This window comes from Apteryx mantelli, chromosome 3 (assembly GCF_036417845.1).
Source record: "Apteryx mantelli isolate bAptMan1 chromosome 3, bAptMan1.hap1, whole genome shotgun sequence".
Taxonomy (NCBI): domain Eukaryota; kingdom Metazoa; phylum Chordata; class Aves; order Apterygiformes; family Apterygidae; genus Apteryx; species Apteryx mantelli.
Window position 1 is genome coordinate 34,747,990 of NC_089980.1, and position 59,267 is coordinate 34,807,256.

At 44.1% G+C, this 59,267-nt stretch overlaps 2 protein-coding genes across 2 annotated transcripts; both read left to right on the top strand.

Moving 5' to 3' along the window:
- The first annotated feature begins 264 nt into the window (after nucleotides 1-264).
- NEK2 (NIMA related kinase 2) lies at nucleotides 265-10,762 on the top strand. Its single transcript, XM_013949904.2, has 9 exons — nucleotides 265-382; nucleotides 586-803; nucleotides 2,109-2,346; nucleotides 3,078-3,160; nucleotides 3,409-3,535; nucleotides 4,360-4,579; nucleotides 5,561-5,615; nucleotides 5,720-5,790; nucleotides 8,192-10,762. The coding sequence occupies exons 1-9, from the start codon at nucleotides 287-289 to the stop codon at nucleotides 8,416-8,418; spliced, it is 1,335 nt and encodes a 444-aa protein (XP_013805358.1). The 5' UTR covers nucleotides 265-286; the 3' UTR covers nucleotides 8,419-10,762.
- A 19,586-nt stretch (nucleotides 10,763-30,348) lies between these two features.
- Nucleotides 30,349-38,944, top strand: SLC30A1 (solute carrier family 30 member 1). Its single transcript, XM_013949916.2, has 2 exons — nucleotides 30,349-31,002; nucleotides 34,547-38,944. Exons 1-2 carry the CDS (start codon nucleotides 30,378-30,380, stop codon nucleotides 35,461-35,463), a joined length of 1,542 nt encoding a protein of 513 aa, XP_013805370.2. The 5' UTR covers nucleotides 30,349-30,377; the 3' UTR covers nucleotides 35,464-38,944.
- The last annotated feature ends 20,323 nt before the right edge of the window (nucleotides 38,945-59,267 follow it).

Genomic DNA, 59,267 nt, shown 5'->3' on the forward strand with positions numbered 1-59,267 from the left:
CGGCCACCCGCTGCGCGCCTCGCCTTTGGAAACCCGCCGGGAGAGGCCCCCCCGGTGCCCCCCGCCCGGCGGTGCCGGCGGCAGCTCTCGCGATGGCTCCCCGGCGCCGCTGCGCGGCCGTTGCAACGGCCGTTACCTGGCGGGCGCTGTTTACGGCGGGACAGCCAATGGGAAGGCGGGCGGCGTGGGCGGGGCTGAGGGTCCCGGCCAATGGGCGGGCGAGGCGGCGCGTTTAAACGCTGCAGGTGCTGGGGCCCGGCCTGGCGGTCGCCGCGCTCGCGCCGCTATGCCCAGCCGCCCCGAGGACTACGAGGTGCTGCTCACCATCGGCGCCGGCTCCTACGGCAAGTGCCGCAAGGTGCGCCGCAAGGCCGACGGCAAGGTGAGGCGCTGTCGGGGACGCGGGGCGGGACGGGGACGGGGCATCGTGTCCCACCTTAACGTGCCGGTGGTTCTGCGTGTGCGTCGTCTCCCAACGGCTCTTCGGCGTAAGCGAGCGGCTTTAACTCCCCCCCCCCCCCCCGCTCTGCTTTATGGGTCAATCGCTGTAGAAATTTATTTATTTATTTCCCTTCCCCCCTATAGGTCTTAGTCTGGAAGGAGCTCGACTACGGCTCCATGACAGAGGCGGAGAAACAAATGCTTGTTTCGGAAGTGAACTTGCTTCGTGAGCTGAAGCACCCGAACATCGTCCGGTATTACGATCGCATCATCGACAGGAGCAACACGACCCTGTACATCGTGATGGAGTACTGTGACGGGGGCGATCTGGCCAGCCTCATCACGCGGTGCACGAAGGAAAGGCACGTGAGAGCTGCTTGCGATCATCCTGCAGTACCTAGTGTAAAGCATCCTGGGCAATGAAAAGAGCAAGCTCAAAGCAAGATGTATCCCTTAATAACCCACTAGCAACTTCAGATCTGATTTCTTGCACATAGCGACTTTTCTGAAGTGTGATAAGGCTTGTACAAAATCATTATGCTGGCCGGAACTGAGCTAGAGGATGTAACCAGTGATAGGATAACTCTTTCTCTGTATCCGAATAGCGAAGAACACTGACCCCTGGTGAAGGAATTCTGTGTACTATGCTGTGCATGACAGTGAAAACTTCAAGCAGCAAGTCATAGCTCTTTTAGATCAGTAGCATAGTCTGTGAGTTCTTTTAGCTTGCTAATGAAAAACACTCATATGCTTTTTTTTCTAGAATACCATCACCAAAAGTTCCTGCAAAGAAAAAGCAATTTTGAACATACTATTAAAAATTACCATATATGCCTGCGCATTGACCCTTTACAGGCACCTGAGTTGACAAAATTTCACCTTGGTGTAATCTTAAACCTAGAAGTCTAATTATTATGATATCAGTTTCATATTCTTAAATGAAATGCATACACAACACATATGTATTGCTGTGTGAGAACAGTTCAAAACAGTTGAAACTGCCCCAAACACATCAGCATTACAATTTGAGGAGGGTTATGTTACAGTCTGTACTGGCTTGGCTCTCTTGCTGTATGTTGTTCATAACAGTTTTAGAAATGGTTGACCATATACTGTCCTCTTAAGCAAGCAAGGAGGTAGAACTAATCACAAAAGCATCAGATTGATGTTCATGTTGTAAATGATGGCAATTCTACATGCTTGATCTGTTTTTAGACTTTTTGGGGGAAGAGGAGAACATTATGGGGATTCTGCAATAAAATTCTAGATATGTTCCAACATATTTAGAGTTGGACTAGCTGGTAGGCCATACTGCTCACAATTTTTCCCACCTTCCTGTTCTGCTGCAGAGCATAATGAATAACTCTATTTGAACACTTACCAATGAAAAAACTTTCTTATTCCCTTTTTTCAGTTAAAAAGAACAGGTGACCAAGTAAATGGATTTCTATTTCCACTTTTAAAATAACGCATGTAGCTGCTTGTTGCTATTAGCTTTTCCTTAAAAAGGTGTTGGGGTTGACTGCGATGAGTAATAACAGTAGTATTAAAAAACAGTAGTATTAAAAAATAATAAATTACAGGACTGAAAGACTGGCAGCAGCTACTTAAATGTGCTGTATATGCTATGGAGGTTACACTTATTCAAGAATGTGTTTACCTTTCAGACATTACTTAGAAGAAAACTTTGTTCTCCGTGTATTGGCTCAATTGACGTTGGCCTTGAAAGAATGTCACAGACGGAGCGATGGTGCAGTCACTGTGCATCGTGACCTAAAGCCAGCAAATGTCTTTCTAGATGGCAAGCAGAATGTGAAACTTGGAGATTTTGGTCTGGCTAGAATATTGCACCATGATACCAGCTTTGCCAAAACATTCGTTGGAACCCCGTATTACATGTCTCCAGTAAGTCCTTCCTTCTGTGTCTCATCTCCTCTTTCCTTCCTCCGAGATCTGTTTTTTGCAGTGTTAGTCTTCAGGTTCCATAAATGTTTAGGAGGTTTTAATGAAAAGTTACTAGTCTAAATATAAGTGACTCCTTTAAGTGATCCCCACCCCATTATGAAGAAGGTGTATGTTCTGCAGATGAAGTTATTCAATTTAGATGTTTCCACCTCCTTTCTTCCTCATGCCATCACTACCTTCTAATTCAGGTTCCTCTTCACAACATAAGCTTTGATATATTCTTGGAATCTTACTGCTAGTGTAAGGTAGTTATGTTGCAGTATTTTAATGTTCCTAAAAAGGAGCAGAAAGGCTAAAGCACTTTTGTTTCATAACATTATGGTAACAAGGCTATTAAAGTCTCTCTTGACAGTAAGATTTTAATTTGTACTGTAAATGAGAAAGAATAGAGGTATTGCCTGATACTGTGAATTTTGTGTGGGAAACAATTTTGCTTGAGGCATGGAGACTGGTGCAACTCTTAAGTTTTATACAGTGTGGCACTGCTACTTAACTGTGGTCAAAATATTGCTAGTAAGAATGGCTATGGAGGTTAATTAGAATGGAATCTTAAGTAAACCCAGTAACTAATGGTTTAATTCTCCTTGAACATTAGCTGATGCGCAATACTGCAATAAAAGAGGAATGTCTTAGCTAATAAACATAAATTTAAGACTGTTCTTTTTCTTTAGGAACAAATGAACCGCATGTCATACAATGAAAAATCTGACATCTGGTCTCTAGGATGTCTCCTGTATGAGTTATGCGCACTCTCGTAAGTATACTTCTGTGGCAAAAAAAAGTAGAAGAGAAAGTAGAAACATAGTTGGTAATGCATATGTGGTTACATTGTGTACAGGTAACCCTTAAAAGATTTTGGATGCAAGTACTACATTTTTATTTCTGTATTGGTCTTGACACTAGGTAGTCAAAACTAATCTTTGATTGTAGTTTGCTTAAGTCTGCCTGTTTTGAAAAATAAGTCCTGTAATACTAGTGAAAGACCAAGAAAATATTCTTCAGGCCTCCATTTAGAGCTTACAACCAAAAGGAGTTGGCAGAAAAGATACGGGAAGGGAAGTTCAGACGAATACCATATCGCTACTCAGAACAGTTGAATGAACTTCTCAAAGAGATGCTGAACTTAAAGGTAAGAATCAGTTACTATTTTTCCACCTGTAATTTGATTAAACCTTCAATGCCATTAAACTGAAGTACCAGTTTTCCTTAATTATGAAACAAATTGATCTGGAGCGGTGGTTGCCAGTAACCTTGTGACTAGCAATATCACTTGAGGGGAAAAATTGTGCTTTGCAAGTTCATTAAACAAAGGCAGCAGTTTAGTGTTAGGCCAGGTTTGCAGGATGCCAGAAGGCTGTCTGAATACTGGCCTATATGGAACCACTGAACAGCATGCTAACAATCTTCTACCTCCTGGGCTGGAATTTGGAAGAAGTTGTTTTGCCTCCCTCTTGGATGCTCTGCTTCTCACGGCTAGCAGCTCACCTCAAGGGGTGGGATGGAGGAAGAATTTGAGGAGAATAACACTGGATGAGACAACAGAGCTGTAACAAGAAACAAGTCTCAAAGACGTGGATTTTTCAGGACTCTGAAGTGACAGGTTTTGGTGTGGAGATGTGGTGTATTAGCTGCAGAACCTACTGACAATCTCTTTTTAGGCTTACCTCTTCATTCAGGCTCTAAGGTGTGGATTTCTGGGCTGGGGGAGCCAGAGCTGCAGCTTCTAGAACTGGAGACTGGCAACAGCCTCCTCTCAGCTGTTGTCTCCTGGTTGAATCAGCATGGCATAGCTTAGCTGCTGCCCTTTCCTAACTCCATTTTTCTCCAGCTTCTCTTTCACTACCATCTAGCAGCTCGGCTGGTCTCAACTTGAGGTGGGTCTTAGTGGGGGATTCCTGGCCTTAATGGTGGTTCTTTAAAAGATGGAACCTGTTGCTAACTTCTCTCCTCTAGGATTATTGCCGACCCTCTGTTGAAGACATTCTGCAGCACCCCTTGATAGCAGATTTGGTGGCAGAAGAACAAAAAAAGAATTGTGATAAGAGAGGTCAGCGAGCAGGGGAGCCAGAGAGGCTGCAGCATTCAGGAACCACAGTGAATGAGCTGAAACTGAAGGAACAACATTTACAGGAGAGAGAACAAGCCATTAAAGAGAGAGAGCAACGTTTGGAGCGTATGATATTCTGCTTTGGGAAGGGGATGACAATGGGATTCTAATTCAAAAGAACAAGTGTAGAGTAAGGGAGGGTGGAATGTCTTCAAAGCTTTCATCTAACTTACTAATGTTATCACAGTCCTGTAGTCATGACCAGAATTCTGTCTTAAGGCAAACCAGAGTGCTTGGAGTTGTTCATTTACTCCAGCTTATTCTTGTTTTTAATTACCAAGATGTACTTGGTAGTTCAGTTCAGAAATAGAAACCTGGTGTGGCATGATTATTAAAAAATGAATAATACTTACAAAAGCATACAAGAAACGGGCTCTGACTGTATTGGCCTGTGCTGTGCAATGCAGATTGCCTTTCACCTACTCTGGCTATATAAACTAATGTTGGCTACATAAACGTGTAGCCTTAAGGGAAGGGTAATGTTGAAGCAAGAATATAGTTCAAAGTGAATTGTTAACTGCTATAATGGAAGTAGCATCCTATAGGTAGCTTATTTGTGAAACAGTGTAGAGAGCTGGTTCTTGGTTGTTGGGATCTCCTGCCTAGGTAAAATACCTCTCTGCATATGCGGTAGACTCTAAGGCAGATCTTAGCCATTATATATGGTTTTGTGAGCCCGAGTAACAGCTGCCACTGTAAAGAAGATGTATAGAATCATATCTGTCTTCCAGTATTTGACATTTAAATATTTTATCCAGATATTTCATATATGACAATGGGTTAATTTGCAGAATGGAAAGCCACTGTAGCTTCATTTTTGCATATGTGGCAGAATTAAATAAAATGGCTGGCACTTCAGCATACTGATCCAGTGCTTTATCAATGCATTGATTAAGCTTGTGTCTGCACAGCAGTTATCTACAGAAGTAGAAATATGGATGCATCGGGCAGGTTACTACTAGCTCTTTCTGCAGGAAAATACATCATGGACAGTCCCTCTAACATTTACATCTTAACATTGCATACTACCCTATTTTCTGCTTCCAGAGAGAGAACGGGAGCTCTGTGTTCGAGAGAGACTGGCAGAGGACAAACTTGCTAGGTATCTTACTAACCTATCTATAGCTACCTAGATTAATATGTGTGTATATATATATATTTTTTTTTAAGACTGAACATTTTTCTAAAATTCTCTTTTCAAAACAGAGCTGAAAACTTGATGAGGAACTACAACCTCTACAAAGAGCAGAGGACTTCAGCATGCACAGATGGTACAGGTATGAAAGCATGCTACAAGAACCCACAGGCGCTGATAGATGTAGGCTGGTATGACCAGAAGAGTGCCCCTGACATTATGCATGCTGTACCAAGTCCTGTCTTAAAGAGACAAATGCCAATTATCTCTGCATGGTTTGGAATAGACTCCTGATTTCCTGCTTTGCAGAAAGACTTAATGATGCTCAGCCATGAGAACAATTTACTTACTGTCAGCAATACAGTCTTATTCTATTTTGAAAATCGGATTCTCTTGGTGAGGTGATTGAAGTACTGACTTGTAAAACAAACTTTGAGCTGTACTTTTTAAATGATAGATCTATCATCTTTATAGAGCATTGATTAAATTTTAATAAAATTGTGCATGTCTAATCACTTCAACTTTAGTTCATGAACTTCTAAACTCATCAAGGTGGAAACTGATACTTGTAGCCAGTGATAGGGATTGGACCTCTGCATTATCTAAGCTCTGAAGAATACAAACTGCTATTCCTTTACTCTAGTTTTAGTCACTAGAACAAACAGCTTTGAAAGCGTGCTATAATATTTAGTTGACTCCCCACAGCCCAATTTGTTTTGCAATAGTCATGAGTTTATAAATTTGCTGGAGAGAGAGCAGGAGTGAAGTGTTGGAATACTGAATGGCTGGGTCCTAAACGGCGCTTCCAGAACAAAAAAATGTTGCAAAGACTTTAGTATGCAGCAAAAATACCTTGCTTTGTCTCTAACCAAAACTAAATGAAGATCTCTCTAATGCAAGTAAAGTCAAGACTGCATATTTTTCCAAAGTGCCTATCATACCAGGAAAGAACATAAGTAAAATGCCACTGGAAGTTAGTGGTACTTGAGCTACTTCCATCATTCTTTTTTGAGAAATCCACCTGTCTCTATCTTGTGCTTCTTTTAATATATTAAAGAATATAAAATTAAAAATAAACTTGCTTTGGGCTTTCTGATTTTGTCTCTATGCTGGATGACGAGGGTAAGCATGCTTCAGCATTTGCTTCTGTTTTTCTGCATCTCCCACCCCTTTATGCTACATTTTAGTCTTAACAGGGATTTTTGTCCATCTGAAATTACTGGATGGGAGCTAATAACTCTAGATAATGCAAAGAAATTAACAATTACTACAGAGTGACTAGATCTTGCTGGTCTTTACCTGCAGGTCATTTGATTAAGCATACTTCTGTAACAGTGCTGTTTGCTACTATTTTAATTCATTCCATGTTACTCTAGTACTCCCTAAAATTCTCCCTGTCCTGACATGAATGGTCTTAGTGTTCTTCCAAATATCTGTTACCCAGATCACTTGCTTCTGTTATCTGCAGTTACTTTTTTTTTTTTTAACTTTCATGTTGTATAGCTGTTGGTTCCCTAATTCCTTCTCCATCAGTTACATAGTTCACTTTGCAATAAAATAGAATACCAAAAACCTTAGCCTCTATGGCAGTCCTAGACACCTGAACCCATTCTTTTTGTATAGATTCCCTAATTCTTAAGGAAGGATTAACAAGTTAATACACACGTAGCTTGCTAATATGAAACTTCTGAAGATGCTGAAACATTCACTAGCCTCTTCATTTTGGTCTTTCTGCCTCTTCTGCGCTTACTGCATCCTTTTGCTACCCCACAAATTGAAAATTAAGGCCTCAGAGGTTATGAGTAGGATGGTTGGGGTTTTCAGCAAGGTGGCTTTTCTCCTGCCCTCCACAGAAGAAGTCTTTTAAAGTCAGCTTTTATGAGAGAGCTCAGGTGTTTTAATACCTCTTAATGGCAGTTTTTCTACCATAATCCATTTAAAAAAAACCCACAAAACTGTCTTGATTCTGGCAGCTGTATATGCCTGAAGTGTAACTGTGAGGCTGCTGTGAAAATAGCTTGTTAGTTATTAATGCATCTAAACTCATTCATCTAGTCAGAGCCTAGCTCTACCCACTTGACTTAGCAGGGGCAGGCCAACTCTAGCCCCATGTTAAAAAAGGGTGGTAACATTTTTTTTCAGTAGCTGGGAGCCTCCTTTACTTCCTTTTGCTTTTGGATTATGTTACTATTTCACATGGAATTTCTTCCAAAGAATAAAATTTATGGCTTGTCTCATTATTTCTACTATTACTTCCTTAAGTAAAAGTCTTTAAAATTCAGCTAAAGCTTTTCTGAAAGCCTTCTATAAGATGAGGGATACCCTAAAAAGTAGTGGCATGTACCCTTTTAACACAATCATTTTAAAGTCTTATTTTCATTTTTTTCCTCCAAAAAATGGAAAAGAAACCCCACTATACATTAATAGATTTAATCCATATGTAGTTAGCAAATTGGGTGGCAGGGTTAAAGAACATAACTAAAGCAATAAATGCTGAGGGATATGCTAATTTAGTGCTTTTTTTTTTATTGCTCTCTCTTAAGATAATGTGGTTCTGCTCCCCTTTTCTACAAACAAGAAAAAAGTCCACTTTGATGGAAGCGAAGAGAATGCTGTGTATCCTGTTAATTTGGAAAACTATCCTTTTTCAAAAGGGAAATGCCGTGATCTCAAAAAACGTCTATATGCTGTGAATCTACGTGCTCAAGCACTGTGTGAACTGGAAAAAAACTATCAGTTAAAGAGCAGACAAATCTTGGGCATGCGCTGAAATTGTAACATAGATGTACAGTATTTAACTTTTTAGAGTTGATTAAATGAATAGGAACATATTTGTGCCTCCCTCTTATAATCTGGAACCCACTGAAAATATCTTTTAATAGAATTTGTATAAACTCTTTTAGTCTATGACAGGTAGTTCATAAGATTATATAAAAGCTTATTTTATGAAAATAGTTTTGATACCAAATCAAACAGGCTGAATTGTATTATTAAAGAAAAAAATATTTTGGTCCTCTTCCTGTTCACCGTGCATTACTTTTCTGAAAAAGTAAATATCATGTATGGTAAAAATAGGTTGTTCTCTATCTGGTGAGGAAAACTTTCTGATGAAAAATGTACAGAGATTCATGATCTGTAGGTTAAATTGTTGCTAATCATAATGTACAATTCTTGATAAAAGAAGTATTGATACTTTGTGCATTTGGTGTGGGAAAAGTAGTAGGTTTTTTCTGTGTGTTCTTGTAACTGCTTTTTAACTGTCAAAAGAGTAAAAAGAGATTTTGTGTTACCTCTTTCTACTAGCTAGGTGCCCTGTCAAAGCAGGTCCCTTTCTGGTTTAATGGCTTCAGCTAACGAGTGGGATGGGTCAGCTTAGCATAACTGACAAGTTTATCGCTCCTGCTGCCTGGCTCAGCCGTCAGCTCCTGAAAGGCCTGGTTCAGGGCACAGCATTCAAAGTAAATCGTCAGTGTCAGTTTGTCTTGAAACTCTGTGCTGTAAACTGATCCCTGAGGCTGCTGTCTTGGGTGGGACACCATCCTGGGTATTAGCATCTGTTTTGGGGAGAGGGGCAATTGTGCTTTAAACAGCAAATCCTTTTCTTGACGCCTATGATGTATCTCCATTCTTCCCTTCACAGTTCCCCACCAGAGATGAATAGCTTATGGTGGTGTCATCTTCACAAACTGACTCAGGCTCATGAGTTAGCTTTTGGTACTAGGATTTCTGGCATGTATCATCTATAATGATTTCTTAGCTATGGGTTGAAAAGCCGTGAAACATACGTTCATAGAAAACAGCTAGTTTTCAAAACATTTGTTTCCTTGTTGGGCCAGGCATGTTAGATAAGAAGGTATTCTAGATGTTTTCTCTCTGGGAAAGAGAATCTCACTTGAAATATAAATTTGCTGTTGCCTTATTTTACGATAGACAAGTACTTGTATCACCAAATATGAGTTCTACTATAGTAGATTCTTAATGAGCATCCAGTAAAGCTATCATATTTGCTTGAATAGTGGTTACTGTTTTCACGACAGCCTCTGCTTAAAAGCATCAGAGTGCTCCCATTTTGTTTGCTGGTCTGTTGCTACTCTAGTGGTCTTTACCCCGCGGTGGGTGAGGTGGGAAGTGCCTGTTAGCTGTACATAGCCAAAGTAGCTGTGCCGTATGGATTGCTGCAGTTTTCTCACTGACCTGCTTTCTCGCCATGTTTGTATATTCAGATTTTTCAGTTCTGTGCCTCAACCCCTTTGTAGAGGGAAAATTTTCTTAAGATCTGCAATGCAGCTTCATTTAGATCTTTGCTGTATAGCCCATAAAACAGCAAGAGGTAGAATATATGATAGTATTCTATCCTGAAAACATACACAGGGTGCAAATATTTTGTTGTATACCTTGTTACCCCCCAAAATGCAGGTACCATTTAATCAAAGGAGGAAATCAAGCAACCAAGAAAATAAATTAGTAATTAATGCTTCAAGAAAGACAATATTTTGAAATGGTAGCTGTTCGTAAGTGTTTTGCTTTTAACAAGACCAGACTAAGAAAATGGCTTCTTCCATTTTGTTTTGTTTTGTTTTGTTTTTTCCTCTTGGAACATGCAGATGCAAATAATTTCTGCAGTTAAAAGTAGTATACCTTCGGATCAGTACTCGCAGTTTTCCTCTTCCTTTAATTCTCTGGTGATCTCAAGATGGCACTGTTGCTCTGTAATTGTGGATCTCCTGTAGTTTATTGATACATTGATGAATACAAAATTTAAGATCTGATTGAAATATACTTTTACCTGTCTTGCTCCAGAAAAGCATAACTGTGTTGCTGCAAGATTTGCTGCTTTTCATGTTACAGGTGTTTTTTTACTCACCTGTGCAATTACTTGTGATTATCTCTGATCTACTATTTTGCATCTTCAGTTTGTTTTATAAAAACAGTTTAATCAAAATCTTAGTTAACAATTATGTTATTCTTAATAAGAATTGCTAGGGAGAGTACAAACTAAATCAATCGTAATGACTGTAATAAATGAGAACTGCTTAAGTTACAGCTGTAGCATTGAACTATTTGAGCTACATTATCCACGAGGTCCTCTTGAAGTATTGTTACTCTAATATAATAAAGGCAATGTTTCTGGAGGTTTTTTCCTGGACTAAGAATTTCCTACCAGTATATATCAAATGCAGGGGAAGGCATCCTGGAGATGGCCTTCATTATGTCTCAGGATTTTGGCTTTGAAATCCTGAAATTCACATTTTCCTACAAATGCATACATTGATTTTCTTAAAACTTGTGTGTAGCACTGGAATCATGTTCAGGATGTAATTTTCAAAGATATTCAGGAAAGCAAAACATTTTATTTATGGAGGTAGTGAATGCTTGTAGAGTGCTTGCAAAACATTGCCTTCATGTTGATGGGTATACTCATCTCTTAAAAGTAAGGGTAAATTTCTGCATATGTATTATGGTACAGCTAAGTCTTTCTCTCACATGATACACAGGATGACAAGAATGGTTTACACTACTGGATGTTGTGCAGATAAATTCATTTACATTTAGTATTGATATCAGGTATTTTAATAATGTGTAGAGCTGTGGGTACACAAATGACATATAGAAGTCACCTCTGAAGGCACAGAAGTTTTATGTGCTCAGAACACAGTTTATCTCTAGGATAGACTGGGGGGAACCTATATCATCTTTGAAAAATGTGGAGTGGATCTCTGATCTTCAGCCGCCTTGCGTGACACGTTGGTCCAGACCCTGTCCTGTGCTTCGGGTTCCCGTCTGTAGTGAGCTGGTCATGGGGAGGTGCTCAGAGGATCCTGTCCAGGTCCTCTGCATTTCAGGCAGAATTTTGGTGGCAGTGGTGGGGATGCATCCCGCTCCTTATCCTTAGCTCCCCGCTTCCCCTCATGTATGTGCAGTGCATGAACTGAACTGGGCGAAAATAACCTATATGCGTAAAACTACAGCCTCCAACTTTGGACAGTTGTGCATGTACTAGGGAATGGAATTTAAAGTAATTTACTTAATGATTAGTCTGCTCAACTGTCATGTTGACCAGGCTATTCCATGTGACCGCAGTGCCTAAATGGTGTGAAGGTGCCAGCTAGCTGGGCAGATCAAATGTTTAAAGGAAATCAGGCTTAAATATAGAGGGCCTTTAGCCTTCTTTCTAAAGATAAATATCGATAGGTCATTTAATCTGTACTATATCACTGAACAGGTGGACAAAAAAATCCCTCTGGGACACCTGATTATAAAATACTTTACCACAGGGAGATTCACATTTTTGCCTTAACTCTTGGCGAGTAACCCAGGAGGAAACGATCTTTTAAAGAGGTGGTCCTAATAATGGCACAAGCTGGTTCACAGGCACTCACTGCAGGAATCAATCTCCTGCAGTTTCCCACAGGTACAAGAGGCAGTGCAGAAACTCCCTGCTATTATCCTTGTTGTCTTCATCTGCAAAGAGAGATTGCCCCTTACTGATGCTGCTCATTGCGCTAGTGCCTGTGGGGTACTTCTTGCTGTGCTGATAAAAGTGCAGTCCCCAGTAAGAAATGCCTCTAGCATTTGTGGTCCAAAATACGGTTGGATGTAGTAATGGTGCAATGACAGCCTTTGGGCCATGTCCTTGTCCTCATTCTTCCCTTGTGTAACTCGTGCGAAGCTGGAGAAATCCTAGCAGCTATAAATCTGGTATATTGGGCATGGAAGCCGAAGCCTGCCCTGGGAGCCTCCTTAATAGGCATTTCTGCACCATGGAAGACTTTGCCCTAATTAAGGCTGCATACGGTATAATCCTCATTGGGTATTAAAAGTGAGTTTTATTTATATATTTACTTTAAAAGCTAGCGAAAAGTTAAATATTAATCTTTACAACATTACAAAGCCCTACAGACTGATAGTGTAACACCACATATATACTGCTTTATATATACACATATATACACATATATACATTATACTGCTTTTCCATTTAATCTTGTTTTTAGTCAAATCAGCAATGCTAAGAAGTTACTATACTAGTGGCAACGCTGCCTTTATCTGATGTACATTTCTGAAGGCAAAGTATGCTTCTGAGGGTCAGCTGCCACAAAAGGATAAAGTTTTATTGGAAAAATCCTCTGCGTTCTGCAAAATGGACTCATGCCATTTGGATCTGAGCTTTCAGACTCCACCCACACTGGGTTATTAGGTCTGAGATTTGGGGCTGTCGCATTCAGTAAGCAGCGGATGTTTAATGGCTTACACAATATGCATTTTTGCACTGTCAAAATGAAAGTGCATAAGTCAAACTGCTGCCAGTGACATGAGTCAGAGAGTTTTACAATATAGGCAGAAAAGCAAGGCCACAGAGATACCTGGAATTAGTCAGCTACAAATAGTCTTATTTTTTAATATAGGTTCTTTAAAGGCAAGAAAACATAACTTAATGTATTTATGAAAACTTCTGGCTAATTAATTTTCTTTTTTCATTGGTTATCAAAACTCAGCTTTGGGACAGCAGTGAGAATTGAATGCAAACGCTGATGGAAGATGCTTGCTGCTAGGTTATCTGGTTTGAGCAGAGGTGATTAATGGATCCATTTATTATTGCACTCTTCTTTACTGTGAATTAAAATAGTAAGTATTATTGGTCTCAATGCATTATGTCTACTTCCCTGGGCAACTGAAACTCTGACTAGAACATGACATGCAGTGAATAATAAATAACAAATAATGCTGTTTCCACTATCAACTTTCATATGTAATTTTTTTGTGGTAAAATTAATACAACATACAGATTTATGAAAAATGTGATGGCATTTAAATAGGTGTTTGAATTTTTTTTCCATTATTTATACTAGTCTGAAAAACATTTTTATTTGCAGAGATAGCTACTAAATATTTTTTTACTTTTTCAGCTCTTTTAGCAGGTCTTGCTCTTGTAAAGTCAGTAGAAACAAGTTTACATGTAACACTAATTGCTGCATATGTTTGTGTGTCAGTCCAGGTCCCAACGACACAACAGAAGCCCAGTGAAGTCAATGACACGGTTTCTTTCAAACACTTGGCTGGACTTCAACTTAATTAGCTTTAGATGTTTGTAAATACTTACACTTGTTAGCTACTCGTGGACTAAGAGCATTGCCAAAGACACAGCAGGAACAAACCATCCATCTTCCTCACCAGAAGTGAAGACAAGCCATTTTAGGTAGAGCTCTCAATCTTAGCTTCTACCGAATCAGACTTGCCTTGACAAGAAGTCCCATCAATAGCCCGCTGGCAAGCATGGACGTCACAGACCTCTCTGGAGTTATATGTAGCATTAGGGAACAGTGAATGCATTTTTTTCTGCCCATAATGTGTTTCATCATCCAATTGCAAAGAGAAGCAGTATTATCTGACCTCTCAGCTCTTCATGGACCATCAGGATGCACTCCAGCGTCCCCAGAGCTAGATGACTAGGTCATCCAGGAAGTTCAGAAAATGCTGCCTGACAAAATAAAAGTGTTAAAGTCAGTGACCAACTTGAGTGCTAATTACCATTTGAAGTCCTTTCTGACTACTACTAATCAATCTTTAGATGCCACTAGGGAAAGATAATATGGACTTTCTGAGACTTGGACCATAACATAAACAAAGCCATCAGGGCAAATGGCAGATCATGACAGATAATGATTTCCTGGGAGGTGAAGCAAATACCTCACATGGCAGTGATCCAGGTAATTAGCTTGCACTGGATTATAAGTACTTTGTGGTCACAACTAAAAGCAGGAGGAAGCATTAGCATTAAAGAAAATCATAGCATCAAGGAAGTATTCAGTTGATTGGAAAAATAATATATTTTAGAAGAATTATTACAGACTTACCCTTAGGGCAGATGCAAAAATTTTCTCCCCAGATGAACTGAAAACTAGGAATCCCATGTCACCATTGTGTCAATTTCCAGAGGGACAAGTGTGGTCAGAGAACTGCTGCTGGATGATGCCCTCAAGGAGATCTGTCTGCCTGTAAGGCCGGCACCGGGACCTTGTTCTCATCATGCTTAAGGTCATTTTTCACCAACTGTGATTCAGCCAGCTTCACCAATGTGACTGGCACAGATCAGCAGTGTGACAAGCCCAGGTGAGCAACCAAGAATATGTCACTAAAAGTCTGTGAGAGATTCAGTGAGTAAAGTTCCCTGCTCTAATTTTGCCACTCTTCTTCAAAGCCAAATTCCTGTCTGAGTACCTGAGGGACGGAGAGACGGAGGGACGAAACTGGAGGCTGCAGGGGAACATCGCCTCTGTGCAAAGCCGTATTCAGTGGGGATCCATTTGTTATCAAAAGGGGAAAGAGCATGAAACTGTATTTTCTAGTTACTGGTCTTAAGTAATGGACTGCATTGTAAGTAATAATGTAAGTAATGTAAGTAATAATAATCCAAGTAACTGGATCCTGCATTGCCTAAATTCAGGGAATTTCCCTGAGCAGAGCACTGGAAACCTGGTTTCAGAGGCCTGGATTGGAGTTAGAGTGTGTACGACTAGAGCCTTCACTTGCATGTGGTTTTAATTTCTTTCCATGTTCGTTTTGCAGTCTCACTTTCTGGTTAAGAGACTCCAAGGCAGACTAGTCTTGTAACACTGCTGCTAATTTGCACTCGCTGCTGGCATGGCAGTGGGGGCAAACTGGACAGTTAGGTGTTGGCAAGAAGTGGTGAGTTAATGACGGCCTTGGAGTCCTGGTCCTCTGCATGTGCTTGTGCTCTGGGGGATGAGCTCAACAGCACGGCAAAGCCCGCCCGGGAACTCAGCCCTGGGTTTGTGCCAGGCAGTAACTGTCAGGCCTGTTTTCCAATCTGGTCCTGCAGTAACTTCTTATATAAAATCCTAGAGCCTGGCTCAAATTGACCAGATATTCTAATGGTCACTTCGTTCTTTTTACCCTCGTGAATTTTTATAGGTTAGATTTCAGCTTTAAAGGCCACTTTCTGGAAGTGAAATAGCGCTTCCTATGAGGGCATTTCTAAGCTTGACATCATTGCAGTGATTTGCAGTGTTTGCAAGTGACAGGCCATATTTGCATTGCCTCTGTCGCATGCAAAACTCCCCATCAGAAATGGGAGCTGTCTCTGAAGGCCTGCTCCAGGCCAAACTGGCTCCAGGTCCTGCCTCTGCACCCCTTACCAAGCTGTTTCTCCACAGCTTCAGCCCGGGCAAACAGTCAACTTTCTTGAAAAATTTTCATCTTTATAAAGTGGGATTGAAGAAATCTGTATACCAAGGTGAAGTTCTTTGAAATCTGTCAAGAAAAAAGCTATGTAGATGCTGAATGCTGCTATTTAACTATTCATAGCTTTGGAGTTACTAGTGGACATGTTGTAAAGGATATACTGTATATAACAAAGTTGTCATTGGTACAAAGTTGGGGGAAAAAATACATGTTTTGCATGGATTTATTATTGCTGCTATTATCATGTGAACATATATTACCATAGAAGCTATATGAGCTTTAGTCCTGATCCAGCATCCCACAGTACCAGGCTGTGTACAAATATTTTTAGCAATCCTGTAGTGAAATCACCCATTGTTCCCTTACAGAAAATCAGAAGCATCAACAAGAAAACCGCTGCATAAAATCAAATCTGTGCAGTGGTGAGGACAACAGCTTTCATCATAAACAAACACAGAATTGTCTTCTGCTCTTCTTTTTATTAACCAAACACAAAACAATTAGTCTCTTCCCCCATTTATAGGTTCATTCTCCCTGGAGACTCGGCCCTGGAAGACTGGAAGCTGCTCTCTTCTTGGTGCCAGATGAACTCCTTATCGTGCTGTAAATCACTCTGTTGTGTTTCAACCTCAGGAGCACTGAGCAATGGAACAGCCATCCCATGTCAGCACTGCATGTCCCTAACTGCTTCAAGACCCTGGCTACTGGTGAGGTCCTTTGTTGCCCTTGAGACTACCATAATAAATACATGAGAAGAACACTAGACGTTTTTCAACCTGGGAATTTTTCTAAGGAAATTCATATTTGGGGCTTGCATTACCCGGCCAGAAGGTTTCTGTTTTGTTTTAAGTGTGTAGCTCGTAGAAACCACCCCATGCACAGCACTAGCTGTGCTGCTGCTTTGCACAGCTATTGGGTCATTCATAAGTTATCAATGCAGGGCACTAGGTAAGCTGGAAATCTTCTTTCTGTGGCAACACCTAGCCCTCTGATTTTCTTAATTAATTTAATACCAGTCTAAGTGCAGACTGACAGCCCAGTCACCTGGCTCCCTCCCTTCACAGGAGAGGAAATTCTTTCTGAATTGGCAGGGCGAGACTGGCTCCCTATGCAGCCGGTGCTGTTTTCTCACTGAGGTTTCTTGGATTAGTGTCACACTTGTTTATTTGTTTTAGGAAGTGCTTACTTCTGCAGAAAAGAGGAAGGATAATTTTAGATAATTTTATACAGACGATTAAAGAGGTACCAGATGATATCTAATATCCCACAGTGACTTGGGATGGATTTAGAGTGAAGAGCTAAAACACATTAAAAACAGTTTCCTACAGTGTACACAAAGGGCAACCCAGTCTCACAACACCCTTTCCCCTTTTCAATTTTGTCTGAGTTAGTCCTGCTTTGGTGTAGGAGTCAGAATGTTTTTCTAAACAAGAGTAATTTACTTACAGCTACTTGGGGTTTCATTGTCACTTGTCTTGGTCAGTAGAAACATGAACCCTAATTCATCACTGTTGGAAGCAAGGGATTTCCATGTAATTGCTTTTGCAAGGTGCATGGCATAAAGCAGGATTCCCATTTAGGACCCAATCCATTCTGCCTCTATGAGTTTTGGGGAAAAATTTTTGCAAGATTAAGGCCACAAATCATAACAAAAACTCCACCTACCTCTTCAGCTGGTATTTTAGGGCCATCTCTTTGCAGCATATTACTTCAGGGTTTTTCTTTAGCATGGATCTTTGTTAATGTTTTATTTACCTAGCCCACTACTGAAACATTCCCAATATCTGGAGCTGAGTGACTGCATTGTGGTGCTCTTGCCAGAACACACTAGTAGGCGGGGAGCACCAGACCGCAGGGCTAACATACTGGGGAATGAGGCGGCTTCTCCACCTCCTGAAGCCTTTCCATCACTGCTGGCTAGTTTTCAAAAAGGTATTTCCTAGTTTAGGCCGGAGTCTTTGATGTGAGAATCTCTGAGTCAGGTTTTAAGGTTATTTCAATGCTATGAATGATGAACCTTTGAGCAATAACTCAAGAACTTGGCCTTGAGATTATCTGTAAGTTTTGCTTCCACCTCCCTTAAAGCATCTGTGAAGGACAGAGGATTCCCAGAGAAACCTGTCCTTTTTGGCACAATATATCCAACTAAAAGTTATCAGCTTGCTCTAGATAAATGCTGAGCATTTTTCCCATCCCCCAGCTGATGAGTCTGCTAAGTTTCAGGCCTGGGTGACATCAGTAGGATGATAGTGTGGGTGCTCAGCAGCTCTGAGAGGCATCTGCTGTACGTCAGACACCGATGAACTGAGAGGTTTGCAAACAAGCAAAGAAAGTTGCTGCAGTATGCAAAGCTGGGGTGAGCTTATAAGGCTCTGTCCTTGAATTGTAAATGCGGGAGGAATCCTGGTCCTGTGGGAATCATTGACTTTAATGTGGCTTGGGTTGCATACAAAGTCCTGGCTTTTTGATTTAGGGTGTTTGTTTCCAAACCTCTTCCCTCACCATCCCTCATTTCTACTTTACTCAGGGATGATTCAATGGAATAAGGTCACATAAGTGTAACACCCATCCAGCAAAAACACTTGAGGACAGACTTTAAACTGAGCAAGTATTTTATTACTTCCTGAAAAAGAATGTTTTCATGAAGTGTTACCCTTATGGCTAACACAAATAATATGCATCTTAGTAATAAGCAATTTCAGCTAAAGAGAAACTTGTAGAAAAAGCCCCCACTGTCCCAGCAATCAAGTGAGTCTGTCAGAAGGAGCCAGGAACCTTGGATTTAGTAGAAATAACTAACTGCCTGTTATTTGGTTTTGATTTTTTTTTCTTGCTATCTTTGCTCCATTTTTGCCTGTTTGCTTCATCTCTTTTGTATTTTTCAGTCACACTTGCTTTTTCTCTGGAACAAATAAACCCCAGGATAGTTTGCTGAGTTTGACCACTATACTAGTTACACAACACTCTCTCCACCACCAGGCAGCCAACAGGGTGTTCCCAGGACTTCAGAAATCAGCAGTCCTGCTCTTAACTTTCCTACTGAATTGTATCTGCAGTGTGCATGTGTCTGTGTATGTGCACAAAACTGATGCCTCTAAAAGACATTCAGATAGAGGGAAGATGATCACGTTTGTAATTGCCCAGTTTGTGCGCAACAGATGCCTGTGTACATTTTATGCTGCAGTTGTGGTCACTGGAAATTTCCCAAACTCAGATTCGTTCCAAGCCATCTTGGAAATGCAGCTACTTCCCCTTTTCACTTTAAAAGCAACAGCCTGGTGAATTTTTAAGAGGGGTGAAGAAGTGACTGATCTCACTGAAATTGTCCAGGGAAGTAGATAGCAGCTCAGAAATTAGCAATGCTAAATGCTGGCCAGTATTTACCTTGGGTATCTGAACAATCTTTTGATAGAAAGGAGCGTTGTATTCTCCTCAGTGCTTTGCTACGGAAGCATTTCTCTAGCAGTAAAAAAAAATAAAAATAAAAAAAATCAGGCTTAATTATTAGCTGCAGTGCCACCTCGGTGGCTGCAGCAGGCCGCGTGCGGCCGTCGCGGATCACGGCAGGCCGGCACACCCACGGGCTGCGCAGGCGGCGCCTTGCGAGCAGACGCTGGAGGCGACGGCTGCCCTCTGTGGGGCACGTCTATCCCAGATAAGGTGCCGCGCGCGAGTGAGCACGCGGCGTGCGCGCTGTCCCAGAGGCCCAGTGGGACGGATCCGTGCCGGGTTTCCTAGCTGGGTGGAGCAGTTCATACGGAAACGCGAAGCTGGGCTGCCTCTGAGTTTGGGGTTAAATGGGGGCACGTCAGCCAGGGTACCTTCGCTGAGCTTTGCCCGCCGCGGGCGGCTGCGCTCTGCCCGCCGCGGGGAGGGTCGGAGGCTGCAGCCGCTGGCAGCCAGCCCGTGCGGGCGCTTCCCAGAGCAGCACAAGCCCCGGCACTGCTCGTAGCCCCCTCCCCAGGCCCGCGGAGGCTGTCCGGAGGCTGAACGTGACCCTCGCTCACTTTTTTACCCGTGGCTGGATAAGTGCCATGCCAGCTGCTGGGTTTCGGCTGCCAGAGAGGGATGCCTGCTGATACGGTCCTGTGCCGCCTGCGCTATCCCCCCAAGTGGCCCAACAAGGCTGTGTGACACGGATGCAGCAGGTGAGCGACGGCCTAAAAAGGCCGGGAGGACACTGCGGTATCTGCTGTCACCCCAGTAAAGAGCAGAGTCAGTGGCCCAGTCGCCAGCAGGAGCCCCTGCACTCGTACTGCTGCTGCTTATGGGCTACACCCAAAACCTCCAGGCATCCCAGCTAACACATGGGAAACATTGGTCCCATTTAGACCTAAAGGCGTTGACTGTTATTTTAAACAAGCATAGAAGCTCTGAAGACCAGCTTGACAAAGATCTACTAATGCATTGATTTCTGGCTGTTTAGGCAGTAATGAATTAGTGATATAAAATATACATTAACAACCTTGGTATGCTGCTCGTCAACTAAGCACAAATTCTGCTTTTTTATGTAGTCCTTGTTTACAAGGAGAATATCTTCCTAAAGGTAAATTTTAAGGAAATTAAAGAGATAGGCTTTGGCTTATCTAATTGGCAAAGGCACAAAACGTGTCTATTACATGTGGCTAATAAAAACTGAATAAGCATATTCCTCGAACTTTAGTTGGCACTGTTCATGCTCCTAAGGTTATACACAGTTTAACTGCAGCTTTTTACACAAGAGCTTGACATAAGGCAGGAAAAAGACCTTTATCCCCACCTATTAACTAACCAGATAATATACATTGTTAGTCAATAAGGAGATGGAGCACGTATTTCACAAACAGATTACCTGGAAACTTGATGGACGAGTCCTTCCCAGGACAGCCACGGTAACTGCTGTATGTAATAATTGCTTTGTCATCTCAGCAGTGGCAGAAATGGGTTCCCTCTATTGGCTCTGCAGATACTGTGGCACCTCATTTAATCAACCCAGGCTGCTGTGAACTTTGTTTTTCCAAACGTTAAGACAGGAAAATCTGGGTAGATATAAAGCAGGCCAACACAAGTAAAGCTCTCAAGAAGCAATGTTCCTAGTCACCGTTTTGCTATGTGAATAGTTATTCTTGATGAACAGTACAGAATTAGCTTATAAGAGATTTGGATCAAGTTTTTTTGAAAACTCATGCCTAAAGTGAGTGTCCTCCACCCTTAATTGTCTACATAAATGACCTGCTTTCCAAAAGCAGACACCAGCTCCTGTTTGCTTCTGAGGGAACAACTGGATGCCCAGTAGTTTAAATCAAAACATTTCCTCTATGCATGTGATTTTGGCTTGGAGACACAGCTTTGAAAAATCGCATCTCTGGTATAATGGTAAGAGCATTAATATTAGCAGGAAGGGTCACTGTATACTACTCTTGTTTCTGACATTATTTTATTTGTGGCATTAAAGTCACTGAACTCATCTGCTTTAATGATACAAATAAATAATTAAAAAATAACTTATCTTATAATGGGCAGAACTAACACTTGGGGGCAGGAGACACCTAATTAGCCTGTGACTTCATATCTGAGCTACTCACACCAGGCTTTCTTTATAATCAGTGGACAGAAATGGGCACTCCAAGGATGGGATTCATCTGATCAAGTGTATACAACTGTGGAAGGAGATAAATCACACTGCAGACTCCTCTGGCAAAGCTGATTAGATCTCTGCTAGCTCTAAAGGGAGCCTCATGATCTGAAGATGTTTGTGTGTCAGCTACTGCTTCCCAGGCATCAGTCCCTCCCTTATTGTCCAGCTGAGGTTGTGGTTTCATGCAACCATGGGCTCTTGCCAATACATGGCCCCACACTCTTCCCTACCCTAATCACATGGTCCTGTGTGTCAGCTCCAGCAATCCAGCAGCCCTGGGTAAATAGGATTAACTTGCTGATTTAGCTGAAAACTAACACTGAAGAAGAAGGATTTGGTTTTGGTTGCACTAGCAAGCAGATCTGACACCCCTCATGGTTGCATAATTGCTAGATTTGAGGCCTGGTTGGGAGAAGGAATGTGATTTGTGATGGGGAAAGGCAACTGCCTCTCTTGGCAGCAGCTGTTTTTTGGCAGGACTGGCTTAAGCTGACCACAAAATGGCCTCCATGGAAGGCAGTTATGATAACAGATTTAGTTACAGAATGAAAAGTCAACATGTTGACTCACTGTTTTGGGGTATGATTTGACAAACATCAGAAACATATGACCCTTGAATGAAAAAGAGGTGATGAGACGTAGCAGAGGTACACCTTTGTGTCTCCATCCTTATGTGAAGGCCACATTTAGCTCCTGAGGAGAGCAGCAGTGTCCAGGAGGTCTCAGTCAGAACTGCAGCATGCTCCAAACAACAGCATCAGTTCTGGGGGAGCCACTTTTAAATGATCAGGGCTGGAATAGTGTTATTTTGGCTCTGGGCAAAGCTTTTGTGCAAACACTTCCCAAAGTGGTTATCTGAAGAAGGTGTTTATAGTGACTGCAGACTTGCTTTTAATAGATGGCACTGATCATATGACACCATTTGCTGGAATGGCCTCTCTCTGAAAATGTGCAGTTTAGTAAGGACAATCTTTGTCATGAGCTTGGCTAATGTCTGACGAACAGCTAATCAACAGCTCCTATAGACCTAAACTTGGGGGGAGATTTATAATGAAAACACTTCAAACAGCAAATAAAACGGTGTTTTCCTTTCTACAGACATATCCATTTGTGTAAGACTGGAAAATTTGTCCTTCTGAAGCTGATACAACTCATATCTGTAATATATCAATGGTAAAATGATGAGCAGGCTAGAGCTCAGCCCCCAAACAGACTTTGCAGCACCAAGACAGCTGGATACAGTTCTTGCATGACGTGTGCTGTGGCAGCAAGAGTAGCAGAGCTGTGTGGGTAGGTGAGCCAGCTGGAAACACCAGGTATACCTGGGGAGCCTGCTGAGGATGAGCCTGAGGCCGCCTTCAAGACCAGACCTGTTGGTGCTGGGTCAGAAAGGGAGCCTGTGAACATGTGTTTTGCAGGGGTCCCCATGCCTGAGCGTGCCCTGCAACTCCTGTGCCACCAGGCTCAAGCTGGCACACTGCAGGCAGGCAGCCGGGTACGCAGAGCCGCGATGGTAGGATGTGCCATATCCTGCACTCTTGGCGCTTACAGGAACCACTCAGTAGGCTTGGTATAGGCACCGCCAGCGTGACAGCTTCCGTCCTAATTTGCCTGGGGATTTTCCTCTTGTGAGCCAATACTGTTCTTGTACTAAGTTCCTATATTGACTAGTGGCAATACTGTTCTTGTACTGCATTCTCATAGCTAGTCCAATCCCTGGGATTGAAATCAAGTCTTTGCGTGGCATGCCCTTGATGTCACTGGGCTCCCAGGAGGCATGGTGGTGTACCAGTGTGACCCCATTTATCAGGGCAAAATGTGCCATCATAGGGCATTTCTTCTTTGGCAGCATTACACGGAGGTGTTTGTCTCACACAATTCAAAGCTGCATTTGTTGAACTAGTTTTGAACTGAAAGACTTTTCAAATGTCAGAACATGCACATGATTTCCCTACAACATTAGCTGTTCATGCAAGCACTTCTAGGGACTTACCTTTGTAGGACTTGAGTGTCATTCTTCCTGCAGGAGTTCTTTAGCAATCCTACCCCAATGAAATTTAGCACCCTCCAGTGACAATGGAAACCCCTGCCCTCAAATAACCAACTCTGATGCCATACTATGTATGTTCTCTGACAGGGCCAGATGTTGTAGGTATGTGGAGTGGGCAGTAACTGGAAGTGGCACTGCAGGGATTTGCAACCTGAAGGTTGCTATTCCCAGGACAGCAGGAAACAAACATCGGGGTTCAAAGCTACCTGGCTTCAATCATGCTGCTGACACTGGTGGTGTCCGCGGAAGTAGGTCCTTACAGATGCTAGCGTAGAAATGCTGAAGTACTACTGGAAGTGATGGACTGGCCTCTTCCTTCTACTCCCACTTTGTCTCCCTACAACAGCGGTAGAGATGGGGAGAGAGCCTTGTGCCTACAAAAAGACCAGTGTGATCCCCAAGTCAGAGCAGATAGGGCCCTAGAGTAAAATTTTCAGAAATGGACACTTTGGTTAGACACATTCATCCACAGGCCACCACCTAGAAGTGTGATATCATTTCTGGTGCTGGGCATATGCACTTGCCAGTTGTCTCAGAGGAATTTGGGGTGCTCGGCACCTTGGGGTCCTGAACCTGAAAGTGGCAGGTGGCTTGAAAGTGTAACCACCCAAGTTTGACCACATTGGCTGCAGGTCCAAGAGAATCTCTTTTAAAACATATCTTCAGAGCATATATGAGGTGCTCACTTGTGCCATGGTGGTTCAGAACAGTGAAGAGTTGAGCGGAGAATTCTGGGACACCAGCCAGTGATTATATTAGACTGTGAGTAAATGTTCAAAACAAGAATATTTGTATTAATAAGGAATACTTAGATTATATTAATGAAGAATATTTTGATTTAGATAATGCTTCAGTTACAGCTAGAGCTCTCATTCTTTTTAAAGGTAATAAAAGGCAGAGCTTAACAATATGATTTATTAAAAATGACATGACAGATAATTTATTTCAGTAATACTCAAAATGTTACCCACCAATCAGCTGCAAAGACACTTTTTCATCCTATGACTTCAATATTTACAGAATTTTCCCATCCCTGTTGAATCATTACTTTTCTTTCCTGCAGAGAGATGGTTGTGTAGAAAAGTGAATAACAATACATTTTTCTGACTTTTTTTCTTGTAATGATTAATACGATGATGATTTTTCTCGTAGGATCCACTTAAACATTGAACAAATTATTAGCTCTAAAACCACAGAGTCTGTTAACTTCACAGCTGATTAGAGCAACAATTTTGCCTGCCTACCTGTGAATTTTAAGAAAATACCTATTGTACCATAAGCAGACAAAGTGGTAATCAAATCAGCCAGGAAATGCTCAAAAGTCCACTGAAAAACACATACTCATTAAAAACAGCTACAGATTGGTTGTTCAGTTAATTGTGGCAGAAGTTACAGATGAGTTCAAGGCTGCCAAATACTATTTGATCAAATGAATGAATTGATGGCAAGAAAACAAAATAGCTAACTTCGAAAGAAAAGATCAAAATCAAAAGTAAGAAAAGCATCCTCTAAAAACACTGTTTCTCTATTAGGGAGAAAAGTTTTTAGAAGGGAAAGAAAGAAGAAGATTTTTTTTCATCTGCTTTGCAAGATTCAGAAGAAAAATAATGAGATATTCTGACACACTCAACTTCTTTGGCATTCTGCTATTGACTTCTAAAGACCCCAAATTTCTCAGACACAGTAACTAGGTGGAAGAAGAAATATCTTTGTAGAGCAAGACACTCTTCACTTCTTATCTTTATGCCAATTACAGCAATAATCTTTCTTCACAGACCACAAGTGAAAGCATTTAAGAGCATGCTTAACTCTGTCCCTGTTCAAAGAAGGCCTTTTAATTGACTGCAAACACATGTTTAAGTCCTTTCCTTGATAAAGCTGCTTTCCTGAAGCAGGATATAATAGTGAATTTGACATGGAGCTATGTGAATAATAATATTCACTTTTCATTTGTATTGTTTTCCATTGCAAGAAATAAACTTGTTTGTATAGATAAGTGTACAGTGAATGTTTTTGTTGTTGGTGGTGTTGCTGACTGGATCTAATTTGAAGCAACCTTGTAAGGACAGCTAACAGAGAGAGACGTTGCCTGCAAGAAACACAACCTAAAATGAACACTGACAGCCTTGAAGTGGAACAGGCAGAGGGAGTCATGTTTGCCAGAGTCCCACAAGCCTTTGTTAAAAGCAGAGACAGGTCTGATGACTGCAGAGAAAGGGAACAAGTTAGGTGTTAAAAGGAGGCAGTATGTTCTGTGATATGTGACTGCGTTACAGGTTTATAGAGAGGGTTTCACCTTTTCCGAGCGGAAAAGGCACATAGCGGTGACCTGCCCTTTGTGGCTGAGCTCTCTCCACTTACAAGTTTGCACAGAAATTCAAAGGAAAAAGAAGTGACTTTGTTTACTCAGCAAACATGCTAAGTAACAGTGAATCTCCCAACCAAAGTCCCGTTCCTCCCGCAGTGCTCAGCTGACTTTGTTGGGAGTTGAGGAGCACTCAGTGCAAAACATTTTCTGCAGAAGAGGCAACGAGATGAAGCTCTCAGTCTAGCCTTTCCCTACACTGCCATCCAGTTCTGGGGCAGTACGAAGGTTCAGAGTTGTTTCTCCCCTCAGAACACATTTTCAGTAAGCAAATAAATTTGAAAACTGCTTATTTCACATGTGTGGACCGGAAGGTGAACTGAGAGAAGAACTGGGTGAGTCACAAACAATGCCTGGAAGCCTTAAAAAAAAAAAAAAAAGAGTTCTCCCTGCTTTGAAGATACAGTATTCTTCTCAAATATTTAAGCAGGAACAAAATGTTCTCATGTAAGCACAATGCCTTATGGCTTGACTTAGGTGAAGACTTGATTTGATAAAGGTGACCTTTATCAGTCACCTTCCTATTAGTCCTACAATTTATAAGGTTGCCATGTGGACAGTCCTAAATTTAGGAACCGTCCCTGTTCCTCTTGGATGCTGATATACGGTAACACAACAGAAAAGCCTGGGAATGGCAGTGTAAATCATGCTGGTTTATGAGAAAGACTCAGGGGTAAAGGCAGGGACGTGAGCTCGTGTTTGCTCCAGCTGCCTGTCTGTGCCTGACATGTCCAGCAGTGACACTCAACTGCCACAGGGGATCACAGGTACCCAAGCCCTTGAAGTGAACCAAGACCAGGGAGGGGCTGGGTCCCCCAGGATCCCCTAGGAAAACGCTGCATGCCCAGCCCTTTTCATCGGGGAGCAGAAGGCCTGAGGATACGCTGTCACCTCCTTCCTGGGAAGGACTCATGGCCTCCCACTCTCCTGAAGTGCACAGTCCATGTCCTGTGGCTTTTAGCCCCAGGAGGATTTCAGTATTCAGCCTGGTGGAGGAGGAAGACAGGCTATCCCTGGACAAGCGCAGAACATGCCATCTCGTACAGGGAAGATGGCAACAAATTGAGTATTTGTATGGTATCCTTGAGTGGATTAGGAGGTCTGGGGTGAAGAGATGTTAAAGGGATTACAGACTGATCTGGACATTGTTTACACATAAGAAATAAACCAAAGAAAGGTCATAACCCCCTTCCTATAAGTCAGGCAAAACTCTTTATGAAGTTTGTGTTCAATGTTGGTTAAGTTCTATTGGTAAGGACGTACTGTTATATTGATATCCTATATCACTGAGGTAGGGACCCAGTACTTCCAGTTATTGGGAAAAATATAACGACATCACTGGGGCAACCAACTAACACTCAGCTTCAGTAATCCCTGAAGTCCAGCACAGAAGAGACATCACACTTCTTTGAAATTCCTGTAAAATGATAACCCTCCCTATCTGCAGGAATTTTAAAGGGTTCAAGCTGTAGTAGTTTTTTTGACCCATATTTCCTAAATTCTGATAATCCTTCCTTATTAACTAATGGCTTCTTGTGGGGGCGAGAAGGAGAGAACATGGGCATGTTCCATTTCAGCATAATTGATGGTCAGCTTCCTGACTACATATAACATCTTATTAAATGATATTATGGCATACGGGAAGGGAGGTACATGAGAAGAACGTTATAGCAATCTAATTACTGCCTCTCTTACAGTAGTGTTTACCATGGTCATTAAAGCATTCCATATGGTTTCCTACAGCTGAACAACTGAAAATGTAGCAGACCTAGATTTTGACATATAAACAGTCTCACAAAAAATGGGGTTCAGGGCCATAGGTCAGTACAGCAGCAACTGTAGTGCCTAAGCTGTGTCTGTAATGCAAGGAACATGACACTGTAGAGTAAGGGAAGAGGAGGGAATAGCATGCAAAGATGAGAGCAACATGGAAAACAGATGTGGACTCACTGGGACTCCGCTGAGTGTAGCGGAAGCCAGTTCCAAGGTCTCGGTTATGCTTGTTGATACTCTTTTTTTGTGGAAGTGTCAACACCTCCTGTCACCTTACTAATGAAATGAAACTAGCTTCCAGCTCCAGCTGTTAGGGACCTTTGCATAGACCCTGAATCATAGCCCCTTCAGAAACTCCAAGCAGAGCAACAGGCTTTTGCAATCTCATTACATCTTCTTTGTGGAGCATCACAGTTTTCTCACTTCCTCCATATAGTCATACATACAGCTGTAGCTGTACAGCTACAAATAGCTATGGCTACTTGTTTCCTCTTGCTCCATTTTCCACTCATGGAACATCCTTGGACAATTTCTTTCTTGCTACCTTGTTGGTTGGCCCCGTGGAATGTGGCAGATAAAGTAAGGAGTCATTGCTAGAGCTCATCTGGATCCTTCCCATTTGATGTGCTGCTCAGCTCACTGCAGTGGGCTGAGGCACACATGCCCTAAGTCCTGCTCAGACAAATTAAAAATGGAAAAACAAATTCATGAAAAGATGTGAAATGATGAACTTGCTGCCATTTCAAGGATATGAAACAGAAGCTTTTAGCATGACCAAAATGTTTACCATGCAGAGAGTAGGAGCATCCAGGATGTTCAGGAATGATGATATCAAAACACTGATTAAATTTTTATTAGTTGCTCACTGATTCTACATATAGGAATGAAAGAAGTAATTAGATACCACTTCTTAATATTTGCTACTCCTAGTTATATGTTTTAAAAAGCTTCATAACGCTTATCCAATAGTTTAGGGCTCTGTACAGGGAAGAAACAACTAATGGAAATGGAGAACCACGTGTCCGCACCCCAGAACAGAGATGTGCCCACGACACAGTAAGGACAGTGCCTGGCTGGTGATTTTCAGGCTGGGGCAGGGGGATTAGGGGGGCGTCCAGGTGCAATAAGGTATTAGGGGGCACAGGAAAGATCACAGATTGACAAGAATAACATATTTAATGCATTCAACATAACAATAACTTTGTTGCTATGTGAGTAATCGAATTAACAGCCAGTTGCAAGGAAGATCACCTTGCCTCCCAGAAAACCACCTTTCTTCCTGCTCAGTGGCTCTGAAGGTGAAACCACGACCAAAACCCCGACTGCTCAGGCTGCAAGGAGCGAAGGGCCAAACCCGCGGGCACCACCCCAGCCCCACCTGTCGCCCCACCAATCTCGCCTCTTGCTTTGCTTTCACTGGCAGCTCAAAAACTTCAGGCGATCAATGGATTCGTTCTCTTGGCTCTACGGTGGTGACGGGGGAACAAAAAAAGGCGGCTGTTGCATTTGTGAGAGTTAGACCTAAGCGTAGTATTATTTTCTTCCGTACTTGCTGTGAGCGCAACGTTTCAGCGATGCCCGGACTGTGGGGCTCAGAAGCTCTCTGGTGTCGAGGGGAGGCCGGGGGAAGTGCACGGGGCTGCGAGACATAGCTGTGGGGATGGACACACAGCTGGGAAGCACCCGGCAGCTGGAAAACGGGAACAGTGATTTGCTCGGGCTGGGGATGGGTGCTGGGCTTGAGCAGCTCGACCGCCGGCTGCTTCCTCCTCGGCGAGCAGGCAGGGACGGAGCGGCCGCGGCCGCGCACAGCCCTTCCTACAGCCTCGGGACCGGCGAGGACGGCGCTGCTCCTTCTCGTGCCTGTCACCCGGCGGAAAGAAAAAACACCCAGCTGAAAGGAGGGGCTTCAGCACGGCCAGAGGCTCGCGGGGAGCGGGCAGCCCCAAGGGGCCGCCGGCCCCGCCGACCTCGGCCCCGCCACCGGGCGGGCGTTGCTGCCCGCAACGGCCACGCGCGACGTCACAAAGGCCCCGCTGCCCGCACGCGTGACGTCACAAAGCTCCCCCTCACCCCGCCCCGCGCGGCTCTCCGCAATGGAACGGCTCGGCTCGGCTCGGCCCCTCCCCCGCGGCGCGGCCCGCAGGCAAGCCCCGCCCCCCGCGCGCGCCGTGTGAAGCGCACCTTTGCACGAGTCCCGCTCGCCGCGGGGCGGGGCCCGCGGGGCGGTGAGCGGGCAGGGAGGAGGGGAGGGGAGAAGAGAGGCCGACCGGCTCCGCCAACCGCAGCCCGCTCTGAGGGGCGCGTCACGCGAGGCCCCGCCCCCCAGCCCCGGCCCCGCCCGGCGCCGTGGTGCGGCCGCGGCCAACGGGCGGCGCTGGCGGGGCGGGGCCGGCCGTCGCGAGGGCGAGCGGGCCAATGGCGGGAGAGGCGGGGGGCGGGGGCGGGCGGGCGCCGCCGGCCGGGGGGGCGGCGGCCAATGGGGCGCGGGCGGGGGGGCGTGGCCGTGCCGGCTCGGGTTCCGTGTGGAAAGAGTGAGGGGGCTCGGGTGCAAAGTTTGCTCGCCCAGCGCCTGCGGAGGGAGCGGCGGCGGCCGGGCCGCGCTCGCGCTCGGGGCTCCGCCGCCGCGCCCAGGAGCCGTTGGTCGCGCCAACCGCCGGCGGCGGGGCGGCTCTCCGCGCGCCTGCTCCGCGCTGCGCCGACGGCCGCTGCCCCGCCGCGATGTGCGGGGGGATGGCGGCGAAGGGGCCGGGCGGGCCGCGGTGGTGGCAGAACCGGCGGGCCCGGCTGCTGTGCATGCTGGCGCTCACCTTCCTCTTCTTCGTGGTGGAGGTGGTGGTGAGCCGGGTCACGTCGTCGCTGGCCATGCTCTCCGACTCCTTCCACATGCTCTCCGATGTCATGGCCTTGGTCGTGGCGCTGGTGGCCGTGCGCTTCGCCCAGCGCACCCGCGCCACCAAGAAGAACACCTTTGGCTGGGTGCGGGCCGAGGTGATGGGCGCCCTTGTCAACGCCGTCTTCCTCACTGCCCTCTGCTTCACCATCCTGCTGGAGGCCATCGAGCGCTTCACGGAGCCCCATGAGATCCAGCAGCCGCTGGTGGTCATCGGTGTGGGGGTGGCAGGACTCATCATCAACCTGCTGGGGCTCTGCCTCTTCAACCACCATGGCGTCGGTGGCCACGGCCATGCCCATGGGCACTCGCACAGCGGCAGGCAGCACCCCCGCGGTGGCCTCAAGCCTGAGCAGCCACCCGGGGACGGGGATGCTGCCCTGCACCGGGAGGAGACCAGCACCTTGGTGGAGAACTGCAGCAGCTCCAACGGAGTCAGCCAGGAGAAGCTAGGTAAGCTCTGCGGCACCTCTGCCCTCTCCCATCCCAGCAGAGAGGTGTCAGGAAAGGAGGAGAGGTCTTTTCCCCGAGGAAGGCGGTGGGCACCCCACTGCCACCTGGCACAGACTTCGTGGGGACCATCTCTTTACTGCAGGGGAAGAGGCTAGAAGTTTTCTTATCAGTGCTCTGGGGCGCACAGTAGTTGCATCTCTGTGCCTTTTCTCCAAGCGCCGCAAAGCGCGCTTTAAGTTGTGTCTTCGTCTTGTAGACAGGGCAGCACGCGGAGGAGTCTTAGGATAACACAGTTTGCCCTGGAAAAAGTTGATGCTGGTGGAGAAGGCACATGACAAATGTTTTTGCCTAGTGACACAAGCTGTCACAAGACCTTGCCCTAATGCCTTCTGAACTGGCTGTACATCAAATAGAGTACAGCTCAACACCTTGGTCCTGACAGTCGGATCTCTCTGTTGGGTTGGTTATTAGCTACCTGAGAAATTTTCTCATGTTGAAGTGAAGTATACATATTGAAGTATATTCCATCGTAATAGTGTTGTACTTCTTCAGGATATGCTTATTAGTAGGAAGAAATCTTAAAAATGTAAGTCAGAACTGCAGAAGTCACATAATAGGTGCTGAGTGGAGCTTGCTGGTTTCAAAGTACAGGCATGGTTTCTTTGAATTAGTTTTCCTTTAGCTCCCTAATGCATGCGGCTTCCCACTCACTTGCATGCATACATAAACTTATAATCTCCCCAATTCTGATCAAGCTGTCTCCTCTGTGGGAGGGAGCCACTTTCGTTATTTTTTAATGGCTCCAAAGGCCTGGATAGTTTATTCTGAAATCACTTGGTCAAAGCCAAGTGCTGCATACTAGCAGAGTGAAAGGTATGTAATTGCCAGTTCCCTACTTTAATCATATGGCATCCCTGTTACTGTGCAGAAGGGGTTTCAGGGCCCGTGTTCAGGGTGACATCAGGAGACCATTGTTTTAGATTAAATTGAGCTTACTTGCACAGGGTGAACTTTGTTACAGTTTTGGTACTTCTGTGGTCAGAGGTTCCATTACACATTTGAGAAACTTAGCAGTTTCTCTATCTCTCCTCTCTCTGTCTTTTCTTCTTCAGTATTTTGGCTCCATGTTGCTTTTGAAAAGTCAGGTTTTGCAAGAAGATAGGAAAGTTCTTCTGAATACATTACACCATTTTCTTGACCACATAATAAGCCTCTTAATATTGTGCCAGTTCCAAGGTAGGTATCCTAATAATTAGTTTCAAGCAATATAAAATTCATTTTGCCATTAACTTAATTGATATCTAAACTTGTGCATTGTCCTTGTGTAGTGAAACCTGAGTTGTGCTTTTAGCTAAATTCTTGACTAGTTCTCTATTAAAAGATTGAATTCTAGTATGGATTAAAATATACATTGTTTTCAGCTAACTTCTCTGGAGTTTCTCATGGATATCCTTCTAGCAATAAAGAATAATTTGTTGTGGGTATTTAGTATGTAATAGGGCATAATTTTGGTCATATGTGAAATTTTCAAATAAGTTTGTATGTCCTCTGTGCCATGTCATGATTATGTAATGGATTGAGTTATTCATAGTTAACCTATGGAAATGTTACAGGTAATGGTGCTTGAAGACTTAAAAGAAGCTGTAAGATGTGTAAGTGAAGACTAGAGAAATGATTAACAGTAGCATTATGCCTTCATTGGAAATTACAAATGGGGGTAGGCTCTGTTTTCTTAAGGTTGAAGTGGAAATGTAGTGATAGCCTGGGGGCTAGTACTGTGCAGGTAATCTTTATGCCTACACTTTATATAAAGTAATCAGTTTATAGTTAAATTCAAATCAGACATATTTCAAATTGACAGATTTTAACCAGTTGCCATTAAAAAAGTCTCAAGAACTTCCTGGAACTGTGCTTCCTGTCATCCACCCCTTATGGATAGGTCTACTGATTTTCCGAATCTCCTTTGATCCAAGTACTTGGTGCACTGCAGAGTGTCAGAGAAGTTGTCTTTGTTCTCATTGTGAGTCCAGAGGTCTGAAATCTGTAACCTGAGATATCTTCCTCTGATTTATTGAGTTCTGCTGGAAAGTTCCAGGCCCTAGTGACATTTCCATATTCTATAACTCCTAGAAGTTGTATGGAAAATGTAGCTGGAGCTTTAGTACAGAAGTGTGAGAAACGGCATAATGAATCCTGGGCTTGGAACTTACCCACTCAGCCTTCTTCGTTATGAGCCCAGTCCCTTCTTAATAAAAGAAGGAACTTGCAGACACTTTTATGATTACAGAACCACAGCCATGATAGCGGAGTGGCAAAAGCTATAGGTCATACTAACATGTTAATGTTTACAAAGCTCTAAACTGAATAACCCTGGCTGCAGTAAGAAGTCCTTGTTTCAGTTTTTAAGGCCAGTAGCCAGTTCCCATTAGATTTCTTTAACACTGCAAGTTTTCTGTCCAGAGAAGAACTTCTGAAGAAAAGTTAGAGGTTGATTGTGTAAAATACTTTCAATTATTAAGGTTGGAAAATACTTTTTTTTTGAAAAGTTTGACAGCACCTCTTTGTAGTGATGTGTGCATTTATTCCTCTATAACTAGTTAGATGTGATGGAGCGGTGGTATGAAAGACACTTTTGACAAAGGAGTGTACTAAAATGTTCGTTTGTGCATTACATGGTTCATGGCACATGGTTTTGGATGTCAACGCCTATATGTCACTTAAAAATATATATATATTTTAAAATGAGTACTAAAAATATATCTGCTTGTGTATTCTGATATATAAAGAACACTAGTTCATGGCCTTTGAGAACTTCAGAGATTGTATTGTATTTCAGACTTGTACTGTCCTGTAGTCAGTACTGCTGATAAGTCTTGTATTTTAGACCTAAAAGCTCAGCTCAGTGTATCAGTTCTGCTGGCTACATGCTCCATCTCAGAAAATCTTTCTTATACTTGAATTCAGAAGTCTTTTGAAAATGAACCCCTCAACCTGAAGAGAAGTGACTATGAAGTAGTATCCATACAGCTTTCAAACTTCTGACCTCATAAATTTTAATATAAAATGTAAATGCATTACCATGGTTTAAGAGAGATTTTAGCAATGTGATTATCCTTCTGGCTTTTTAAAAGAAGGAGCAAATACATCATAAGTTACTTAGCTACTTAACCAGCTTTTATAAGCTCTGTAATTCTGTATTTTAAGGAATGAACAGCAAGTAATCAAATGCTTAAACAACTGGAAAATGTGAAACCAGCTTTCAGTAAAATAAATTCAAATGCATTCATCTTTGTACTTTGCCACTATACATTTTTAAGCTCCATATAGAAACAATTGCCCTCTACAATATTTACATCATTTATTGGGATAACTGAATATTTCTCAGACAGAGAAAATGTTGGTAAGTGTCAGGGGCTGAGTTGCTTGTTATCCAGTTTTCTATGGAATATGACAAACGTATGTTGGTTATTATTTTATATGGAATTGCAGTAATATTGTGTAGTACTGTAGCATGTGTCTAATCATTTTCCTGCTTTCTTGTCAGGTGATATGAAAGACAACACGGCTGACCTACAAGTTAATGGGAATGCTGGTCATTACTCTCTGGATGTAGAGGAGGTTGAAGAAGACTCTAGTGCGCAACTTAACATGCGTGGAGTTTTTCTGCATGTTTTTGGAGATGCCTTAGGTTCAGTAATTGTGGTGGTGAATGCCTTGCTCTTTTATAGTTTGTGGAATCCATGCCCCAGAGACGGGCCCTGCATTAATCCATGTGTCAATAATCATTGCATGGAAAATGCTACTTTATCCCAACCACTTGGCAAAACTAACCAGTCTGAGCAAGAGAGCATTATGGTGGCTGGTCCATGCTGGTTACTATATTTAGATCCTGTCCTTTGTTTGATAATGGTTTGTATACTCCTTTACACAACTTATCCGTTACTTAGGGAGTCAGCCCTTATACTTCTGCAGACTGTTCCCAAACAAATAGATGTTCATTCTTTGAACTCAAAATTACGTACCCTTGAAGGGGTTGAAGCAGTCCATGAATTACACATTTGGCAACTAGCAGGCAGTAGGATCATTGGCACTGCTCACATAAAATGTACTGACCCTTCCGCATACATGATGGTGGCAAAACGCATAAAAGAGATCTTTCATGATGAAGGGATTCATGCAACTACCATTCAGCCTGAGTTTGCCAGCGTTGGCTCTGAATCAGGGAGAGGGAAATGCGAGTTTCCTTGCAGAACTCAGTGTGCTTTGAAGCAGTGTTGCGGAACAGGAGAAGATAATACTGGAAAGAAGACAGAAAAATCTTCGTCACTTAGTATTTCTTGTTCAGAAGTTGTCATTGAATTTCCGCATAACAAAACTAGAAGGACTAAATCAGAGAGCATACCTTCGGTTAGGCTGGAGGCAAATGCTGATCAAAATGAGCAGTTTGAATCATCTCTGTAACTCCCAGAATGGTGCTACCTGAGTTTCGATGACTTTGACAACAGCTATATTGCAGGAGGAAGGGACAGACGTTTGAGATGCAATTCTGCCAAGTAGCGTAATTGCTGAAGTCCTTGTTCTTGTCATATTGCTAAATCTAGAATGCTTGTTTTAAAGAACATAATGTCACTGTCATGATACAATGTGTTTGTGTTGACTTTGTACTGAGACAGACAGAAAGTGCACCATGCTGTAACAACTTCAGAAAACCAGTTTCAACATTTCAGCGGAGACACTTTTTGTTGTGCTTCAGATTGAATTTTTTTTTTCCAGTGAAAGGATATTTGAGGGATAAGTATATAGGAACTCAATATGTGTTACAGATTTCTTGGACCTGCTTTTTCCTTTAATATTTGATTTGTAGATATTTTAATATATTGTTTATTTAGAAACCCTAAGGAAACCAAAGTTCGTAGAACATTTTTAAAGCTATAACTACTCAAAACTGGAAACCACTTTGTCAGTTTCACATATTTTTCTTAAACCTATATAATAAAAAATGTGAAGGCTTTTCTAATGAATTTATCATATAGCATATTTTAAAGAAAACATCATGTGATTGTTAGAAACTGTCCCATCTCTTTATGGTAAGGTCATAAGTAATTAAAATCAACTGCCTATGAAAATAGCAGATGTGAAAGGTTTTTTCTATCAAAATGGAAGTTCAAGCTGCTGTATACTGCTCTGATCAAGACGTGAGACTGGCAGATAGAGTAACACATACTTTAATATTTTTTGGATTTTCTGGTGTTCTTCCTTATTTTCAAGTTGTGTGTCTCATCATAAAAAATTTTTGGAGTTTAAAGAATCCTTGACTCACAGTGCTGTGAATGAAGAGTTGGAGCTTCAGTTTTAACAGATGCTCAGTTAACTAATCAATTCTTTTATCTCAGTAATGTCAATAAGATCTCTGTCGGGAGGCAAGTCTGTCAAGCACTGACAGTGTAACTCATGCTTCTCAAAAGCATAAACTGTAGCTTCCCTAAAAAGTCATTCAGTGATGCCTTCTGCTGTGATTCAGTGTATCCATAAGCACTTGCAGTGGCAGGAATCCTGGCCTCGGTGACGTCTGTAGAAGCTTTCCACTGACTTCTGAGGGAGTCTGGTGGGTAGGATTTCATTCACTGTATTTTTGCACTTTAAGATGTGCATCACATGATTTCACTTACTGAGTATCTAAATCTATGGTTTAAAATGTTAACTCAGTTAATTGACAACTGGCTCTAAAGAAGCTGTTACAGTGTGCTGCCACCTTACACCTTCACAAAGGAGAAACTGATCTGTGGACTCTGAATTTGGTGGAGAGTAGATGAGAGTTGAAGATAAAATAAACAAGGAATTTAAAACTTCAGTCTCTAGTAAACTCCCTGACCCTTTAGCTCCACCTTCAACTTATATATGGGAAATAATGCCTTGTAATTAATTGACTCCTCCTACGCTCAAAACTGGAAAACAACTCAGATCTTCCATTGCTTGCTGTATGACTCTGGACATGTCAGATAAACACTCTGCCTCAGTTTCCCTGTCTTAAAATGGGGATAATACCTACCTCACAGGGGTGTTGTGAGGCTTAACTCGTGTGTGAAGAGCTCTGAGACCTGTTACTGGAAGGCACTGGAAGGAGTGTAAAATGTTAAATTACTTAGTGTTCACTCCTTCTACAAATATATTGCAATACCTAGGCACAACAGAGGGAACTGAGGATAGTTTTGGCCTTATCAAATTCTTCAATGCTGTGGTTTTCAGGTTTTTAACAGTATTTAAATGTAGATTTTTTTAAAGAATGTTTTTTTTAGTGAAGGGAATGTAGCTTTGCCTTCAGAACATCTTGCTAGTTGCATTTCTAATATGCGTCTCATATGATACTTGCTCCTGTGTAGTTCAAAATAGCCTGCTGCTCATTAGACCTGGATTGCCCAGGTTGTGTCAGTGGTCTTACTCAACTTCTCAGCAGAGCACTGCAGTCAACTCTCGATTATCCATGGGTGGATTACCAGTGTTGTATATTAACTGTGCAGTGTACACAGCCAAACTAGCTCTGTGTATGCCAATGCATTGGCCAAATGCTATGTGCCAAAGCATTGGCAAAGCAGGGGAGCTCAGCCCGGAGGTGCTCAGGGCAGCTTGGCATGAGCCTGCTCTCCCGGGGTTTAGCAGCTTGGGTGCAGTGTGGCACCGTGCAGTTATATTGCCTCTTGGCTGGTCAGATGCATCCACAGAGAGCTGTGCTGTGTGGATGTGTCAGTTAAGCTTCACGCTGGCTTGGGGATGTTGGTGCTTCACAGTCATCAGCATCACTGACCTTTCTCTGTGTTTATGCTTGTTGTATAGTCTCATAGACTAATTTAAATATGTTAATATAGTATTTATATATGTTTTTTGTCTGAATTATCTTAACTCTTTCTCCTGTTACCTGTATATGATCTAGAGTTGACTGTTAAATGAGAACTTGTATGAGACTACATTTGCAAAATATACTACCACTGCTAGTATACTACAAAGTATTAACCAAGTAAATTTTGAAATGAACAAAGTACTTTTTTTTTTTTTTGAAATGTGTATCCTTGCTTTTTATGGTAAACTTTCACTAATTACTTTGCTCGCTAGTTTGAAATTGGTCTCAGTCATTATGAGTATGAATTGTTTAGGTCCTGCTGTATATCACTAATGCGTTGTAGAACTACTGCTCTTTAGTTTATTTAAAAAAAAGCAAAACCAAAAAACCCAAGACAAACCATAGTAGCACTGACAAGCCTGACTTATTTCTCTCCTGTTGCTTTTATAAAAAGAGAGCAACTGTTAAGTCTTGACAGTTGTCACTGTTGGTTAACAGTCTCAGTAAATGCATCTAAATAGATGGAATTGTAGCCACTAATTCCATTGTAACTATTTAATCTTTTTTTCTGCCAGAAGTCATATTTTTCTATTACTGTGTCCATTGCAGGCAATGGCTAGCTTAAAAGACAAAAAGCTCTCCCCCACATTGTTTTTATTACCAGGACAGGATGCAAATGTGATGGTGGTGATGGTGATGGGGCAGAAGGGGGGTTGCGTGGCCTCTCTTTGTCACGGGAGGTTGTGCACGTGCAGCACCAGCTGGTGTTAACGGGGGCCCTTGGGTCTCTCTAGCCCTCAATGGTAAGTTCACTCTAAGTATATAGTCAGGTCAAGGTGGTGGCTGTACAGCAGCAGGGCCACAATTTGTGTGTTTGTTTTGGCTGTACTAGATGCAACTGCAGCCTGCTAACTTGCAATATAGCTTGATTTTTTAACCTTGTCTGTGGTTACACAGACTGGATTTATTTTGAAGATCACAGTTCCAGAATACTGGGAGCATTCAAAAGTACTGCGCGATCTGTCTTTTTTTTTTTTCCACAAAGCATGAAACTAGTGAATCTCATGTAAGTGAACACTGCAGTGGTGGGGAGCTAATTGTATTGTGTATCACATTCCTGAATTTTTAAAATAAAAAATATGGAACACTGATTTTAAGGAAAAAAAGTTTGTATTTCAATGTCTAGATTGTTTATGCTTCTGATTAAATGTGTCAGATGTACCAACATCATTGGGTGAAGTCTGTTATATTTAGTACATGTCTCATCCAGAAACATGTTATTTTAGAGTCATTTCTTAAGTTATACCTGCACTCAGGTTGCAGTGTAGAACTAATTCAGACACTCAGTGGGCCACAGTATCATGAAGCTTTACTTTTTAGCAGAGTAAATTGCGTCTGTGGAACGCAATTACAGTTCTTACAGTTTTAGCTAGATTGCTTTCAACATCCGCTCTAGAATTCTAGTAATATCTTTTATGCTGCAGGTATTCGGTATGGAGGTACACATAGTTATGTAAAAGACAAAACTAGCTCTGACTTGTGACTCCCAAAAAGTCATGGGAAGGGCTCAGTCCTGTAAAAGTCTGAATTCATAAATAGTTTCCTGGGGCTGACGAGTAGTTACTTGCATGCAAAGAATTATCTGCAGGAGTGAGTCCAAAGCTTCTGCCAGTACAGGCTGTCTTTTGAAGAACAATTGAAAATACCTAAGTTTAATGGATTTTTTAAAATCAGTAGTACTGTGATATTTTTCAATTTGCTGCAGAAATTCTTAATTCTGGATTTTTCCTTTTCCCCATTCTCCCCTCCCGTCCAAAAAATAGAAAAGCGCACTGAATGTCCTACGACTTGTACCAAGTTTAGCTAAACTGATATTTTGTGCTTCTGAAATTGGGCCATCAGGCTTTAGACACTGACTGATGGAGTTCAGGGGGAGGGAGAAGGCTTCCTGCCTTTCTCTTTCCCCTGTCCCCCCTTTGCACTTTCTAATCTCTTCAGCTATGGAGAAACCAGCAGGGCAGTGGCAGACAGGGCAAATTTTATATCTAGATGTTCTGAGTTCCATGTGAAGGGAATGGGAAATACTGTGAACTATTTTTAAGAGCATATAAATATGCTCTGACTATTTTAGTTTCACAGCACAGCATCGGTTACTCCCTTTTTAGATCTGTGTTTAAGTTGTTCAGTTCTGTGTTAATTTTGGCTTTTTCTCTGCTGGATGGAAAGAGGTGGATGCTTCATCTGCCTGAACCAAAGCCAGTCTTGATAATTTTCCAAGTTAAACCTAACTTTGCTGATAACAGGAGGTCTGATTATTCCTTATGACCTTTGGTTTGTGTGGTTAGCTGCCTCTTTTAGGTACAGTACCGTCTTTTAGCAGGCTCAGGTTTATCTTTTTACATTCACTGTGTTATCTAAGTAGTTTAAAAGCAAAACCACAGTACTGAAAAATATCTCTCATCTACATGTTTCCAAAAAACACATGGGATAAATTTGGCTTCTTTTTTTTCGTGTCCTGGATCCTGTTTCTGAGCAATGTTGAAATATAATCGACATAGCTAGATTTCATTGATGAAATTTCTTCTTGGTTTCTTTTTAAATAAATGCAAATGTTTTTTTTTGTTTGTTTTGGGTTTTTTTTTTGTATGAAGTACTAAAGTCCTGAGAAAATAAATGGAGCTCTGTGGTGTCAAATACTTTTAGCTGGGATTTCTTTCTTAGGTTAATTTCTAGGAAGAGACGTGACTAGTAGGAATGCACTTCCACAGTCTCCCAGAATCTCAGAAACAAACACAAGGAGCACAAGCAGAAGCAGAGTTAATACATGGGTTGTAAAATCATGGCCTCCAACTGTCTGCATTCCAGGTGCAGTTAAAAGAATAGTTGCTCAGTTTTAATATCATGTGAAGAGCTAATTAGAATTATGCAGAATGCATTTTTTTTTCAAGCAAAAATAGCCTTTGGAAAGAATCAAAAAAATCTTCCTGTCCTGTTAGTTGGCAGTATTTAAGTATCCTAACGTACAGGTCAACAAGGTAGGCTTGCTAGCAGGTGTTTGTACTGCTTTGTAGCTTGATTTGTTTCAATTCAGAAACATCACAGTATTTAAAATTTGTTGGGAGAAAAGTACTGACTACAGAAAAAGAATATATAGCTGTCAGTAATAATACTGTGGAGGGCAGGATTGTTGCTAAGGTCTGCCTTGAGCTGTCCATAAACTTGCAATGATGTGTTCGTTATGGAGCCCTTCACTGATGCAACTTCAGCAACTGTTCTTTTCTGCTTCAAAGAGGAAAAGTGATTCCGTGCTATAGGCTCTACACAGCTGTAGGAAGGTATGTTTGGTTTTACTGTAAACGTTGTCTGTGAATAGGTTTTGCCATTTTCCAAAGCTACTTCTACATCATCATGAAAAAAAGTGATCTGTCCTTAAATAGGCCTTCTTTGTGAGACACGCTAGTGTGGATTTTTTAATTAATAGGATGGGATGGGAAGCTTCAGGTCTGTAGGTTATTTTTGCTTGCACATGTATCTTCACCCCTGCCAATCCTAGACTGCAATCTGCAACCCAAGACAAGTAGGAGACCTGTTGCCTGACCACCTCAAGGACTGGATCCAGCTCCTAGAACAATTCCTTCTTGCTGCTTTTGCTTTGGAGGAGCTGATGGCACAGGGGAAGGGTAGGATGGGAGTGAAGCCGAATCTGACTCCATGCAGGAGAGTGCTTTCAGCAGGCGTTTTAGTCTCAGTCTGGCCTGCGTGAGCATCCCAAACCTGGCATGAAGCCTTTGGCACTGAAACTTCAGGATGAGGTCCTCAAGCCTTCAGATGTGGGATGATGTTTCGAAGGCTGGGTAGTAGCCCTGAGCTAGTAATTTGGCAATGCTTTGGCATGGTGGCAGGGAATGCTGTATTACTGGAGAAACTGTCCTTCAAGAGAGGTAGAAGAAAATCCTCCTCTTTTTTTATAATTTTTTATATATATATACACACACACATATATATATATATATATATATATTTATTTATTTATTTTGGATAATGAGTACAAACTTCAAAATAGTGTTGTTAGCCCTGCTGGTCAGGCCGAACTTTAATCCACCCTCATGTCATACATGCTCCACGTCTGGTTGCAGTGCAGGTGGGCATCCCACGTTTTCCTTACACTAAGCTAGCACAGCTAAGAATAGCCGTGCTGAGGCTGTGGAGCAGGATGTGCAGCCTGCTGGGTTTCCTGTGTTTGTACTTGCACTGCTGGCCTGTGCCGAAGTCTGTTCTGCACCATCTTCCCTGCCATCGCTGCTGGAATTGCGAGGTGGATTTGTTAGATTTAATTGATTAGATTAGATTCGTTTCAGGTTTGCCAACACTCGTTTCAATTGGGCCCTGCAGTAGAGGCATAACCTCAGCAGAGTGAGATATTTACTCGCCGCCACTCTGATTTGCTTCAGAGTGTGTTTGCTGGGCGTACCCTGGTGCTGCCGGCCCGCTGCAGACAGCGTGCTGTTTCAGCAGCAGGGGAGGGCCGTGGACCTGGTGTTGGCTTTGCTGATTTGTTTGAAGTTACCATGCCATCCCTCTAGCTGAGGGAGCAGTGCGGCAGGTACGTACCGTGAGGACAGCAAGGTCAAGTCTGAGCAGTTAACCAGGTCATTGGCACTTCCCTGGTTAATCACTCGCATCCTAGCTCAGGAGTGAATACTCTCCCAGATAAATGCAGTGTATATTACTATACCCTCATGACTTTTGCAGGAGCCAGTGTTGCCTCAAGGCACTGCCCTTTGCTCTAGTCCTGTGATGCTCAAGGACTCTTTCCCAGTCAGTTGCAGAAGAACTCATTTTCCCTTGAGAAAGGAATTAGCAACATTTTGGTGATAACATTTTGCTGTTTTTTTATGGCAATATGATAGGATTTTGACCCAAATTAATTGGGTTAATGCTTCCTGAGAGTTTGGGTTAAAACACCAGGTAAAATCTGGACTTAAACTGTTTATAGTCTGAATGTCCGTAGTGGTGAAAGTCTTGTACCTTACGTGGTGCTGTTTGGCAGGAATTTGCTCTTCTCCTCACACTGCTGTTCAAAAAATTAAGAAATAATTGTGTTTAATTATCACAAGAAGTGTTAGCCAGCCTTAGCAGCTGTGTTTAAGAGTTTTGTCTCTGCAGATAGTAGGTGCGCAGGAGAGACGTTGATGAGTTAGCCCACCAGATATCACGAGCAGGGAGGTGTGTGGGACATATGCTTCAGCTTGGAAGTGGAATGACACTTGGCACTGTAATGTCCCACTTATCTTTTCTCAAAGACTAGGAAAACTACAGAAATATATATTGAGTCAAGCTTCATGGGCAGAACTTTTGTGTCATCATTGCACTTACATAACATTAACAGCATGATTTTGCTAGCAGTATGTGAAAAGCTTAGAGGATCACCAAAGGTGTATAAATTATTCAAAACCTTGATAACATTTGCTGAAGACTTACACATTTTTCTTTCTTAAAATATTTAGAGAGGTTTAGCCATGAAGCTTAAGCATCTCACTACCAATTTACGAGATTAGCTGGAAGGCTTTAGCCCCGGATGTGTAATTCACCTGCGTTTAGAAAGTGCATACTGCTTCAGGAAGGAAATATGCCATTTAACCTGGAGTTGCAGGACATTGGCCTTGCACATCCTTTCTAAAGAGCATCTAAGAAAACCAGGTAATGTGAAAATATCATTTCTCTACTGAAAGCTGTTTGGTTCATGAACTCAACAGCGTGTGCAGTAGCGCTGTGTCAGTGAGCCATGGGCTGTTTCCTTGCCGCGCGTGCTCCTCCTTGCAGGAGCAGAGCCAGAGCAGGACCTGCGCCACGTGTAGCTGCTGGCCTCTCTCTGCATGGTTAGCTTAGGTATTACTTCACGGCAGTGTTGCAGCAATGCGTGTCACATGGAAAAAGAAGGGGGGAGGTGGAGTTTTTAGCCTTTTTTTAGGATGGAGAATTTGATCTGAAAGATTTTTGTTGCCAAAGAGTTCCTTCTGCTCAGGTAGTATCGGGAAAGCAGATCACTTCTCTTGTGGGGGGACACTCTGGTTAGCAGAGAACAAGTGAAATTACAGCATCAGTGAAGAAAGATGAGCAACTGCAAGGGTATGGAATTTTTGGTTTGGACTGGTTATCTTTTTTTCTTTTTCTGCAGTTGTTTTGGTGAGAGCAATGATGTTCTTTGATCTTCTATAACTCTGCAGTGCTTAAAAGCTTATTACTGTGAGGCCTACGTGTGATGTCTGTGAAAATCAAAGATAGTCAAAGATTTGGAAGAAAAGGCTTAAATGCATCACAGATGAAACTGAGACTTTAATCTTTCCAAGAAGGTAGCCAGCGTAACCTTGATTCCATCAGAAAAGGATAGTCCAGAGCACCAAGCGTAGCAGACTGCTGTAAAAATGGTGTAGAAATCAGACACCAAAAGTCTTGTTTAGCACCTGAGCAGATGAAGAGTAACCTACATTAAGAGACTGCAGCTTGACAAAAGCAATGGCTTTGTACTGTGGTTTTGTTGCTTGTGATGGTTAAAATAGTGATGCAGCAGTATTTCTGCAAATGACTTAAGAACACTCTACATTTTATTTTACTTTATGCAACACAGTTCCCCTTTCGAAACAGCAGCTTGAAGAGGCAAAGTCATTGATCTGGGCTAGAACAAAAATGCTTAAATAAAACAAACAACTAGGGTGGACTGCTGCCATCTTTTCCTTCCCCTTTATCTCTAAACTTTAACCTTAAATTACAAATCTGAGATTAATGCAGTGCCATGCATCAGCAATGACTGAAAACAGCTAGATTGTTATAGGTCTTCTATATTTCAGTGATGATGAGGGCTTGAAAGTCCTTTTAGGTAACAGAAATAGTTGCATGCTTTTTAAAGTTCAAATGCAAATATTTTAAGCTATTACTAAGGATGTTTTCAAATAAAATAATTAGCCCTCCTGATGAGGTGATTCATGGGTAACAAGAAAATGATTTACTAATTCTGTATTCTGATTTCTAATCCAAGTAGTTTGCAAAATACAGAAATAAACTTCATTTTCCAAAACCTATCTAATTCTTCTGAGCATAGTATTTTTTAAATATCAGCTATAAAGAAGGCAGATTTCAGTCATAAAATTTAATCTAATGAAGCAATCTTGGTAGCTGGTCGCTCACCACTAACGATTACTCTAGCATTATGCAAAGCTCTAAGTGGCTATGGAACATGTGAAAACAAGGACCAGAGCAATAAAATTGGGTGGAAAATTCCCTTTGTTTTATAAGAAAACTTTACAAGAAAGAAACTACTTCAATATTATGAAAGAAAACATATCTCTTCCTAAGATGTATTTTTGCTTGTATTACATAGTGTCCAGCAAAACTAATCGTTGAAAATACTGGTTACATGAGGATGCCTTCATAGAAAATTTGTCCAAAAATACCAGGGTAGGCCCCCTCCTCTACAACAGTGTTTCCAGGCAGTAAAAGTACAGCAGAGAAGAGTGGAGAGCGTTTCTTATGTAGTGCCATCACTATAGGATGTACTTCAGCTATTATTTGGAGTACACGCATTTTTTTCTCAATAAAGTGAAAGTTTTGGGGATTTTAACCAAGAACAATCATCCTGGTTTTTGAACATCTTCTTTCTACAGATTCTTTTTAAAGGAGAAATTCATAATCGAATTGACTTCAGAGTACTTTGCCACAACAACACCTTCAGGTCCTGAGTGCTGGCTGCCAGAGCCAATGCTAGTATATGTATCCATGCTCAGTGAGATTAAAAGACTCTGAACCAGCTCAAGTCCTGGAAGCAATGTATTAAAGACCTGGGAATGTGGAAGAATACCCTGAAGATGGGGCTAGATTAATTCTCAACACTTTAGCCCTTTGCTAAGAATAGTTTTCTTCTGCAAATATGATTAATCCAAGTAAAGTCACTCATATTCAAAGGAGGAAAAGCTGAAGATTCAATGAAATTTCTCTGCGGCACTTTTTGGTGAGTCTAAGCTCTTTATTAAGTAAATTAGATACGATGGTGATGGTTATTACAGACCCCCTCAGGTAATGATTTCCATCTCCTAGCATCCGTGATGAGTGGATTATAAATACAAGAGCCGGCCCTGCTGCAGTGCTGGGAACTCTGACGGATGAGGGACATGCTCTCTGTGTATGGCTCACATGTGGCTCTGACCTCCATCACGCTCGCCATCCACCATCCTCGCTAGACCGCGCGCAAAGAAATATGAAGCACTCTCTGGGCCTAGGGAACGTGGTGGCTTACTTGATAGGAACCGTGGGTCTCCGAGAAGTCCTGTTTGTGAGAGTCACGCCTTGACGTGCCTGGTCTCCATATGAGCGAGCAGGGTACTTCAGTCACGGCGGGGCCGAGCAGAGCAGGTCCACAACAGGGAGCCCAGCTTTCGGCTTCCCTGAGAAGCCAGAATTTCACTTGAAGGGTGGCTTAGGAAGTAGGAGTGGGACACGGCTTGTGGAAAGCTCGTGGGCCTCCAGCGGGACTCCAGCTGTGCTGTGGAAAGAAACTACCCCTCCTGCAGGTACGAGCCAGACGTAGCCGCAGGACGGAAGATCGGCATTCCTCTTGGGAGATGTTCCTGAGAAGCCCAGACTGCGGCCGGTTAGTCGTTGCCGTGGTGCGCTGTCATCCTGGTTTTGGAGCCGTCGTGCACAGGAGCGAGGGCGTGATTCCCGGGAGCCCCGAAACATGCAGGCTGGGCAACCTACCCGCTCTGGCCTTTGGAGGGCAAGGTAAAGCGGCCACCCAGCGGCAGGCTGCGTATACAGAGCCATCCTCTAACGCTCAGAGCTCTCTCGCTCTGGGTAGCAAAGGCCTCCAAACCAAGGCCTTGCGCATCACAAGTGTAAGGGAGTTAGCGACTGCAGGACGTGACGGCACCAGTGACGCAGCAGCGCTGAGCCTGGGCCACCAGCGCGATTACTGCTGCGGTTAACATCGCCGGGGCGTTTAGACCCGGTGAAGGAGTCTCAAAACTCAGTTTGTGCAGAAATGGCTGCTCAAGCCTGGTTACTGCATCTTTCCTCTCTGCAGCCAGCTTTCTCAGGCTGTCCACTTTTTCCGCAGTGGCTCGTAGGCAGCGCACTGGGCAGGGATTCGCCTTTCACAGCACAGTACTGAGCGCGCGGTACCCCCGAGGCAGGACCTCTGCTTTCTTCATCATCCAGTAACACTGAAAACCATCTATCACAACGCAGAGCTTGCAGCGCTTCGCTAAATAAAGTAGTAGAAGGTGTATATGAAGGGAGACTAAAGTGGCCAGGACTATAAATGACGCGGATTCCAACTTTTTGTGCAATGTTTTAAAGTGTTTAGATAGACGGTTAATACCGTACTTACTATAAGATAAATCTATACTGCAACATCAAGGCAGAAAAAGACACACAATTAATACTACTTCCTTCTTTAATAGAAGTCAAGCTGAGATGAGGGAAGGAGAGTTTATGAAATGTTTTCTGTTCAATTTCTTTCCTTTCCCACTTTGCATGACTTCTTGTTAGACTGGTGGAAACAGACTTCTGTTAACTTTTGGTTATTAAAAACCAAAGAGCAGTCTTGGAAAGAAATTGGGGTCTGAGAACACAGCAGGATAACGGGAAACTTAATAAATACCCTGTTGTTATAACATCTGCCATTTTAGCATTAACAGGCTCATGACTCTAGCTGTTGTGTGATCACAGCTACACACTGCAGATTAAGGGAAAGGCTGTTGGACCTTTCAAGTAAAAGCTTTCTGCACGGCAGGATGCTTTAACCTCTTGTGTCCTGAAGCTATTTAGCTAAAGCAGGCTGAAAGTGATATTGAGACAGACTCCTGTGCAGGTCAATTAGGAGGGATACAGAAGCCGTTAGACTCAAGGTTTTCCTCATTTTGTTCTCTTTGATGTCCAGAAGAGCCAGAAAAAACTTTTTTTTTTTTTTTTTTTCAGTTTTGATTTGGCCAGACTTTGGCTCTCTTAACGGCTCTCTGGAGAGAAGAGTTAAGAGGCTGTCTCAAAATAAATAAAATTGCTGGAGCAAAACCGCAAGGTTCCGTTGTCTTTAAGGCTGCAAACGTGCATCAGTAGCAAACACAGAGGGGTATTTTTATTCATTTTAAAACAAGACTAAGTAAGGACCACAACAACTGTACAAATACTAAATCCCGCACAGGGTGTCTCACCACCTGTTTCTGTGATTTCTTTAGCCTGTTGACTCATACTTTTCTTTTCTGGAAGCTAAGGAAAATGTCGGCCATGCCAAAAATGCTTCTGGTTTGGTTTTCATCGCGGACGAAGTTCATCCAAAATGATTCCATGGAGATAACGTTTCTGACTTTTTATTTTGTCAGGCGGTGAAATGAGAGCCCTCCGCAAAGTGCCTGCAGGCAACGCGGCAAAGGTGCAGCGAACTGAAAGAGCCCACAGGTACCTGGCCCCTCAGGCTGGACGGAGAAGAAGGGCTCAGAGGAAGGAGTTACCTGGGGCGCCGGCGAGACTGGTGGGCTGGGAAATCCTGGCCACAGCAGGATCCATCCCCACCTAATCCCAGGCTGCCCCATTGTCTCCTCCCAGGAGGAGGACCACGTCAGCCCCACGGAGAGCTGGACGCGGGGCATGGTGCGAGTCGGCAGAGGCTCCCATGGGCCAGCTGCCTCACAGGGTGCGAGAACAACCCCCATCTTAATGTGCTGCTCAGGTGCTTTGAAAATCCCAGTAGGCACCAGTTTGTGCTCTGACGTGCTTCCAGGCTTTCGCACCTCCACCCCTGTGCACTTTGGGAGCTGAAGTCCTGAGCAACTTTTAGCAGAATTAGGCTCCTTAACGTGTCCACGTATGCTTGTTTGCTTTAAATAGGATTGACCTTGTCCTGGAAATATTACCGTTCTGTTTGGAAAAAAAAGCTTATAACCAAGCAAGGCAAGGTTTATAGAAGAGATCATATCTTCTGTGAGATCAGCTGGCACGGCTGGAAAGAATAGATGTGATTTGGGGCACTGGGGCATACGAAGCCCTTTCTCAGGTCATTTATAAGCAACTGGTTTACTCTGTGCTTTCAACTTCTATTCCTATTAATGAGATTAAAGCAAGAGCAGTAGAGAGATTCTACATCCTCCCCCCCAGATTTTAAAAATACCAGTACAAACATTTCTTTAGTTCTTGGTGGTTGCACTGAAGTGGTAGGCGCTGGGGGGACTTTTTGTTGCAAAATGCTTTGGCTTTTTGAAACATTAAAAAAAAAGGAGTCCAAAGTCACTTTTCATTCTGAAACTCTTTTCCATCAGTGAAATTATATGTTCAAACTTTCTCAGCATTTTGAGTACAGCAAAGCATTTTGACCCCAAGAGCTTTTTCTAAAGATTTTTTGGAACTGCTAGCACACTAGAAAATCAGTTATTTGCACTGCACTAATTAGAACCCGTTGAAGAATGAGAGAAATGAATTCCAACAATGCGATTCAATGGTAGCGCTCAAATCTTGCAATTAAACTGTACTGTAGGATTACGCATATTAGCACATGAATTACTCTTTAAATGATATATGTTGAACCAAATAATTATCTAAAGCCTCTGGAAGGGATAATCAGTAAGGCTGGGCTGGCAAAATACAAAGCTTTTCTTCTGCAAAATACAAATAAAACTACAGCTTGCTGAAAACACAATAAATTGTTCTCTGCAACTGAATAGCCAAGTTAATCAACATTTCTTTTTGAAATATGGATGGCACGTTATGCTTTTTTCCCTCCCCCCTCCCTCTTTAAAACCAGGGAAAAATTAGAATAAACAAAAAAGACTTGAGGAAGGCCAGCGGGTTTTCGAGGACTGAGCGGAGGAGCGGCGGGGTGCTGGCTGTCCCCGGCCTCCTGCCGCCCCGGGAGCTGCGGGGCGCTCGGAGCGGCCGGCCAGCGGCAGCGCCCGCCGCCCCTGTTTGTTTGTTCCTGCCGCCTCTCGCCTCCTCCTGCAGGAAGGTGATAACGCGCTCAGCAGCAGGTGGAAGCTCTCAGAAACTCAAAGGAAAGGGGCCGGGGCGCGTTTCCCCGGCCTTCAAAGCGGGCGAGCTGCGTCTCGCTGCAGCCCTCGCCGCGGCAGCAGGGTTGGGCGCAGAAGCAGCTTCTGCGTGCACACAGGCGGCACGTGATGCGCCTTAGCAGCGTACTTGTCATTAAGAAAACGAAGCCACCCTCGTTTCAGGTAACCCTGTCCCGGTTTTGTCTCAAAACCTTTCATATCAACAGCCATTTCATTTCGCTAAGCTGATAGTTAACGACCCGGCACAGGATCCCCCCACCCGCAGGCGTCAGCAGCCCGAGAGCTGGCGCCGCACGGGGCGAGCGAGGAGGACGCTGGAGCACCCGCAGGCTGCCCGTCCCCGCGGCGGGCGCTCGGCCCGAGCCCCCGCGCAGCCCCGAGGCAGTATGCTCGTTTCTCACAGACGCGGCCCCTCTGCCCGCGGGGGCTGCAGGTTTGCTCCCGACCAGCGCACGCGGTTTGCGCGCCGGCCCTCTCCCGGGCCCGGGAATGAACCGAGGAGATAAGTTATCTGCAAGCGTAAGTGTGCCTCCAGCCTTGCGCACCTTGTAAGACAGAGGAAGGCTTCTGAGAGGAAAGGTGGACGTGCCCGGAGGGAGATGGGGCTGTGCGTGCCTTGTTTCCTACCCGCTTCCCGTTAGCACCAGCTGCTGGCTCCTTTGGAGGCAGGATACCCGATAAAAGACCTGTCAGACCCAGTATGACAGTCCCTGGGTGACAAAGATATCCCTGGACTTATGAATTAATGAGTGTGGGATAGCTCTGACCCCATGAAAGCAGAAGAAACTTTCTGCTTAGGGGCTAAGCCCATAGATCTTCATTTGTGGCTTTTTTCCTGCAACTCCTGTATCTGGGTAATGTGGTATTCAGGCATGTGCTGCGAGATTAGAAACATATACTCCGTAAGTCAGCACACTGCTCAAGAAGTGGTGGTTTGAGCAGTTTTTCAAACCTCCAGTGCAGCTGGGGTATAATTTTTATTCTGGATGTGGGGCGCAGTGAAATTGCAAGGCGGGTAAGGTGGCCGACCCAGGGGAAACGTCACGAGGCGCTGACGAACAGCAGCGCTGCAGCATGCCAGGTAGCTGTCTGCAGGGCAGGCAGTGACTCGGGTCCCTGCCGTATCCACTAATGAAGGCCTTAAGGACGTGTTGTCTTTGCATTAATCGCCGCAAGCCTGGCTAACACCATTGTTAGTATCTTCCCAGGGTTTCATGTGTCTTGCCATGTTTAGATAAGCAATTTTTCTTGAATGCTCTACCGAGAAAAAACATTAGTAGCAGACTCCTAGGAGACAACGCGACGTGCCTGAGTAAGACCTACAGGGCTACTCAGTGTTATACTTTTTAAAAAGGGAAAAAAATAGTGCTCTTGTACTTCTGTATTTCTAAATGACTCTGAAGCGGACCAGAACTGAGAGACCTAATGGATGAGATCCACAGCTGAACAGAGTCCGTCTGCATCACAGCCCGCGTCATGTCTGTGTGCCGAAGGCCTGGAGGGTGCATTAATAAGAGTGGTAGTGTGCCAGCTGCCTTCGGGCAATAGCAGTCAGTACATCTGTGTGGCGCTTCAGGGCAGCCAGGAAGCCCTGGTCCAAAAGGACTTAAAACCTACCCAGCGAAGGGGAGGTGAATGTTTCTGCTTGCGGGGTGGTCGCTTCCTCGGCACCATTCATATCAGCTGAAGCTGTCATATTTAGAGTTGTTATGAATGAGGATCTAGGAGGAATTTGCAAGCGTATGCGGGGAGGGAGATGCACACGGGCGTCCTCTCTCGCATGCTAAAACCGTGGCCTTAATTCCTCTGGGGTCCCGTCCACTCACCCTGAAGCCTGCAGGAAAACCCAGCTCTGGGCAGGAGCATGGCTGGGATGCCGGGCAGCAACCCTGCCGCAAGCGGCCCTCGCCGGGCAGCTCCGCGTGGCTCCCTGGCTGCTTTGGATCCGGCACCTGACCCACCTCAAGGCCGGACTCGCGGTGCTGCCCGGTACCTTTATGTGCACCCGTTTTCAAGATTGTCGTAGTGGCCAAACCTGATGGATCGCCAGCCTGAAATAGCTGGATGCGACTGCAGCTGAAATACTCATTTGGGTGTATTGATTCCTGTTCGTGTCCTAATTTTCAGATTGCTAAGTTCAGCCTGCAAGCTGTTTTCAGGAGCCCTCTCTGGTATTTCCTGCTCCTGAAGTGAAATCTTTGTCTGTACGTTTCCTGCTTTCAAATATAAAGGAAAATGGTGTTTAATGTTAGCCTGAATAGAATGGAAACCACTAGCAGGTGGACCAGTTTAATTCTGGTCTTCCTTCTGTTGAGGAGCAAGAATACCCTTCTGTTGTGTTTTTCTTAAATTTTAGTGATATTCTTTAAGGAAAGAAATGAATTGCCAAGAAGAGATGAAGGCGCAGGTTAGACACTGAGGAAGACTATAAAAGTCAGTGAATCCAGGAAAAATATTGGGGAAGTGCGCCGGAAGGCTGAAACCACCTTTGGGACAGATTCCCCAGAGCCGTGCGATGCCTGGAGCCCGGAGCGCTCCCGAGCAGGCTCGTGACTTCCCTAAGCGGCGCGCTCGTGGCTTTCGGTCCCTTGCAGCCGGCTCGCACGGTTGTCCAATGTTTGTGGCGACTCCTCTCCCTCGCACGCCTGCCGGCTGCAGGGCAGACTCTTAGGAATATGCAGGTGTCTGAGATGCAAATGCTTCGGAAAACATCACATCCCCTTGCCTGGGAGGCTGCGCGAGGCAGCCACGGGCACTGCTGGCGCTGCCGGCGGGACGCAGAGCCCGTGCCCCTGCCCCGCACGCCTCTCCCGCCCTGCAGGACTTTGGACGCTGCCTTTTTATGGTGCTGACTGGGGTGTTGAGAGCTGTCGCTCCAGCTGAACCGCAAAAGGCTGATGAGATTGCCTCAGCGGAAAAACAGATACAATTACCTGTGATAGACTCAGCAGTGCAACATGCAATCGCTTCCTCCTTGAGACCCTGGCACACTGGAGAGAGAGAAACTTCCTGGTTTCCCTGCAAAGCCGAGTGACATCATGATTTATCATTAATGAAACATCCTGCTCCTAACCTTTCTTTTCCCTTTTCCAGTACACCTGCCACATCGCTTGCTCCAGAAAAGCAGCCAGGGAGAGGCCAGCTCAGATCTTCCGGGGAGCTTCAAGGTGCAACCTTGTTAGAGGGCAAAAAGTGCTTTTCAGCTGCAGTCGAAGTCTTCCCTTTTCTTCTAATCTGACTTTGCTAACTTTGTCGTAGCTCTGGAGTTTCCCCACAGACACCTGCGTAGATGTTTCCGCTGGAGTGCGGTCCTGCCGTTTTAACAGAGAGCGATGGGGCTGGCAGCAAGGTCTGGCCCTGGTCCAGCCGTGCCCTTCCCGCGCACCTCCAGCACCCTCCTTGTCCCTGCTCACACTTGCCATCTGAGCAAGGAAACAAGGCTGTTTTCTCCCAGTGCTGGGAACCAGATTTATCATGATGTGCCAGGAACTGTAAGGTTGCAAAATGGTGGTGTCTTTCTGAAGTCTTCACCATAACCACGAAAGAAAATACTCTGATTGGATTCCCCATGCCGCATGGCCTTGGGATGATATTTGAATGGTGAATCCTTTTACCCATGGCCATTTGCACCACTTTTCAAGATCCAACATGCAAGTCCTTTTTTCACCATTGATACTAAGATGCTTCTTGGAAAAAAAGAAGACCTGAGGAAGAAAAATATATTCAGTTTTCCTCTTAGGAAAAATGTATGAAAACAAACATGTGAGCGATGTGATGGAAAAACACAGCCTTTGTGTGGGATAGGTTTCTGCAGCTGAAATGCCAAACTCTGTGTCAGTCTGAAACACTGCCAATCATCTATTAACTGAGAATATTTTATTTCCAGAGCTGGCTCCATTTTTTTGAAAACCTCTTCCTTGTGCATCTGGGAGGGGACTGGCAGCAGCAGGAGGACCGGAAGAAGCAGCATTGCAGAAGAGGCATGACTGTCCCGTAAGCAATGCTGTAGGTGTGTAAGAAATACAGGGCGGAAGGAGCAAGAGCAACTGGTCCTACTGCAAACACTGGACCACACTAGCAGACTGGTAATGTGGGCACTGGGGTCTGAATAAAAGGTTTCCCTGCTGAACATGGAAATTGTCAGAGAGGCTGAAGTTCAGCTGGCCAGTGGGATCGATGTGGGAGCTCTTGAGAAATGTGTGCTGTGGATGTCCTCCTTTTTTCAGGCTTGAGTCAGTGCCTTTTGCCACTCAGTTATGTGGCAAGGCAAGGTGATTTTGGCCCTAATGGGTGTTTTGTTCCAGTGACCCCATTTTTCTTGAATGTTGTGGCTTGGATCTTTTGCTATTGCAAATGTGGGCACTGAGGAACAACACTGCAGTGTTAAGAAGGTGCCAATCAGAAAACCACTGAGGTCATTTCACACTGCTTTCCAAGCTCTATGCGTAGGCTTCTCCAGCCTTTAAAAACAAATTGCAAATAGGTTTAAAATCAGCTTACCAGGGTGCTGGCCCTTCAGAAGACTATGTGCCCTGCAGGAGCCAGTGCCTGTGGTGCAGGGTTTGGTGTCACTTCGGGGGAGCCTGCATTTACCTCTCCAAGCACAGGGGCTGGTGTGAAGAGGTTGCTGGGCAGGCTTAGACCATGCCCTGGGGACACCCAGAGAGCCTTGACTCGGGTGGCCCGGACATCTCTCAGGTCCCTGCTGCAGGCTAGAGGCCACAAAGTAGCTGGAGGTGGAGTGGTGGCCTGCTGGGACAAGACGTCCCGGCTGTGGAGAAGGGGTGCCCAGGTGCACCTCTCTCCCTGGAGGTTTTTGTCATAGTCCCTTTGGGTACCTGAGTCCCTTTGTGTCACCGGTAAAGCTCTTGCACTGAGACTAGAGGGTACATCGCTACTGCTCCTCTTCTCACCACCTCTCCCAGCAGCTGTTCCTTTCCTTTAACTGTTTTTGCCTTTGTAAGTTTTTTTTTTTCCCCCCCCCAATACTTAGCTATACTTCCCTCTGGCTTTGCATGCCCATCGTTGCTTCTTGTCCTGTTCTTTCTGCTTTGCCTTGTTTAGAGCCTCTCTGCATGGACACACAGGCAAAGCTTCCCTCTTCCCTCATCCCCCTTCCTTGCCTAGAGCATGGCTCACACCATAATTTTCCCTTGGGGGTCCTTAGCCTGGTTCCTGACTGAATTTACTGTTGGACAATAGCACAATTGGGTGAAAAACCCACACTCCAAGAGCGCTTACCTATAGCTCAGTGTCAGACTGGTATTGATTCGCCAGGTTTCAGTGCTTTCATTACAAATTTGATGATAGATGAGTGAATACGCTACATTTAAGTCTCCCGGGTGCTCTGGGTTGGAAGAAGTTGTAACCCCTCTCTTAGGAGGAAAGGCAAGTGGCAGCTGAAACAGCCAAGCTGCGATAAACAGCGGAGCACTGCTCCAGGAAGCGTCGTGTCTGCTCAGCGGGTGTTGGCTTTCGAAGGCACCTCAAATGCTCTGCCAGGGTAATTAGCAGTGATCTGAATCAGACATTGCTGAGTACAAGTCTGTCTACAATGGTGACATGTTTCTTAACATATCTGCAATCAACAGCAATTCTGGGCTGGATACACTCCCTAAAAACATGGTGATGGCATTCCTCGCGCTGATTATCACCCTGTGTGCAAGGTGTGTGTGTCCCGACAGTAGGTCCTGCCGGTTCCCACCTGGGGCGAGGCGCCGGTACTCGCCGCGAGCACCGGTCTCCCCGGTCAAGCTCGCCCCAGAGCTAGCAGTCGCCCCTTGCTTGTCTGCCTAATACCTGCCAGGAGGTCTTGCTGTCTGCTCCTGCCTGATCTCTCCCAGGAACCTCTGTTTCTAGAGAAACACGAGCTTAGCAAAGGTCCTAGCATAGTCGCTGTTTTCCTTGGGGAATTCCAGGCTTTTCTTGGACAGGGAATAAAAGGCAAAGTGTGGGGTACAGCCAGAGAACTACAAGCCATTGAGCTGTCTTTGCCTACCGAGTTTGTCAGCATAGCTGCTGTGTTTGGTGAACATGCTCTTGACTCACAGAGCTGAAGGGACATGTGTTTAGTTAAGCTGTGACAATCGGGCACTGTCTAGACCAAAGTAAAATGCATGTTTTGTTAACACTGTATTTTTATTTGTTCTGAAGGAAACAAAATGAGTGGTTTATTGGGTGCAACACAAGCATTTCAGGTCCATGAAAGGCCAGTGACTAGTTAAAGAACTGCTAGTCAAACCCTTAAGTCCTCCATAGGAAAGTTAGAAAATAGGGGATTTAGTATTGCTGTTTTACAGAAGAACATTAATAGCATGCAGCATTAACTCTGCATTTTCTCTGAGTACACTGTGTAATGCCAGCCCATGAGGCTGTGGCATAGGTGTAGCAACAGTAGGTCAGGTCTAGACACCACCTCTTGCTCTGAGCAGCTAGACTGAGGTCATGTCTCTGTTCATTTTATTTTATTAATTTTTTTTTATTGTGTTTTCACAAAGGGCTTGTTATATGGGATGAAAGGGAAAAAAATTAACTACTGGAGTTTCAGCTCCTTCCTTGCTGTTCACAGGAGCCCTTTCAGAAGCAAGAAAGTGGACAAAATGAGGGTGGGTGTCTCTTGCCCCTTTGCGACGCCAGCTGGGTCCGTCTGTGGGCTCTGTGCGGGCACTGATGTGTGGGTTGTCGGAGGCAGGACCTGGGTGTCATCTGCTGATACTGCAGAGCTTGAGTCACAAACTTAACTGTGCTTAACCCGGCGCCTCCTGAGGCCTATGGGAGCAGGTAGGTGGAGAGTGCTGCAGGATTGGGTTAGTCTTTTCCGCACATGAGCTTTCCTGATGATAAGGAAAGGGCTAGATGCACAAAATGCCCCAAGATGAGATCCCCAGATGCTCCTTCAGCTGCCCTCTTCCCCGGGTAAGGGGCTTGATCCCTGACTAGAGTGCAATTGTGGGGCATTTTGGGGCAGGGGAGCGTGTCCCACCAGGCACCAGCTGCCGGGGCTCGGCAAAGTCAGGCTCTCCCATGAAACCTTTCAGAAAGCAGAGTCCGTCCCTTAGCGCCTTGCTGTACCGCTGACCTTAATGATAACAAGGCTTATGGAAATGGTGTTACACTGCTTTTTATATTGGTATGGCCATGCAGGAGCAACTGCCCAAGATCAGCTTTATGCCTGAGGGCAGGCAAATGTCACCAGTGCTTTTAGACATAATTCAGGGAGGGCCTGGAGCCGTCCGTACAGCAGAAAGTGGCCCAGTGGTACCCAGCTGGGGAGGCAAAGGGCAGCGGAGGTGGCAGGGAGGCTGCGGCTGGCCCCGCCGGCACCCAGGAAGAGCGACGGATGTGGCACCAGCCTTTGGCTCTCCCCTAACCGAGGGGAGCAGGCAAGCAAAACGAAAAGGCAGCGGAGCAAGTTAAAGCCTTGACTGGGAAGTGTAAAATGGCAGCACAGGAAGGGAAAGCGTGCAAAGCGAAAAGGCTTAGGAATGAGGGAGAGAAAAATGTGGGAAAGGTGGAAAGAGAAGACGAGCTGAAATTGGAGGACGATGCTGGTATGAGGCAAATGGGAAAGACAGAAGCCCTCCCCTCCCAGAAGGGAGCTTGGGGAAGGACGAGGCGGGGGAGACAGAAAGAGGCCCAGACTGGAGATACCTGTTTGTACTATTTCGCCCAGGACTGCTCATGCAACTCTCAGAGTCTTCCTTTGTGCTTCATGTTCTAATCAGCCCCCAAAATCTCAGAGTAATCTCTCTTGTTTTACACAGACTAGGTCCAACCCTCCTGTCTGTAGGTGCTCTCTGCAGGAAACCATACTCTGTCCGCTTCTCCAGAAAACTCAGTTCTCTCTCGTTCTTTCTCATTCCAATGCCTTGGACAGAGTAAATCATTTGCTATAAAGTGGAATGAAACAGTCCTATCTATGGTAGTGTTCTGGGTTGGGAGCTTCTTTTTGATTTAAAACATTGATAGTTGGCATAAAGATGAAAAATTATATTCATGTTTGTGGTATATGTATCCAAAGCAAATGAAAATATCAGAAAGAAATAGATGTCCTCACCTTCCAAAAGGGAGCTGCCATTTAATGGAGACCCAGACAATGTCTTTTGTAATAGTACTGGTTTACAGGAAAGGTATGCAATTTGCATTATATTGGTATTTCCTCTTCTCTATTGCTTATTTTCAGCAGGGGCTATGATTGCCTGCAGTGGTGATACTTTGGATTTAATTACACAGCTCCATGTCTTTTAGTAGTTTTGGTGGCTCTCTAATTCCTGGTCATGGTGGGACCCAGCTACGGATGGACGCACATCTGGTCTGAGGAGAAGCAGGGACATGCAGGGACCATTATGAGACACTCTACACCGCGGTCTGGGGAATGGCTCAGCCGTGCCCTTCCTGGGAGCCAGGGCCGGGAAGCGCGGTGCTGGGTGCCCCCTGCTCCCACATCCCTGCCAAAGCCTACAGGTTTCGTGCTGCTGAGCCAGCGCCTGGGGTGAGACCTCTCCTGGGTTTTACACCAAATTACTCAAATTACTGTTAAAAAAGATGCTTTTGTCTGCTATGTCAGACATTGGTCCTCAGGCCCAGCTCTTACGAGTGACATGTTGCCTGCTAGGTGTTCCCGTGTTACTCATGACCACAGAATTAATGAAAAACCATAACTGGGAAGCTGGCTGCAGGGTGTTACTTGCTTACTGTTATTGCCCGGGACTGGTGGTTGCTTCCGCAGGCCATCTACTGTATAATTACAGCCCATCCTTAGCAGGCCTGGCAGCCCATATGGCCCTGCAGAGTGGCATATATGCCTATTGCTTTTACGAACATTGCTCTGGAGGATAATTGTGTGCAAAGGAGGAGAACAGACCAGAAACTCGATCTGAAGGATAGCAAGAACCTGCTCCGTACCACGGCAGGATTGACTACTGCAGCCCGGTATTGTCTGAAGAAAGAGCAGTCAAGATACAATCGGCTACTCCTGTTATTAAACCCCAGAATTCATCAAGGCTTGAAGACAAAGAACAAGTTAATTACGTATGACATATGCATAAAGGAGAAGGCAGGAACATGCAAAGGGCTATTTCATCACTTTTCAGCACAGAAAAGCTGCTTTTAACCAGTTGTTCTTTTAAGTCTAATTTCAAAATTTGCCAACGAACTCTTCCCCTCTGGCACTGGTCAGGCCAGGGGTAAACTCAGATTTCTGCTCTGCTTGCTTAGCTGGTACCTCTGAACCTGGGGTTTATTTTGCCTGCCTGCTTCAGCTCGTCTCAGGCCTTAATTGCAAGGTCTCCAGGGAAGGGCTTGTTATGTATAACAGGCTAACAGTTTTCAAATAACACAGTTTTTCCCCTTTGGAAGAAGCTGATTCATCGACGTGGAAA

Bases quoted from the DNA above. Each gene is read 5' to 3' on its own strand.
- NEK2 (XM_013949904.2), top strand. From the start codon at position 287: ATGCCCAGCCGCCCCGAGGACTACGAGGTGCTGCTCACCATCGGCGCC. The intron at 804-2,108 runs GCACGTGAGAGC...TTTACCTTTCAG, and splicing joins ACGCGGTGCACGAAGGAAAG to ACATTACTTAGAAGAAAACT. The intron at 3,536-4,359 runs GTAAGAATCAGT...TCTCTCCTCTAG, and splicing joins AAGAGATGCTGAACTTAAAG to GATTATTGCCGACCCTCTGT.
- SLC30A1 (XM_013949916.2), top strand. From the start codon at position 30,378: ATGTGCGGGGGGATGGCGGCGAAGGGGCCGGGCGGGCCGCGGTGGTGG. The intron at 31,003-34,546 runs GTAAGCTCTGCG...CTTTCTTGTCAG, and splicing joins AGTCAGCCAGGAGAAGCTAG to GTGATATGAAAGACAACACG.